General features: G+C 48.0%; 2 protein-coding genes across 4 annotated transcripts; one reads left to right on the top strand and one right to left on the bottom strand.

Moving 5' to 3' along the window:
* The first annotated feature begins 7,713 nt into the window (after positions 1-7,713).
* LOC120925483 (14 kDa phosphohistidine phosphatase-like) lies at positions 7,714-14,605 on the top strand. Its single transcript, XM_040336025.1, has 3 exons — positions 7,714-7,902; positions 11,554-11,678; positions 14,443-14,605. Exons 1-3 carry the CDS (start codon positions 7,758-7,760, stop codon positions 14,530-14,532), a joined length of 360 nt encoding a protein of 119 aa, XP_040191959.1. The 5' UTR covers positions 7,714-7,757; the 3' UTR covers positions 14,533-14,605.
* A 23,566-nt stretch (positions 14,606-38,171) lies between these two features.
* LOC120925499 (mitochondrial amidoxime-reducing component 1-like) lies at positions 38,172-60,161 on the bottom strand. 3 transcript variants are annotated; one of them, XM_040336028.1, is made up of 2 exons: positions 60,141-60,161; positions 38,172-39,317 (listed from the first exon to the last, which is right to left on the bottom strand). In XM_040336028.1, the coding sequence occupies exon 2, from the start codon at positions 39,280-39,282 to the stop codon at positions 38,257-38,259; it is 1,026 nt and encodes a 341-aa protein (XP_040191962.1). In that variant the 5' UTR covers positions 39,283-39,317; positions 60,141-60,161; the 3' UTR covers positions 38,172-38,256. The 3 variants fall into 3 exon arrangements, with proteins under 3 accessions (XP_040191962.1, XP_040191961.1, XP_040191960.1); XM_040336027.1 differs by lacking the exon at positions 60,141-60,161 and adding an exon at positions 51,383-51,456; XM_040336026.1 differs by lacking the exon at positions 60,141-60,161 and adding an exon at positions 45,277-45,427.
* Positions 60,162-64,289: the final 4,128 nt, after the last annotated feature.

Consider the following 64,289-nt stretch of genomic DNA (forward strand, 5'->3'; position numbering starts at 1 on the left):
TTCGCACCGCACTAGTGTGATTCTGGCCTTAAACTAAGATTAGACAGTTAAAGGGAGATGTCAGAATTAAATTTTAGTGATTTATAGGAATTGTAATTTTATCTGCTTTTCTTTAACCAACTTGACGACCGGCGCACGCCGATGTACGTCGGCAGAATGGCACGGGCAGGCACATTGGCGTACAGGTACGTCCCTTTAAATGTTTCGCCCAGCGGGCGCAGGCGCGGGTCCCGGGAACTCGATGTTCCCCGGGTGGCCAGCGATTGCGGCCGGCAAGAGCAGAACAGGGGAATGCCTTTGTGAACAAGGCATTCCCCTATTCTGCCTAGTGGCACTGTCACTGATGACCGTTCTCCGTGATCGGGAATGGTCATCAGTGACGTGTCACGTGTAGCCACGCCCCCAAACAGTAAGAATCACTCCCTAGGAAACCCCTGCAGCGCTGCCTAGTGGTTAACACCTTGACTGCCAGTGTCATTTTTACAGTAATCAGTGCATTTGTATAGCACTGATCGCTGTAAAAATGACAATGGTCCCAAAATGGTGTCAAAAGTGTCCGATGTGTCCACCATAATGTCGCAGCCACGATAAAAATCACATAACTAGTAAAAAAAAATATATATATATTAATAAAAATGCCATAAAACTGTCCCCTATTTTGTAGAAGCTATAACTTTTGCGCAAACCAATCAATAAACTCTTATTGCGATTTTTTACCAAAAATATGTGGAAGAATACGTATAGGACTAAACTGTGGAAAAAAAAAGTTGTTTATTTATATTTTTGGGGGATATTTATTTTTAAGTAAAAAATATAGATTTTTTTTTCAAAATTGTCGCAGAGGTGATCAAATACCACCAAAAAAAAGCTCTATTTGTGGGGAAAAAAAGGACGCCAATTTTGTTTGGGAGCCACGTCGCACGAACGCGCAATTGTCAGTTAAAGCGACGCAGTGCCGAATCGCAAAAAGTGGCCTGGTCTTTCACCACCAAAATGGTCCGGGGGCTTAAGTGGTTAAAATGCCATTCATGTTACGTTTTGTATGTGTTATGAGACTTAGGCCGCGTACACACGATAGGTTAGTCTGATGAAAACGGTCTGATGGACCGTTTTCATCAGACCAAACCGATCGTGTGTGGGCCCCATCGGTCATTTATCCATAGGTTAAAAAAATAGGAACTTGTTTTAAAATTATCTGATGGATAAAAAAAACGATAGAAAAAAAACGATCGTCTGTGGGTACGTCCATCGGTTAAAAATCCACGCATGCTCAGAATGAAGTCGACGCATGCTCGGAAGCATTGAACTTCATTTTTCTCAGCACGTCGTCGTGTTTTACGTCACCGCGTTCTGACACGATCGTTTTTTTTTTTAACTGATGGTGTGTAGGCACGACTGATCATCAGTCAGCTTCATCGGATAACTGATGAAAAAAATCCATCAGACCGTTTTCATCGGATGAACCGATCGTGTGTACAGGGCATTAGTTTTTCCCCATCTTCCCCATTATCATGACAATTAATATTCACGTCTAGTTAGTCCCTACACAGCTTTAAAGCGGAAGTAAACCCATCAATTTAACAGTTCGAAAAAGCAGTTACATTCCTGGCATGCCGGGAATGCTAACTGTCCCATTGGTTGTGCTCTCAACCAAACTGTCAAACCATCCAATGGCTGGTGTCATAACTGATCACATGTGCAGCATCATGGCAGTTGAAGATTAAACAGAGGCCAAAATGGCAGCTTCCTTGCCTGAAAATTATAGGAGGGTTTACTTCCACTTTAACTGTCACCAAAATAATCTCTACACTGAATAGTGAAGAACCCAACTGTCTACAACCAGTGTATGAATTGATTGTTATAGCGCTTTTATGTTTTCAAATTCCATTTTTATTTTTATTTTCTGGGAGCAATAGTTATGTGGTCAATTTTTTTATTTGACCAAGAGATGGGATGGATCGGGTAAATGGAGTAGCCATTTTATTTTTTAAATCTTTATTTATGATTATCAAAACATGTATTTCTGATTTGGTATATATATATATATATATATATATATATATATATATATATATATATATATATATATATATATATATATTGGTTGTATATTCTGTTAGAAGTCATATTGTGTAACTCGGCTTTTGAAGGCCTGGTCAGTCAACGACCCTTGGAATTGACAACTATGTAAACAAGTATTTTGCATCTCATTCAAGATTTGACTTCAAAGACACTTTAGCTAGCTAGTTCCCGCCCTTTTTGTAAAACATAAATTGTATTGCTTTCCTTAGCTAACCAGTATTGAATGTATACCATGTACAATGTTGTTCTCCATGCTTGTGGTAACCTGCATGCTTGAATATTAAATACATCTTCTTGGATTCGGCTTCAGCAGTCAACGTTACTGAAAGCCCAAGTAAACCCTTCAATTTGATAGTTACAAAAACAGTTAACATTCCCGGCATGCCGGAAATGCTAGCTGTCACATTTGTTTGTGCTCTCAACCAAACTGCCAAACCATCCAATGGCTGGTTTCATAACAGGTCACATGTGCAGCATCATGGCAGTTGCAGATTAAACAGAGGTCAAGATGGCCGCTTCCTTGGCTGAAAACGATAGGAGGGTTTACTTCCACTTTAAGTTCTGGGCTTTCCCTATCAGTATTATAGACACATTTTTTAAAGAAACCACTACTGCTATTGATTTATTAAATGAAGAAATAAATAAAACCCTTTCATGACTAAGCCTATTTCTGACATACTGGGGCAGATCCACATAGAAATAGATGGGCGCAGCGTATCAGACATACGCTACGCCGCTGTACCTTACCTGGCGTAATTTTGAATCCCCAAAGAATTTGCGCCGTAAGTTACGGCGGCGTAGTGTATCTCTGGCGGCGGAATTCAAATCGGCGATTAGGGGGGCGTGTTTCATTTAAATGAAGCGCGTCCCCGCGCCGAATGAACTGCGCATGCTCCGTTTCTAAATTTCCCGCCGTGCATTGCGCTAAATGACGTCGCTAGGACGTCCTTTTTTTAACTTAGATGTGAGTTACGTCCATCCCGATTCACGGACTTACGCAAAAAAAAAAAAAATTATAAATTTCGACGCGGGAACGACGGCCATACTTAACATGGCAAGTCTAACTATACGCCGCAAAATACCAGCTTTAACTATACGCCGGAAAAAGCCGACTAGAGACGACGTAAGAGAATGCGACACCCGCGCGTACGTTCGTGGATCGTCGGAAATAGCTAATTTGCATACTCTACGCGAAATACGACGGGAACGGCACCCAGCGGACGCCGAAGAATTGCATCTGAGATCCGAAGGCGTACGAAGACGTACGCCTGTCGGATCTAACCCAGATGCCGTCGTATCTTGTTTTGAGGATTCAAAACAAAGATACGACGCGGGAAATTTGAAAGTACGCCGGCGTATCAGTAGATATGCTGGCGTACTCGCTTTGTGGATCTGCCCCTTGGTGTTTACAAGTGTAGCGGCCTGCTACTTTCTGGCCGGCGCTGCTTTAAATTTAGGGGGTAGTCTAAGAGTTAGTTGACTCAGACTGTGGCCCGGATTCAGAAAGGAGATACGACGTCGTATCTCTGAGTGCGGGCCGTCGTATCTATGCGCCTGATTCATAGAATCAGTTACGCATAGATTTCCCTGTAAGTGTCTTAGGCTGCATATTTACTCTGGCCTCTAGGTGGCGCTTCCGTATATTTACGCGAGGAATATGCTAATTAGGTATTTACGGCGATTCAGAAACGTACGTCCGGCGCATTTTTTTACGTCGTTTACGTTAGGCTTTTTCCGGCGTAAAGTTACCCCTGCTATATGAGGGGTATCCTATGTTAAGTATGGACTTCGTTCCCGCGTCGAGTTTTGAAAATTTTACGTCGTTTGCGTAAGTCGTTCGCGAATAGGGCTGTACGTAAGTTACGCTCACGTCTAAAGCAATGACAACTTGCGGGGTAATTTCGAGCATGCGCACTGGGATTTTTTCACATGCGCCGTTCGTAAAATACGTCAAATACGTGGGGTCACAGTGAATTTGGCGGGCTTACACCGGACAACATACGTTACGCCGCCGTAAATAAGGGTGCAAGTCCTTTCTGCATACGGAACTTGCGCCCTAAGTTACGGCGGCGTAACGTATACGTTACGCCCGCAGATAGATAGACAAATCTATCTGAATTCGGCCCTGTGTGTTTTTTGCTCAATTTGGGCCTCTGTTCCAGCCATGGCTGTACTGTGAGTGACCACTATTGTTGTCTGGGGTGTTGGCCAAGGGTGGCAGTAGTCAGGTGGCAGTAGTCAGGTCAAGGTGTTTTGGGTGTTCCTCTTCAGCAGCCAATCAGAGGGAGTTGATCGTCCCGCTGTGCATGCTGGGGAGCAGTACTTAAGGGACAGACGTCATTAGCCCGGGGTCGTCGTCGCCGATCCTGGCCTGTCATCCCACCACCCCCCGTGTGTGGCCCTCTTGGCCGGGGGTGCGTGTTCCTGGCTCCGGGACCACGTTGGTCCGGGGTTGTGATCTACTAAGTAGGCCCGGTAGTCAGACTGGGTCTACGCTTGTGGAGTGATCCTGTGCTGTCCGTCCTGAGGGAGGAAGCCACTCGATGAAGAACCTGTCTTGGAGAGCACCGAGCACGAGGCTGGTATCTCAGGAGAGGCCTTGAACTTCATTGAAGGACGCACCATTACTGAGAGGCTGGATGAAAAAAAAACACCAATAAAAAAAAATTAACACAATCGATACCAATCAGTGGGCATTGACTGGCAACATGGGCACTGGCTGAAATGATGCCTAGCAGTGCCACCCTTCAGTGTCCATCAGTGCCACCTCTTAGTGCCCATCTATGCCCAGTGCCCACCTATCAGTGCCCATCTGTGCCACCCATAAGTACCCATCAGTGCCACCCATGAGTGCCCATCAGTGTCGCCAAAGAGTGCCCAGTGCCGCCTATCGGTGCCCATTAGTGCCACCTAATCGGTGCCCATCAGTGCCGACTCATCGGTGCCCATCAGTGCCGCCATATCAGTGCCCATAATTGAAGAAGAAAACATAGGGCCAGATTCACAAAGAGTTACGCCGGCGTATCAGCAGATACGCCGACGTAACTCAGAATCTAAGCCCGTCGTATGTCTAAATGTATTCTCAAACTAAGATACACTTAAACATGCCTAAGATACCACGGCCTGCGCCGTCGTATCTTAGGGTGTAATATTTACGCTGGCCGCTAGGTGGCGCTTCCATTGCGGTCGGCGTAGAATATGCAAATGAGTTGTTACGCCGATTCACGAGCGTACGCTTGCCCGTCGCAGTAAATTCACACCGTTTCCGTAAGAGATACGCGGCATAAAGATAAACATGCCCCCTAGGTGGCGTATCCAATGTTAAGTATGGCCGGCGTTCCCGCGTCGCAATTTGAAAATTTTACGTTGTTTGCGTAAGTCGTCCGTGAATGGGGCTGGACGCCATTTACGTTCACGTCAAAACCAATGACGTCCTTGCGACATCATTTACCGCAATGCACGTTGGGGAATTTTAGGGATGGCACATGCGCAGTATGTTCGGCGCGGGAACGCGCCTAATTTAAATCATCCACGCCCCCTACCCGGCTCATTTGAATTAGGCGGGCTTGCTCCGGGGGATTTACGCTATGCCGCCGCAACTTTACGGGCAAGTGCTTTATGAATCAAGCACTTGCCCGTAAAACTTGCGGCGGCGTAACGTAAATGTCATACGTTACGCCGCCGCAAGTTTTACGGGCAAGTGCATCTACGTGAATCTGGCCCTTACGTATTTTAAAAAAAAAATTACAGAAAAAATAAATTAGTTTTTTCAAAAATGTCGGTATTTTTTTAGTTGTTGCGCAAAAAAATTAAATTGCAGAGGTGATCAAATACCACCAAAAGAAAGCTCTATTTGTGGGAACAAAATGATCAAAATGTCATTTGGGTACAGTGTAGCATGACCGCGCAATGGTCATTCAAATTGCGACAGCGCTGAAAGCTGAAAATTGGCTTGGTCAGGAAGGTGCGTAAGTGCCCGGTATGGAAGCGGTTAAGGTATCTAAAAAAAAATCTTGGGATTTTTTTTTTTTACTTTCCTTTGTCTCTCAATCTTTTATCTTTTATTATTAATTTTATTCTAGTTAATCGATCAGAATAGTTATAATAAAATCTGTTTTGCTTGAAATCAATCGATGACACAATAATGGGTCCTTTCAGCGATTCTTAGAGGCAGGGCCGCCATCAGGGGGGTGCAGGCAGTACACCTGTAAGGGGGCCCGGATGGCAACCCCCTTTAAAAAAAAAAAAAGGGCCAATTTTTTTTTTTTTTTTTTTTTTTTAGAGGTCCGGAGGTCCCCAGGGGCCCGGAGGCCCACAGGGCCCCGGATGGCAACCCCCCTTTTTTCTTTTTTTTAATAAAAAAAATATATATTTTTATTTAAATTTTTATTAAAGGGCCAATTTTTTTTTTTATAAATGTTTTTTTTTATATATTTGTTTTATTATTTTTTTTTATTAAAGGGCCCAGAGGTTTCTTTTTTTTTAATTATTATTAAAGGGCCCAGAGGTCCCGGATGGCAACCCCTTTGTTAAAAAAATTATTTGTATATATATATATTTTTTTTTGTAATATCTTTTAAAAAATGATTTGTGTGTATATATATATATATATTATTATTATTAAAGGGCCCAGAAGTCCCCCCCCTTTTTTTTTATATATATATAAATGTAATAACTTAATATAATTTTTATTAAAGGGACAATTTTTATTTTATTTTTATAAATGTTTTTTTTTTTATATATATATTTTATTTATTTTTTATTAAAGGGCCCAGAGGTTTTTTTTTATTATTATTATTAAAAGGCCCAGAGGTCCCGAATGGCAACCCCCCTTTTTTTGTAATTTTGTTAAAAAAAATTATTTGTATATATATATGTGTGTAATATATATATATAAAGGGCCCAGAGGTCCCCAGACCCAGGGCCCCAGATGGCAACCCCCTTATAAAAAAATATATATATATATTTATTTTTATTTATTTTTATTATATTATATTATATATATATTTTTATTTCTTTTTTTTGTAAAGCCCCCCCCCCACACTTCTCAATTTCAAGCGGCACCCCCCCCCCCCCCCGGGTTCTCTGCTCCAGGGGGCCCATGCCTAAAGCTGTGTAAGGGGCCCCATAATTCCTGATGGTGGCCCTGCATAGAGGCGATTCATATTGATTGATTGCTGTGAAGGATCCTTTGATCAGATCTTTAGGTTGATGGTCGTCATTAGTCACATGGAATGACCAGATCACTACAAACGTGTCGCCATCTTTACACATCTGTCTGCAGATAACTGGGTGGAGGGTAAGGGGTTAACTCAGTGCCGGGTTATCTAGGTTAGACGGAGGATCGATGGTTTACGATCGGCTGAGGGGTTAAAAGTTTTTGCACAAGGATACTTTTTTTTTTTTTTTTTAATCCAATTTAAAGGGAATTTGTGAAAACAAAAACCTCAAAAACACCGACTCCGACTTCATCCGGGGCTGCGAGGGGGAATAAAAAGACAGGAGGACGTCTATAGAGCTAGGATGTGCTTCCACCAGAGCCTAAGCACACAGGTGTTTTATTTTCTGTCCCTGTCCCTTTAAGGCCACTTCCTTATGAAATTTGGCAGTGTGCTATATATAGCCGTCCCCCTCTCAGCCCCTCCCCCCCTCCTCTGTAGGGATCCGCAGCGGCCATGACTCATCTAGACTCGGTGGCCGAGGTGCAGATAGACCCGGAGGGGGCGTTCAAATATATCCTCGTCAGGGTGAGCGCCGGGGCCGGCCAATCAGAACCTCACCGAGATATCGTCCGGGGGACCAAGAGCGCAGAGTACCACAGTGAGTGGAAGGGGGGAGAGCGCTCGGTGCCGGGAACAGACAATGGGGGGGTCTGATCCATGGGGGGGTCTGATCCATGGGGGGGTCTGATCCATGGGGGGGGTCTGATCCATGGGGGGGGTCTGATCCATGGGGGGGGTCTGGGATAATCAACCCGTCCTGGAAGATTATTTAATCCCATCCCTTTTTATAGACCTGACCTCTATATTTCTGTATGATCGGCATCGCCCCTCCCTCTATACTGTCTTCTTATACAATTTGTGTTTCAACATTTCTTATCTGGAGATCCTGCCAGTAACGGCACTTCCTGTTGCAGGCTGACCTGGAGATCCTGCCAGTAACGGCACTTCCTGTTGCAGGCTGACCTGGAGATCCTGCCAGTAAGGGCACTTCCTGTTGCAGGTTGACCTGAAGATCCTGCCAGTAAGGGCACTTCCTGTTGCAGGTTGACCTGAAGATCCTGCCAGTAACGGCACTTCCTGTTGCAGGCTGACCTGGAGATCCTGCCAGTAACGGCACTTCCTGTTGCAGGCTGACCTGAAGATCCTGCCCATAATGTAGGGTTGCCACCTGTCCGGGATTCACCTGGACAGTTTGGGTTTGGAATCATGCGTCCGGGTTTCAGACTGGACGATGACTTCCCAGCAGGGTTGCTGGCTGCAGTTGTCTAAGCTGAGAGTGTCTGTTACTCTCTTTCCCACTGCCCAAAGCCAACACTATCACCCCCCCCCCCCAAACACCCCTATCCCTCTGTGTCTGCCCACACTCCAATGTGCCTCAGAAAAGGAAAGTTGGGGCCGGAAATGTTTAAGTCCAGCAGCCCCAGATACATCTGGAGGAGAGGTGCTGACTGCCAAGGGGTGAGTGAGCTCACCATCCACCCCTGTCTGTGACTGAAGTCTCCGCCCTTCTCTCTCCTGCCTCTGAGTGAGAACACTAAGGTAAATAAGGGCTCTCAGAGCACCCCTTACATCAGAGCACCCCTTACATCAGTTACCATTTACACCAGAGGCCACAGTGTTCCCCCTTATATCAGAGTCCTCTCCGTACATCAGAGTTCTCAGTGTTCCCAGTCCCAGAGCATCCCTTATGTTAGAGGCCCCAGAGTTCTCCCTTACATCAGAGTCTGCAGAGTCCCCCCTTACAGTGAAGGGGAACTCTGTGGTCTCTGATGTAAAGGGGGACTCTGTGGTCTCTGATGTAAAGGGGTAACTCTGTGGTCTCTGATATAAAGGGGTAACTCTGTGGTCTCTGATGTAAAGGGGGACTCTTTGGTCTCTGATGTAAAGGGGGACTCTGTGGACTATGATGTAAAGGGAAACTCTGTGGACTCTGATGTAAAGGGGAACTTTTGTTATTAATTCCATATGATTAGAAATGTTATTTAATAGCAAAACTGAATCGCCTCTGGGCGCTGTATCCATTCCATGGGTAAGGAACCCCTTGACCTCAGAAGAGATAGGTTTTAATCTTTCTCCTGAAGGCCAAGTGGTCCAACTCCAGTCGGATGGTGGTTGGTAGTGCATTCCACAGGCGGGGTCCCTGGACTGCACTTTTCCGTCCCGTCTGCTGCCTTCTGGCACACACAGGTCCCAAGAGACAGCAGGGACCAGTGGGAACGTGCAGCACCTGAGAGGCGAGGGATAGATCCGCTTCGGGTGCCGACATTGCGGGCAGGGCCGGCCTTTGGGGTGTGCGAGCCGTCCTGCTGCACAGGGCGCCATGGGGCGCCGTGCGGCACACACAGCTCACAGAATGTGAGTCGCATCAGGGCCGATCCTAGATGGGGTGCAGTTCACCCGGGCACCACAGAGGTGGGGGCGCTCAAGCACCAGAGTGCTCCCCTCCCTCCTCCTCCCCCTTGTTGGTGTCTCCCTCACAGCCGCCACGCTGTTTCCCAGGTCCGTCCTGGTCCCCCCCACTCCCCCATCTAATGTTGTCCCTCAGGGATCTCCAATGTCTCCGTAGACCGCCTGAGTTGGTGGGCGTAGCTGGGGTGTGGCTGCCTCCTCCACTCCTCCCACAGACTCCTTCACACTCTGGCTGATCCCACAGCTGAAGGAGAAAAACGAGGACACAGCAGCATCTCCAGGCATGCTGTAAGTTAGTTACTGCACTGCTTCAAATGTCCCTACATAGAGTCCTGACCTGGCACCATACCACCGCAGCCTGCCCTATGTCACCGCAGCCTGCCCTATACCAACCAAGCCTGCCCTATGCCACCGCAGCCTGCCCTATACCAACCAAGCCTGCCCTATGCCACCGCAGCCTGCCCTATGCCACCGCAGCCTGCCCTATGCCACCTCAGCCTGCCCTATACCAACCAAGCCTGCCCTATGCCACCCCAGCCTGCCTTATATTACCCCAACCTGCCTTAGATCTCCCCAGCTGCCCCAATACCACCCTATACTTTCATTTACAGGGGCAATTCGGGGGGCGCCACAGGATTATCTCGCACAGGGCGCCTGAACACCTAAGGCCGGCCCTGATTGGGGACGCCCTGGACAGGTAAGTGTCCTTATTTTAAAAGTCAGCAGCTGCAGTATTTGTAGCGGCTGACTTTAAAAGGGAAAAAAAAAAAACGGCGGAGCTGCGCTTTAATCACTGAAAAGCAATCTGTTTAGAAATTCTGTGTATAACCCTACAGAACAGACAGTGCACAGTCCACATGGGCTTTGCTTCTTAACTGCAGGCAGGAAACAGGAATGTTTTATTATGCCGAGAAAACAGACATGGAGCATACCATAGATGCAGCTAAAAACTTATAAACACTGCCATCTACTGGCTGAACAGTATATCTGTAGTTATACAAGAATACAATGTATTCCAACACAATGCAAGGTGGATCACTTTTCAGAGAGTGGTTGACAGGCATTTAGAAGGGAATGCTGCCACCTAATTATTTTATTTTTTATTTTTTTTAGAACAGCCGAACAGGGTTTTATTTTTTATAGGAATCCTGTGACACAACCACAGGCCTAGCATTTAGCTTGCAGTTGCAGCACAGTCCTGCTCGGTTGAATGGGGCATGGTCTGCTGCGGTTCGGTCTGCAGAATGTGACAGTTAATCTGTATATAACCCCAGCTGGCAGTCATTGGGTGGTAAAAACAAAGCCCAACTGCCTATTTTTTTTTTCCACCCCCACCCTGAACACAAGTGTCAGCGAGCCCTAAAAGTGTCAAATTGTAGCAGAATTATCTTTGGAACCTGTTCTGACCTCCTACAGACTTAAAGGAGTTCTCTGACCTAAAAGTTTTAACCCCCGCTGTGCCCGGGCTGTAAAAAAATAGAAAATAAACTGTCACTTACCTGCCTACGATCCCCCGTTGTTCCGATATCGCCGTCCCGTTCTCCGGTCCCGGTCTCTTCCGCTTCCTGTGTGTCGGTGACTCATAGTGCGCTCAGCCTATCAGTGGCCGCGACGGGACATTGCTGCGGCCGCTGATAGGCTGAGCGCACTATGAGTCACCGACACACAGGAAGCGGAAGGGGCCCGGGACCGGAGAACGGGACGGCGATATCGGAACAACGGGGGATCGTAGGCAGGTAAGTGACAGTTTATTTTCTATTTTTTTACAGCCCGGGCACAGCGGGGGTTAAAACTTTTAGGTCAGAGAACTCCTTTAAGACTCTTTCTGCCTTCTCCGTAGATCACATCTTTGACAAAGTGAACCCTGAGATGGAAGCGCTGGGCCTGCAATGTAAATGCCTCGGAGGAGGGAAGATCGAGCACAACAGTGCGGAGAAGAAGATCCGGGTGTACGGCGAATCTACTGTACGTATGTTTGTATAGTCACACTGCCGCGCATGCTACAATATAATGTGGGGTTTCGTGCCCATGTGTTTTATTAATACCACCCAGTGCCGGCCCAAGACATTGTGCTGCCTGGGACCAAGAATTAAATGCTGCCCCCCCCCCCCCCCCCCCCCCAGAAAAAAAATCACGCCAACCAAAAGGCCCCCACATTCATTATTTTATATCATAACTAAAGGGTACCCGTCATGGCTCTATACATGTATAAAGGAGTATAAAGAGGACCTGTCATTGCTCTATAGATGTATAGGAGTATAAAGAGGACCTGTCATTGCTCTATACATGTATATAGAGGACCTGTCATTTATTCTTTACATGTAAAGGAATATCAAGAGGACCCGTCATGGCTCTATAAATGTATATATGTATACATGTATAGAGCCATGTCAAGTACTCTTTATACATCTATAGAGCCATGACAGGCCCTCGTTATACTCTTTTAAACATGACAGGTCCTCTTTATACTCCTATATAAAGAGGACCTCTATACATGTTTAAAAGAGTATAACGAGGGCCTGTCATGGCTCTATAGATGTATAAAGAGGGCCTGTCATGGCTCTATACATGTATTAAGGAGTATAACGGGGGCCTGTCATGGCTCTATAGATGTATAAAGAGGGCCTGTCATGGCTCTATACATGCATATAGGTGTATAAAAGGACCTGCCATGGCTCTATACATGTATCCAGGAGTATAAAGGGACCTGTGAATTGCCGGCGGCCACAATGTCTTTTGCGCAAACGAATCAATGTACGCTGATTGTGTGGTTTTTTTTGGTACCAAAAATATGTAGAAGAATACATATTGGCCTAAACTGAAGAAAATAGTTTATTTTTCTAAATTTTGGGGATATTTATTATAGCAAAAAGTTAAAGAATATATATATATTTAAAGCACAAAAAATAAAAACCGCAGAGGTGATCAAATATCACCAAAAGAAAGCTCTATTTGTGGGGGGGGAAAAAAGGACGCCAATTTTGTTTGGGTAGCGGAGCTGGCGGAACGGGCTGGCGGGCTTCAGTATGCTGCCCCCCTAAAAGTGCTGCCTGGTACCCATGGTACCACCCGGTCCCATCATAGGGCCGGCCCTGATACCACCCCAACTTGCATACACACTAGACGTGTGCGATTCGTTTTGTTCCGAATTCGTTAACGAATTTCAACAAATTTGTTACTTCGGAAACCTCCGAATGAAAGAAAAAAACAGTTGCTGTAATAGGATTATTGTGTTTAATTGCAAAACCTATAAATGAACACATTTAACCACTTCAGCTCCGGACCATATTGCTGCTCAATGACCGGGCCCCTTTTTGCGATTCGGCACTGCGTCGCTTTAACTGACAATTGCGCGGTCGTGCGACGTGGCTCCTCAAACAAAATTGGCGTCCTTTTTTTCCCCACAAATAGAGCTTTCTTTTGGTGGTATTTGATCACCTCTGCGGTTTTTATTTTTTGCGCTATAAACAGAAATAGAGCGACAATTTTGAAAAAAATTCAATATTTTTTACTTTTTGCTATAATAAATATCCCCCGTTCTTCAGCTCCGGGGACCGATCGCGGGACTCCGGCGACGATCGGGTCCTGCGGTCACGGAGCTTCGGACCGGGTCGCGGGCGCACACCCGCGACCCACGGCTGGGCACTTAAAGAGGACGTTTTCAGGTACGTGCTTGTGCCCAGCCGTGCCATTCTGCCGACGTATATCTGCAGGAGGCGGTCCTTAAGTGGTTAATATAAAAAATATTAAAAGCCAGCAGCTACAAATACTGCAGCTGCTGACTTTTAATATTAGGACACTTACCTGTCCTGGAGTCCAGCGCTGTCCTCAGCAGAGGACGAGCGTTCGCTTGTCACTCTGCTAAACCCCCCCCCCCCCCCGCCATCCTCGGTGAGGGAACCAGGAAGTGAAGCTCTCCGGCTTCACTGCGCGGTTCCCTACGGCGAATGCGCGAGTCGCGCTACGCCTGTCGATTGGCTCCCGTTGTGTACTGGGAGCCGAGTGTGCCCAGAATACAACGGGGAGACGGGACGGGGGGGTGGAGGTGATGTCATGCCCGCAGTCTGCCCGAGACTGTGTGGCCGGAAGTGGGTGCAAATACCTGTCTTTAGACAGATATCTGCACCCCCTCCCCCCTGAAAGGTGTCAAATGTGACACCGGAGGGGGGGAGGGTTGCGATCAGCGGGAGTTCCACTTTAGGGTGGAGCTCAGCTTTAAATGTCCTTGTTTCTTCTGAGAAATCCTCGCTTCCTGTTCTTCTGTCTGTAACTCCACACAGTAATGCGAGGCTTTCTCCCTGGTGTGGAGAAAGCCTCTTGAGGGGGCGAGCAGGAGAGTCAGGACGCGCTCTACGTTGCAGATAGAGAAAGGAGCTGTGTGTTTTTGGGGGCGTCCTGACTCTGGACCTCCACCCTCAAGAGGCTTTCTCCACACCAGGGAGAACGCCTCGCATTACTGTGTGGAGTTACAGACAGAAGAACAGGAAGTGAGGATTTCTCAGAAGAAATAAGGACATTTAAAAGCAAAATGGAAGGAAGAGGTAAGTGAAGGAGGACTGCACTAAGGTAAAGGAAGCTTTTCAGGGAATTTTTTTTTTTTTTTACCTTTACAACCCCTTTAGGTCATTATTTGGTGAAATAAGTCATTAGACTGCTTTGTTGTATCTTTTATTTATTTTTTCCATCCTCATGCACTGATATGAAAAATCTGATTTCCGATCGTTTGCAGGGATACGGCCGAGCAGATCACTCCGTCGCAGCGGAAAAACTCAGACACGCCTACAAGGATTATGAGGTGGTGTGGGAGGACAAGAAGTGACCCCTTCAGCACCACAGGCCTGCAAATATTTCTGAACCTTGTATAAAGATTCACATGATAAGTTAAATATTGATAATAAAATGAACACTGTGAATGATTTATTATGGGATCCTACTTGTTTCACTTTCAGTCTTCTGCCCACGTATAGAACAAGAATGGCAATGTTACCTTCATGAAAGAAGGCCCTGAAATGCATAGGTATCGGAAATGTCATCTGCCAATAGAATTGTAACTTCCGTGGTTAGTCTTCGGATCCAAACACGACAGCCAAGTTGGCGACCACTCGTTTCTCAAAGTATCACTAAACCCACAACATAAAAAAATCAACAAATGGTGTATTAAATGCAGTTCATACTCGGTCACTATGAGATTTGTTTTCTGCATTCTGCAAAAAACCTGGTTGATCCTGCTGCTCTCTGTCTCCCCCTTGTGTCCAAGTCCCCAATGCAGCTAGGGATTTTGCAGAGCAGTGTTGGCAGCTCTGCACATGCTCAGTTTTCAGCGAGTTTGTAGGCTGAGCATTTCCTCCCTATTACATCTGGGCAGCCCATGTGACTATTGAGTCAGGGGCGCATTGACCATTCGGGCACTGCCCAAGGGCCCCATGCCACTAGGGGGCCCCATCGGGGTTGCCAGCCTCCGTAAAACCAGGGACAGTATGTAAAAATCAGTTTTTCTTTTTACATCTGTCCTTGAAATGTCCCTTCCCGACATCCTTTTGGCCTAAAAATCCCAGGATTATAGCTGCCCCGCCTCTCCAGTACCTTTTCAGTGTGTGTATGCGCAGGCCCGTCGGAACCCGACAGGCAAAGCAAGCATTTGCCTCAGGCCCCGAGCTGGCCAGGTGCCCCAACAGGGAGGGCCCTTGCCGCACCGCTGCGTCCTCCTGCAGTCCGGTCGGCCGTGTACCATAACCGCGCGGTACAGGAGAATCCGGTTCCTGTTCCCGGCCGGACTGACATGAAGTGCACACACTGAGTGTTCACTTCCTTTCAGTCCAGCCCCGGGAACAGCAAACTGAATCTCCTGTTCCGCGCGGTAATGTTACACGGCCGACCGGACTGCAGGAGGACGCAGCGATGGCCCCTGTGCGGACGCCAACATCTGCCGGCATGTGCGTGGTGGAGGATAGAGGTAAGGCGCCAACCCCCCCCCCCCCCCCGCTTCTCAACTTAAAAGTCACTTTTTTTTTTTTGCCTGGGGACCCCAAATGTCTTCAAACGGCCCTGTGTGTGTGTGTGTGTATATCTATTGTGTGGCCCCATAATGTCCTATTGCCCGAGGGCCCCATAATGTCCTATTGCCCGGGGGCCCCATAATCTCCTATTGCCCGAGGGCCTCATAATCTCCCATTTCCTGGGGGCCCCATAATCTCCTATTGCCCGGTTGCCCCATGAGTTGTCAGTTCGCCCCTGTATAGAGTCACACATGTGGGCGTATATACAGTGGTAAATGACAGCCCACTCCCTCCTCCTCCATGCCCACTAACCAGCTAAACACAATGGAGGGGTGGGATATTACATGTAGATTAAAGGTGGCTTTGCCTCCCTCTTATACTAAGACAAATGGTGGAGGGGCGTGAGACACAGGCTGCGACTGGCAGAAATTCACCCACACCATTATTGCCAAAAAATAACGTGTTTTAATGTCAAATATATATTTGTATGATGATTTAAAACAGATTGATACATTATCTCACAAAAGTGAGTACACCCCTATATTTCTTAACCACTTCCATACCGGGCCTATTCTGGCACTCCTCTCCTACATGCAAAAATCATCATTTTTTGGCTAGAAAGTTACTCAGAACCCCGAAACACTATATTTGTTTTTTTTAGCAGACACCCTAGGGAATAAAATGGCGGTCATTGCAACATTTATCTCGCACGGTATTTGCACAATCATTTTTCAAATGCCTTTTTTTGGGGGAAAAAATGGTTTTCATGAATTAAAAAATAACAAAACAGTAAAGTTACCCCAATTTTTTTTTTGTATAATGTGAAAGATGATGTTACGCCGAGTAAATAGATACCCAACATGTCACGCTTTAAAATTGCTCACACTCATGGAATGGCGCCAAACTTCTGTACTTAAAAATCGAAATGGGCGACGCTTAATTTTTTTTTTACAGGTTCTCAGTTTAGAGTTACAGAGGAGGTCTAGAATTGTTGCTGGCGTTCTAACGCACGCTGCGATACCTCACATGTGTGGTTTGAACGGCGTTTACTTGCGTGTGTGTTCGCTTCTGCGTGCGAGCTACTGGGGACAGGGGCGTTTTAAATTAAAAACAAAAACGTTTATTTTACTTAATTTTTTTTTTATTTTTGCACTTTTTTTTTTATTACTTTACTTTAAGGCTGCATTCACACCTAGGCGTATTGACCTTTTTTTCAGGCGGTTTTCAGCGTTTGGCCATAGCCGACAATGTTGATCACCCCTCCTGTGTATGTCACCGTGGCGCATTTTACCACGTTTTGTCGCAGCAAATCGCGGGACAAAACGCCGCAATTTGTCGCGGCAAATCGCGGTAAAATACGCCGCGTTCAGGTGTGAATGCAGCCTTATTCCTATTACAAGGAACGTAAACATTCCTTGTAATAGGAATATATCGTGACAGGTACTCTTTATGGAGAGATGCGGGGTCAATAAGACCCCATTTCTCTCCTCCAGGCTGGAAAGCATGAGATTGTGAAAAAAAAATCACGATCTAATGCCGACAGCTGCGATTGCGGCTTTGTTTACTTCCGGGTACCCGGCCATGAAGTCATAACATCGCGCCTGGGCCTCCGACGGCCATAGAAATGACTGGGGACCATCTGGTCCCCAGTCATCTCTATGCTTCCCATCCGACGATGGTGGATCGTTTTTCCGGGTCCCCGATGGCACGGGAGAGCCCGGAGAAACACCGGATGGTGGCGGGGGGGGACGTCCCCTCCCGTCACCTATAAGAATGATCAAGCGGCGGAACTGCCGCTATGATTATTATGGTGTGCAGAATCGCTGGCAGAAGACGGTGATATCTGAATGAGGCCTGTTGCTGCACTCATCATTCAGATATCCCCACTGAAAGTCCAGGACGTCATATGACGTCCTTGGGCGGGAAGTGGTTAAAGTGATACTAAACACACTGGGCCGGATTCATAAAGAAGATACAACGGCGTATCTCCTGATACGCCGACGTATCTCTGAGTCCGGCCGTCGTATCTATGCGCCTGATTCATAGAATCAGGTTACGCATAGATATGCCCAAGATCCGACAGGTGTAAGTGACTTACACCGTCATATCTTAAGCTGCAATTTCAGGCCGGCCGTCAGGTGGCGCTTCCATATCTTTTACGCGTCGGATATGCAAATGAGCATTTACGCCGATTCAGAAACGAACGACCGCCCGGCACTTTTTTTTTTTTACGTCGTTTGCGTTCGGCTTTTTTTCGTCGGAAAGTTACCCCTGCTATAGCAGGGGTAAGTGCAGCGTATCCTATGTTATGTATGGCCGTCGTTCCCGCGCCGAGTTTTGAAATTTTTACGTCGTTTGCGTAAATCGTTCGCGAATACGGCCGCAATTTACGTTAACGTCGAAACCAATGACGTCCTTGCGACGTCATTTGGAGCAATGCACGCTGGGAAAATTTGCGGACGGCGCATGCGCTGTTCGATCGGCGCGGGAACGCGCCTGATTTAAATACTACACGCCCCCTAGCCGCAGAATTTGAATTCTGCCGGGGGAATTACGATACGCTGCAGCAACGTTGGAGGCAAGTGCTTTCTGAATAAAGCACTTGCTTCAAAAAATAGCGGCGGCGTAACGTAAATCAGATATGTTACGCGGATCTAAAGATCCGCTAACCTATCTGAATCTAGCCCACTGTTTAATATACGTTGTTCCTTCTATTTCTGTATGTGGATGATGGCACTGTAATTATTTTAATTGGGAAAAAGGTTCAGCGGAACCTCAGATTACAAGCATAATCCGTTCCAGGAGAATGCTCGTAATCCAAAGCACTCGCATATCAAAAGTGAGTTTCCCCATTGAAATCAATGGAAACGAAAATAATTTGTTCCGCATTGACTTCAATGGCATGCAATACCGCATGCGGCCAGAGGTGGGGGGGCGCCGGAGAGTCTTGGGAACGGCCAGCAAGGCAAACCTTGGAAAGACTCCGTTCCCGAGATTTGCTGTCCGCGGGCCTTTACGTGCATTTCCGATCGGCGCCGTTCAGCTCTGCTCGACTCCGGCGCCTGCCCACCTCAGTCCAAACGCGGTACTACACACTGCTTTGGCCTGAATCATGCTTGTTTTGCAAGACAACACTAGCAAACCGAGTTACGATTTTGGAAAAAAAAACAGCGCTCATATTGCGAAACGCTTGTTAACCGCGTTACTCGCAATCCGAGGTTCCACTGTACTTGTGTTTTTTTTTTTTAAAGCGGAGTTCCACCCAAAAATGGAACTTCCGCTTAATCCACTTCTCACCCCCTTACATGCCACATGTAATTTTTTTGGGGGGGGAGTGGGGGCTTCAGGAGGAGTGGGACTTCCTGTCTCACTTCCTCCTTCCGCCAAGGGACCGCTTAGGCTATACGTCATATCGCCTTTTGGCGGCCCCTCCCTGTGGGGCGATCGCCTGGGACACGTGACAGGTCCCAGGCAATCGCCTGTCCAATCAGGTAGCGCCGCTCGCGCATGCGCAATGAGTGCCCGGCCGTGAAGCTGAAAGCTGTCACGGCCGGGTGCCCACAGTTAGGATGGGGGCGCCGGCGTAGAGGGGGGGAGGAGTGTTGTTAGGTCCAGTACAAGGTGGGTCATTGCCTGGAACAGTAGAAGAACCCAACATTTTCTACAGCTTCTTCAAGGGTAGTACTACATACCTCTACTGGACTGGTTGAATGACTGTCCAAATGTACAGTACCTACTTTCTAGCATTTTTATTTAGTATATTTCCACTTTAAGAGATTTGATGTTGGATTTGGTGATATCACTACTGTGTTGTTCACTGTTCTCCTTGCTGGAGAGGAAGCTGTACCATAAGACCTGCAGTGCAAGACTCTCCCTGCTTCTGCTTCATCCATTATGTGGGTCTGTGCTTCTTCCACCTCTCCCACTGCTCCTTTTATCATTACTCCAGCACTCATCAAATCCCCATTATAAGGGGGGCAACTCTGACATGGGGAAGCAAAGCCCTGCTCCTCTAACAAAATGGCCACCTATACACACAGTGCAGAACAAAGCACACTGTGGCTGATTTATTATAACTGGAGAGTGCAAAATTTTGCGCGCCTCTTCATAGAAAGCAATCATCTTCAAGGTTTTTTTTTGTCAAAGCTTAGGCCGGCCATACACGGTTCAAATCCCGGCCTGGTTCGGCAGCCGAGATTCAAACCATTAACCACTTCAGACCCGCGCTATTGACAAAAGACGTCAACAGTGCCGGGTGGACGTCTTTTTAAAAGCATTACCGGCGCGCGCCACTGGGTAAACACTGTCCCGTGAAGAGCCAATGCGTGTACCTGGCGGCCGCGATGTCCGCCGGGTACCCGCGATCGGCGGTGAGAGCAGGGACGTGGAGCTCTGTGTGTAAACACAGAGCTCCACGTGCTGTCAGGGAGAGAGGAGACCGATCTGTGTCTCTTGTACATAGGGACACAGCATCAGTCACCTCCCCCAGTCACCCCCCTCCCCCCACACAGTTAGAACACACCCAGGATACACATTTAACCCCTTCCTCACCCTCTAGTGTTAACCCCTTCCCTGCCAGTCACATTTATACAGTAATTAGTGCATTTTTATAGCACTGATCGCTGTATAAATGTGAATGGTCCCAAATGTGTGTCAAAAGTGTCCGATATGTCCGCCGCAATATCGCAGTCCCAATAAAAAATCGCATATCGCCTCCATTACTAGTAAAAATAAAAATAATAAAAAAAAAAATCATAATTCTGTCCCCTATTTTGTAGGCGCTATAACTTTTGCGCAAACCAGTCGCTTATTGCAATTTTTTTTTTTTTTTTTTTTACAAAAATACGTAGAAAAATACGTATCGGCCTTAACTGAGAAGAAAAATAGTTTAAAAAAAAAATTGGGATATTTATTACAGCAACAAGTAAAAAATATATATATATTTTTTAAATTGTCGCTCTTTTTTTGTTTATAGCGCAAAAAATAAAAACCGCAGAGGTGATCAAATACCACCAAAAGAAAGCTCTATTTGTGGGAAAAAAAGGACGTAAATTTTGTTTGGGAGCCACGTCGCACGACCGCGCAAATGTCAGTTAAAGCGACGCAGTGCCGGAAGCTGAAATTTCGCCTGGGCACGAAGGGGGTTTATGTGCCCAGTAAGCAAGTGGTTGATCGATCAACTTGGGTACAACCAGCCTGCCAGATTCCCTTCTGATTATCGCAAGCGGCTGCTATAGCTGCTAACGATAATCACCGTTTTCTCCTGGCGGGGATGGCATCCCCTACTCCCACTGGGAGAAAGCAGTAGGAGGGATTCCCCTGTCAGCACGGTCTATGTGGATGGGGGAATTGTGCAAATTTTTCCTGAAACCCAAGGCTGCAGGAAAGAAATTTGCACCGTGTATAGTCGGCCTTAATTGAAAAAAGCTGAAGTTAGAAGCTGATTGGTTAACATGCAGAGCTGCACCAGATTTAGCATTCTCCAGTTTTGGTAAACCCAACCCATTAAGTCACCAATGAGAAAAAAAAAAATCTGCTTCTGGCAGATAACGGAAAAAACTGGGGACTTATCCTTTGTCCTCTACTTGATTTTTTGGACATACAGGAGCTTCCGCATTATTGGTCCTCTTTATTATCCATCCAATCATGTGCTTGCCTTCGGAGTGACAGAGGCGGTATGTAAAAGGAGGCCCCAGAGTATGTTGGGACATGTAGTCCCCGAGCAGAGGCTGCATCACCAGGCAGTGATCTAAAGTCCAAAAATGTCATTCACTAACAAAACACGGCTTGTCAGGTATTAGTTTTGTTTTCATTTGTAAAATACATAATTTCTTTCTGTTATATTCGTTAATGTTACGTTAATTCGTTTTCGGATAATTAGTTATTTCTGTAGAGTGTCGATATTCGTTATACCAACTTTATTCGTTTTGTATGTATATCGATTCGATATTTATGTACAGTGGAACCTCGGTTTACGAGTAACGCGGTTAACGAGCATTTTGAAAGACGAGCAACTTTAAAAAAAAAAAAATTTGATTGGGTTTGCGAGTGTTGTCTCGCAAAACGAGCAGAATGGGGCCTGCAGTACCTCATTTTGCCTGAGGTGGGCGCCAGAGCCGAGCTGTTTGGAAATACTCTGTTCCCGGGTGTTTCTGAGCCTTTTTGAGGTCAGCTGGGCCTTTCCGATCGTTTCTGAGGCTCTCCGGCGCCCCTGACCTCTGGCCACATGCGGTATTGCATGCCATTGAAGTCAATGCGGAACAAATTATTTTCGTTTCCATTGATAACTAGGGTTGTCCCGATACCACTTTTTTAAGACCGAGTACAAGTACCGATACTTTTTTTTTCAAGTACTCGCCGATACCGATACTTTTTTTTAATCTCATGTGACAGTGGCACATGTGTCAGTAGTTTTTTTTTTTTTTAACAATTTGTTTTTAATTTTTTACAATTTATTTTTTTTTTTACTATTTTTTTTAATTCTAATGCTTTCTTTTTTTTAAGTGTGGTGGGGGGTGGACCATGTCAGTGTGTTTTTTCTTTAATTTTTTTTTATATTTTCTACTATTTTCTTTTTTTTTAGCCCTGTTGGGGGGCTTTGGTGAGATATCAGGGGTCTTAAGAGACCTCTGACATCTCCCCTTTGAGACAGAGAAAAGGGACTAGGGACACATGTTCCCCATTCCCTCTCTCAGCAGCCTCAGCTGCGCTGAAAATGAATGGAGAGAAGACAGCATCTTCTCTTCATTCATAAACTCAAACATTGTAATCGCAGCTTACGATGTTTCAGTTATGTGAATGGACAGAGTCAGTAATCACTGACTCTGTCCATTCAGAGCAGTAAGGAGCCAGATTTACCGGCTCCTACCGCCGCTCTCCATCCTGACAATTCCAGGGGAACAAGGAGGGGGATACGGAGGGACAGAGAAACAAGGAGGGGGATACAGAGGGAGACGGAAACACGGAGGGAGACGGAAACACAGTGGGGGACATGAAGGGAGAGAGAAACACGGAGGGGGATACCGAGGGAGAGAGAAACACAGAGGGGGATACGGAGAGAGAAACAAGGAGGGGGATACGGAGGAAGAGAGAAACAAGGAGGGGGATACGGAGGGACAGAGAAACAAGGAGGGGGATACGGAGGGAGAGAGAAACAAGGAGGGGGATACGGAGGGAGAGAGAAACAAGGAGGGGGATACGGAGGGAGATGGAAACACGGAGGGAGACGGAAACACAGCGGGGGACATGAAGGGAGAGAGAAACACGGAGGGGGATACGGAGGGACAGAGAAACAAGGAGGGGATACGGAGGGACAGAGAAACAAGGAGGGGGATACGGAGGGAGACGGAAACACGGAGGGAGAGAGAAACAAGGAGGGGGATACGGAGGGAGACGGAAACACGGAGGGAGAGAGAAACAAGGAGGGGGATACGGAGGGAGAGAGAAACAAGGAGGGGGATACGGAGGGAGAGAGAAACAAGGAGGGGGATACGGAGGGAGACGGAAACACAGAGGGAGAGAGAAACAAGGAGGGGGATACGGAGGGAGAGAGAAACAAGATGGGGGATACGGAGGGAGAGAGAAACACGGAGGGGGATACGGAGGGACAGAGAAACAAGGAGGGGGATACCGAGGGAGACGGAAACACGGAGGGAGAGAGAAACAAGGAGGGGGATACGGAGGGAGAGAGAAACAAGGAGGGGGATACGGAGGGAGAGAGAAACAAGGAGGGGGATACGGAGGGAGACGCAAACACGGAGGGAGACGGAAACACAGCGGGGGACATGAAGGGAGAGAGAAACACGGAGGGGGATATGGGGGGAGAGAAACACGGAGGGAGAGAGAAACAAGGAGGGGGATACGGGGGGGGGGAGAGAAACACAGAGGGGGATACGGGGGGGGAGAGAAACACAGAGGGGGATACGGGGGGGAGAGAAACACGGAGGGGGATACGGGGGGGGGGGAGAGAAACAAGGAGGGGGATACGGAGGGAGAGAGAAACAAGGAGGGGGATACGGAGGGAGAGAGAAACAAGGATATCGGTGCTTGATATCGGTACCGATACTAGTATCGTTATCGGGACAACCCTAGTGATAACGATTTGTAGCTTGGAAAGTCGTTTATTGAATCCATTAACACGCACAATGACAATATCTCTTCTCCTCGGCTCAAATACATCACAACACCCTTCTCACTCACTTCTCAGGAATGCACTTTGCCAGTAATCCAACCTCCAGCACAAAATGTATCAGCTGATTGGCCTGCACAGGGGTGGCTTCAAAGTCCTCAGACTCTGTATAGAAGTCAAAGCAAGCCGCACCAAAGTCGCCCCCCCCCCCAAGTAGTACAGGAATCTTTTTTTAAGTTGGAGAGACTTGAGTGGCTCCTATTAGAACGGTTCCATTGTACAGAATGGAGCGTGGCTTGTCAGGCGGCTAGGTCGCCCCTGTGTGAAACTGCACTAAGATTTACTTGATCTTTTGTTTCATTAGACCTTTAACCATATTGCTGCCCAAAGACCAGAGTACTTTTTGCGATTCGGGACTGCGTCGCTTTAACAGACAATTGCGCGGTCGTGCGACGTGGCTCCCAAACAAAATTGGCGTCCTTTTTTTCCCACAAATAGAGCTTTCTTTTGGTGGTATTTGATCACCTCTGCGTTTTTTATTTTTTGCGCTATAAACAAAAATAGAACGACAATTTTGAAAAAAATGAATATTTTTTACTTTTTGCTGTAATAAATATCCCCCAAAAATATATAAAAAAACTTTTTTTTTCCTCAGTTTAGGCCGATACGTATTCTTCTACATATTTTTCGTAAAAAAAATCACAATAAGCGTTTATTGATTGGTTTGCGCAAAAGTTATAGCGTTTACAAAATAGGGGGTATTTTTATGGCATTTTTATTAATATTTTTTTTTACTAGTAATGGCATTTTTGGGACCATTGGCATTTTTATAGCGATCAGTGCTATAAAAATGCATTAGATTACTATAAAAATGCCACTGGCAGTGAAGGGGTTAACACTAGGGGGCGGGGAAGGGGTTAAGTATGCCTGGGTGTGTTCTTACTGTGGGGGGGGGGTGGCCTCACTAGGGGAAACACTGATCCTCGGTTCATACATTGTATGAACAGAAAATCAGCATTTCCCCTGCTGACAGGAACGAGAGCTGTGTGTTTACACACACAGCTCCCGTTCCCCGCTCTGTACCGAGCGATCGCGTGTGCCCGGCGGCGATCGCGCCCGCCGGGCACACACACGGGAGTCGGGGGCGAGCGGGGTGCGCCCCTAGTGGCGGCTAATAGGCAGGACGTCATATTACGTGCTCTCGCCTAGGAGAGCCACCTTGTGGACGTATTATGACGGTGCGGCGACGGCAAGTGGTTAACAAATGAACAAATCATGTCAAATGTATTCGTTATTTTTCGCTATAATTTCTTTCGTATAAATTTTTTTGCAAAATTCGGCCGAACTTTGATTTGTTACTAAATTAATTGCACATGTCTACAAGTATTTCACCTTGCAAATAATGTAATCGGCCGCTCTTAATATTATATCTTCTGTTCTGGGTTGAAGGCATTCCATCAACGTTTCATACATGGGTGTTCGCAGAACTTTTTTCGGGGGGGGGGGCATCATTTTAAGGTCACCCATGCAATATAAAAAGATGTACATTCTCTAGGCCAGGGGTGCCCAACCAGTGGCCCGCGGAGCCCTCTGATGTGGCCCGTGACCTCCTCCTCTGGGATGGAATAGAATACGGTTTATAACCACTTACAAATCATCGGTAAATAGATTCAGGGCTTTTCGAGGGCCCATTCGGGGCACCAGCCCCCCAAGCCCGGGGCTAACGATGCCCCTGCCAAAGGTACATTGACTGAAAAAAGGGCTGAAAACTCAGCTTATACCAGGGGAGGGCTGGCAGCCTTAGGCCTGGGGGGCAAGTCCAGTCAAGTGGCCCATAGAGTGTGGAAAAGTGATGGATCGAGGAAAACAGTCTAAGATTTTTTATGATCACAAGAGTCCGTACAGAGGCCCCCCTTACATCAGAGTCCACACAGAGGCCCCCCTTACATTGGAGTCCGCACAGAGGCCCCCCTTACATCAGAGTCTGCACAGAGGCCCCTCTTACATCAGAGTCTGCACAGAGGCCCCCCTTACATCAGAGTCTGCACAGAGGCCCCCCTTACATCAGAGTCCACACAGAGGCCCCCCTTACATCGGAGTCCGCACAGAGGCCCCCCTTACATCAGAGTCCGCACAGAGGCCCCCTTACATCAGAGTCTGCACAGAGGCCCCCCTTACATCAGAGTCCACACAGAGGCCCCCCTTACATTGGAGTCCGCACAGAGGCCCCCCTTACATCAGAGTCTGCACAGAGGCCCCCCTTACATCAGAGTCTGCACAGAGGCCCCCCTTACATCAGAGTCCGCACAGAGGCCCCCCTTACATCAGAGTCCACACAGAGGCCCCCCTTACATCGGAGTCCGCACAGAGGCCCCCCTTACATCAGAGTCCGCACAGAGGCCCCCTTACATCAGAGTCTGCACAGAGGCCCCCCTTACATCAGAGTCTGCACAGAGGCCCCCCTTACATCAGAGTCTGCACAGAGGCCCCCCTTACATCGGAGTCCGCACAGAGGCCCCCCTTACATCGGAGTCCGCACAGAGGCCCCCCTTACATCAGAGTCTGCACAGAGGCCCCCCTTACATCAGAGTCTGCACAGAGGCCCCCCTTACATCAGAGTCCACACAGAGGCCCCCTTACATCAGAGTCCTCGTGTCTGTGCAGAGAGAGAAGGGGATGTCAGCGCTGGTGTGCGCTGAGGCTGAGCTATGTGTGAGAGGAGACATAGCTCAGCTCTGCAGTCATCTACCTCGGAGCTGACACAGGCACGGCTGCACAGTGGAAGGTGAGCAGCGGCCGTGACCTGTGTTAACAAAGCTCCAGCAGGCATATTCCTGCTCTACAAAAACAGCATTTGGTGGCTGTGCACAGTGTCACCAGCCCGGGGGGAGATTTCCACCCTGCCCCCCCTGCCAGCCCTCCCCTGGCTTATACTCAAATATATACGGTATATGGCCTTTCTCAGGGACAAGGTATAGTACTTATTTGGCCAAGGTCTTCCAATTGAGGTCTTCATATAACCGGGGGAATGATGGAAGTTACCTCTTTTACTTTGGTGATCCGAGCAAAGCTACGTATGTATATTTTACTAACATGGTTTATATCGGTTTAATTTTACTTTATGTGATGTGGTGCTCATGTTGAGCATTATGTTGCCTACGATAATGTAATAAACATTTGTCAATAAAAAGTAAAAAAAAATGCAAGGAATGTATTATGGTAAAAATAAATGTTTAGGCTTTAGAACCACTTTAGAGGGTTGTTTACCTCCTTTTGATCATTTCCCAGTATTATCTTCTTTCTAATAACAGAAGAGATGATGTTAAAGAAGCAAAACAGAAAATGATTTTCAGTTGTAGTTTTATTAGCAGCTAAAGACATTATAAGACGCTAAGGGCAATTTAATCACAACAGTAATAAAATGATTACTTGATTAAAGCTTGTTTATATTAGTAAGTATTAATAGACTAGATTTTTTATAACATCTGAATCACAGATTATTTTATTTGATAGCTATTTTACAGAAAAAAATATGTATAAAATAAATAAGCAAATATTTCAGAAGGCCGAGTTGGAAATGCTGTATCTATTTATCAATATATTTATTAGAGCTGCATGAATCTGGATATTCGTTTTTTTTTTCCATTCATTAACCACTTAAGGACCGGACCAATATGCTGCCTAAAGACCCAAGGTGTTTTTACAGTTTGGGACTGCGTCGCTTTAACAGACAATTGCGTGGTCGTGCGACGTGGCTGCCAAACAAAATTGGTGTCCTTTTTCCCCCACAAATAGAGTTTTCTTTTGGTGGTATTTGATCACCTCTGCGGTTTTTATTTTTTGCGCTATAAACAAAAATAGAGCGACAATTTTGAAAAAAATTCAATATTTTTTACTTTTTGCTATAATAAATATCCCCCAAAAACATATATAAAAAAAAAAATTTCCTGAGTTTAGGCCGATACGTATTCTTCTACCTATTTTTGGTAAAAAAAAAATCGCAATAAGCGTTTATCGATTGGTTTGCGCAAAATTTATAGCGTTTACAAAATAGGGGATAGTTTTATTGCATTTTTATTAATTTTTTTTTTTTTACTACTAATGGCGTCGATCAGCGATTTTTTTCGTGACTGCGACATTATGGCGGACACTTCGGACAATTTTGACACATTTTTGGGACCATTGGCATTTTCACAGCAAAAAATGCATTTAAATTGCATTCTTTATTGTGAAAATGACAGTTGCAGTTTGGGAGTTAACCACAGGGGGCGCTGTAGGATTTAGTGTACACTTTGTGTGTGTTTACAACTGTAGGGGGGTTCGGCTGTAGGAATGACGTCATCGATCGAGTCTCCCCTATAAAAGGGATCACTCGATCGATGCAGCGCCATAGTGAAGCACGGGGAAGCCGTGTTTACATACGGCTCTCCCCGTTCTTCAGCTCCGGGGAGCGATCGCGACGGAGCGGCTATAAACAAATAGCCGCGCCGTCGTCCCGGATCGCTCCCCGAGGGAACCCGACCGCCGCGTGTAGCGGGGGGGTCCCGATCGAACCCCCGACCCACGTCTAGGCAGGCACGTACAGGTACATTGATGTGCCTGTCCGTGCCATTCTGCCGACGTATATGTACATGCGGCGGTCGGGAAGTGGTTAAAGTGTATTTTTTTCCCCCAAGAAATTGAATTTGAACGACCCCTGCGCAAATACAGTGTAACATAAAATATTGCCATTTTATTCTCTAGGTTCTAAGAAATTTTCTAGCAAAAAATACTGATTTTACCTTGTAAGTGTCAGAAAAGGGTTTAGTCCTTAAGTGGTTAAACTGACCTCATTTACAGACCGAAGGTCACCCGTTTGATCTCTTAACCACTTCCTGACAGCCGTACGACTTTATACGGCCGCAGGGTGGATGCCAATTTCCGGGAGGCCGTCTATATATGGCCTCCAGCCACTGGGCGGCGCGCGCGTGCCTGTCGCACCACTGAGATGCCGATGCGTGTGCCTGGCGGCCGCGATGTCCCCCAGGCACCCGCGATCGGCGGTTACACAGACAAGGACGTGGATCTGTGTGTGCAAACACACAGATCCACGTCCTGTCAGGGAGAGAGGAGACCCTTGTACATAGGGACACAGTTCGGTCACCTCCTCCAGTCAGTCCCCTTCCCCCACAGTTAGAAACACTATGCAGGGTACACATTTAACCCCTTCCTCACCCCCAGTGGCGTTGCTAGGGGGGTGCGGGCCGCACCGGGTGACACCCACTAGAGGGGTGACACCATCCCGATTTAAAAAAAATTTTTTTTTTTTTTTTTTTTTTAGCTGACATGACCAGAGGTGCAGGTGGCTGTGTCATGTAAAAGGGGTGCAGTGATGCAGGGTTTTGTGTAATGTAAAAGGGTCCAGAGGTGCAGGGGGCTATGAGATGTAAAGGGGGCCAGTGATGCAGGGTGCTGTGTAATGTAAAGGGGTCCAGAGGTGCAGGGTGCTGTGTAATGTAAAGGGGTCCAGAGGTGCAGGGTGCTGTGTAATGTAAAGGGGTGCAGAGGGCTGTGTAGTGTAAAAGGGTCCAGAGGTGCAGGGGGCTATGTGATGTAAAGGGGTGCAGAGGTGCAGGCGGCTGTGTAATGTAAAAGGGGTGCAGTGATGCAGGGTGCTGTGTAATGTAAAGGGGTCCAGTGATGCAGGGGGCTGTGTAATGTAAAGGGGTCCAGAGGTGCAGTTGTGGAGAGGGGGTACACAGTAGTAACAAAAAGATATTGAAGGATGCAGAGGTATGCAGGGGGCACAGTGGGGTGTTTTTACATTTTAACGTGGGGGGGGGGTGCCAGATATTGGATCCGCCCCGGGTGCCAAATGCTCTAGGTACGCCCCTGCTCACCCCCTAGTGTTAACCCCTTCCCTGCCAGTCACATTTATACAGTAATCAGTGCATATTTATAGCGCTGATCACAGTATAAATGTGAATGGTGCCAAAAATGTGTCAAAAGTGTCCGATATGTGCGCCATAATGTCGCAGTCCCAATAAAAATCGCAGATCCCCGCCATTACTAGTAAAAAAAAAATAATAAAAAATAATAATAATTCTGTCCCCTATTTTGTAGGCACTATAACTTTTGCACAAACCAGTCGCTTATTGCGATTTTTTTTTTACCAAAAATATGTAGAAGAATACGTATCGGCCTAGACTGAGAAAAAAATGGGCTATTTATTATAGCAACAAGAAAAAAATATTGAATTTTTTTTCAAAACTTTCGCTCATTTTTTGTTTATAGCGCAAAAAATAAAAACCGCAGAGGTGACCAAATACCACTAAAAGAAAGCTCTATTTGTGGGAAAAAGGATGCCAATTTTGTTTGGGAGCCACGTGGCACGACCGCGCAATTTTCTGTTAAAGTGACGCAGTGCCGGAAGCTGAAATTTCACCTGGGCAGGAGGGGGGTGTATGTGCCCAGTAAACAAGTGGTTAAAGAACAGAAGGATACAATGTTGCTTTTTATCTCTTTCAGTGGCTTCTTTTTTTTTTTTTTTTTTAAACTGTGAGCAGGAGAACATTTTTGCACTAGTTGCATGAATCGTGAAAATGCTGGATTAAGATCGTGAGGGGGTTGAATCGAGATCATAATTTTTTTAATGATTAATGATTTTAAACTATTTATAAACTTTTTATATAAGTTACTTTTTTCTCAATTCTTTAATGTGAGTTCCTTAATCTATGACAATTAAATCTGTATTATTGTTTTACCATGAATGCCGAAAGGTATCTCACTATGCTGCAAGATGAAATCTGGCCAGTTGTCAATAGCTGGGAGAATATGATTTTTATGCAAGATGGTGCTCCTTCACATTTTGCTATTATTGTTCGTGAATGGCTGGCTGAACATTTTCCTGGGAGATGGTTGGGTCGACGTGGTCCGCATGAGTGGCCGGCCAGAAGCCCTGATTTAACATCCTTTGACTTTTTTCTTTGGGGTGGTTGACGGAACAAACAAAACCAAAGACTTTAGAAGAACTTGAAGGGCGACCAAGAGAAGTTATTTCTGCCATCCCACAAGATCAGTTAAAGCGGGGGTTCACCCTAAAAACTAATTTTTAACATTAGAGCCAGCATACTAAGGACACTTACTTTCGGCAGGTAATTTTTTTTTCTCCGTACATACCTTGATATTCTGATTTGTCCAGGGCTTCCGCGTTCTGATGACTCCGGGACTAGGCGTTCCTATCCCTGCCTCAGGGTTCCGATGACTGCGGGACTGGGCGTTCCTTCGGTTCGATGATTGACGGCTTGTGAAACAGGTGACCTGTCGCACAACGCGCATCACCAGATTTCCGGAAATAGCCGAGCTGCGAGTCGGCACTATACGGCCGGCCGTGTAGAGCTGACTGCGCAGGCGCCGTATAGTGCCGACCCGCAGCTCGGCTATTTCCGGAAATCTGGTGACGCGGAACCCGGAAGCCCTGGACAAAATCTGAATATAAAGGTATGTACGGAGAAAAAAAAATGACCTGCCAAAAGTAAATGTCCTTAGTATGCTGGCTCTGCTAGATGTAATGTTAAAAAAAATGTTTTTGGGTGAACCCCCGCTTTAATGCGATTCCCGAGCGGCTTTAGAAGCTGCTGGTGTCTATATCGAATTTTAAATAAAACTCCATGTTATGTGTGTTCTTCTCATATTTATTTTTTGTAAAAATAATGATTAAAAAATTAATTATAAGATTTTTAAAATAAGGAGTTACTTTTCAATCACCCGGTAATATCTGTCTATCTATCCTATATCTCTTCCAGTTCTGCACTGGTGAGATTCTTGGGTCAAACTTAGATCAATACTTAAGCGAAAAAGTAAAAAAAAAAAACTGTTCTCTTTTATACTCTGTACAAATACTATGGCCCAGATTCTCAAAGGGCTTACGACAGCGCAACGCCATTTGCGCCGTCGTAAGTCCTAATCTGGGCCGTCGTATCTATGTGACTGATTCTTAGAATCAGTTACGCATAGATATCCATTAGATCTGACAGGCGTAAGGCTCTTACGCCTGTCAGATCTTAGATGCAATTTTTTTTCCCGCTGCTAGGTGTCGCCGACGTCGTTTTCCCCGTCGTCTATGCAAATTAGCTATTTACGCAAATTCCTGAACGTACGCGCGGTCGATGCAGTGAATTTACGATGTTTCCGTAAGAGTAAACTTGCCCCTGCTATATGAGGGGCAAGTTTATGAAGATCCGTCGTATGCCATGTTAAGTATGGCGTCGGGTCAGCGTCGGCTTTTTCCGTCGTTTACGTCGTTTTCCTAACTCGTTCACGAATAGGACTTTACATCAATGACGCTCACGTCAGCGTCATTGACGTTTTCCGTCGTGAGCTGAAGCATGCGCACTGGGCTATTTTTACGCCCGGCGCAAGCGCAGTTCGATCGGCGCGGGGGCGCGCTTAATTTAAATACAAGCCGCCCCCTTTGAATTACACAGCCTTACGCCGGGCCATTTACACTACGCCGCCGCAAATTACGGAGCAAGTGCTTGGAGAATACGGCTCTTGCTCCAGTAATTTGCGGCGGCGTAGTGTAAATGGCTTACGCTACGCCGCCGCGGATTCTACGAGAATCTGGCCCAATGGATGTACCCGATCAAATTATTATTTTTTTCACAATAAATTTTTATTGATGAATAATATTTTTCATCAATAAAAATTTATCGTGAAAGAAAAAAAAATATTTTTTAAATTGGGGAAAAAGAAAAAGGGGGAAAGCAGGGCAGACTTGATTTGCCTCTTGGTCTTCTGTCCACCGTCACTCATCTGTGTTTCTTTGAGATCCCCCTTAAATTTCCAGTAATGTTACCAGATAAACCATTACACAGTCCACAGTCAAGCATGGCAGCTGCATAACTGTAAAATAAATTGTAATAATCGAACAGGGACCAAGACACTGTTAAAATGTTCACAGCAAGTTGGCAGGGCTGTGAAATCTTATCCATGGGGTGCCCTGAGCAATACAGTAAGTCAATAGGTGATTACGAACAGTATCTGTCCAAAACTAATATGTGAAATGTAAATGTATCCATAAAGAAGGACAGTAGATGCAAAATATATGTTGGCACAGAAAAGAACAATTATAAGAAGTATGTATATGCAAAAAAAAGCTTCAGAAATGTTTTTCTGAAGCTTTAACCCAATAGCAATGGCAGCATTCTAGATAGATTTGCAGATAAGTCATTAGAAGATTATTCACTGAGAATTTGTTATTGTTCATAATTGCAGAGGCTTAAAAGTTCTGATAAAAGATTAAAACAGATAGGCGATCATTTGTTCACTTCACTTCCTGAGGAAAAAAATAAATCAGAAGGTCAGCAATGGGGTCCTACATAGGTCCCTTAACTTTAAAGTATACCTAAAGGCAACCCTTTTTTTTTACAGCAGAGTTTCATCCAAAAGTGGAACTTCCGCTTATCTGATGCCTCCCCCCTCTGGTGCCACATTTGGCAGTTTTCGGGGGGAGGAGGGAGCGGGTACCTGATTTTTGCATGCTTTTGGCCATATAGTTTAATTCTAGGCCAGGCCTTTTCTGGCACTTTGTAAACAAAAGTATTTTTTGTTAGAGAATTACTTAGAATCCCCCCCATTTTTTTAAAGCAGAGGCCCTAGAGCAGTGATGGGGGACCTTGGCACCCCAGATGTTTTGGAACTACATTTCCCATGATGCTCATGCACCCTGCAGTGTAGGTGAGCATCATGGGAAATGTAGTTCCAAAACATCTGGGGTGCCAAGGTTCGCCATCACTGCACTAGAGAATAAAATGTTGGTCGTTTTTGCACAGCGGTTTTAAACACAATTTTTAGGGGGGAAAATACACTATTTCAATTTTAAAGCAAAAAACACATAATCCAAATTTTATTTGCAAAATATGAAATGATCTTACGCCAAGCAAATAGATATCAAACATGTCACGCTTTAAAATTGAGTTTGCCCATGCAACGGTGGTAAACTACGTACATTTTTTCTTTAAAAGCCTTTACAGGGTACCACTTTAGACTTCAGATTTACATAGGAGGTCTGGTGCTAGAATTACTGCCCATGATCCGATGTTTTTTTTTTTTTTTTTTTTTTTTAAAGTGTATTTTTGTGCGTGTACTCGAGAGAGGAGCCGGACTGCAGGAGTTGGGAGTAGGCAGGCCCAGGGCCGGACTTACCATTGGGCTTGACTGGGCTCAAGCCCATGGGCCCCGCACAATAGGGGGCCCCCTTTTTTTTTAGGGGTCCGGAGGTCCCCAGGGGCCCGGAGGCCCCCCGGACACCGGACGGCAACCCCCCGTTTTTTATTTAAAAAAAAATGTGTATATATATATATATATATATATATATATATATATATTTTATTATTATTAAAGGGCCCAGAGGTCTCCAGGGCCCCTGGATGGCAACCCCCCATTTTTTTTAGGGGTCCGAAGGTGCCCCGGACGGCAACCCCCCTTTTTTTTATTATTTTATAAAAAAAAAAATTTTATATATTTTTTATATACATATTATTATTATTATTAAAGGGCCCAGAGGTCTCCACTTTTTTTTAATATATATATATATATATATATATATATATATATATATATATATATATATATATATATATATATATATATATATTTTTTACAGAGGTCCCCAGGGCCCCATGTGGCAACCCCCCCTTTTTTATATTTTTTTAATAAATGTTTATTTTTTTATTAAAAGGCCGAGAGAGGCCCCAGGGCCCCAGATGACAACCTCTTTTTTTATGTATTTTTTTATAAATGTTTATTTTTTTTATTAAAGGGCCCAGAGGTTTCTTTTTTCTTTTTATTAAAAGGCCCAGAGGTACCCAGGGCCCCAGATGGCTACCCCCTTTTTTTATATATACAGTACAGACCAAAAGTTTGGACACACCTTCTCATTCAAAGAGTTTTCTTTATTTTCATGACTATGAAAATTGTAGATTCACATCGAAGGCATCAAAACTATGAATGATCACATGTGGAATTCTACAGAACAAAAAAGTGTGAAACAACTGAAAATATATTTCATATTCTAGGTTCTTCAAAGTAGCCACCTTTTGCTTTGATTACTGCTTGGCACACTCTTGGCATTCTCTTGATGAGCTTCAAGGGGTAGTCACCTGGTGCAGCACCCCATCACTCTCCTTCTTGGTCAAATAGCCCTTACACAGCCTGGAGGTGTGTTTGGGGTCATTGTCCTGTTGAAAAATAAATGACGGTCCAACTAAACGCAAACCGGATGGAATAGCATGCCGCTGCAAGATGCTGTGGTAGCCATGCTGGTTCAGTATGCCTTCAATTTTGAATAAATCCCCAACAGTGTCACCAGCAAAGCACCCACACACCATCACACCTCCTCCGCCATGCTTCACGGTGGGAACCAGGCATGTAGAGTCCATCCGTTCACCTTTTCTGCGTCGCACAAAGACACGGGGGTTGGAACCAAAGATCTCAAGTTTGGACTCCTCAGAGCAAAGCACAGATTTCCACTGGTCTAATGTCCATTCCTTGTGTTCTTTATCCCAAACAAGTCTCTTCTGCTTGTTGCCTTTCTTTAGCAGTGGTTTCCTAGCAGATATTCTACCATGAAGGCCGGATTCACACAGTCTCCTCTTAACAGTTCTAGAGATGTGTCTGCTGCAAGAGGTGGCTACTTTGAAGAACCTAGAATATGAAATATATTTTCAGTTGTTTCACACTTTTCTGTTCTGTATAATTCCACATGTGTTCATTCATAGTTTTGATGCCTTCAGTGTGAATCTACAATTTTCATAGTCATGAAAATAAAGAAAACTCTTTGAATGAGAAGGTGTGACCAAACTTTTGGTCTGTACTGTATATATATTTTTCTTTATTTCTTCTTTTTTTTGTAAATGCCCCCCCGCTTCTCAATTTGCGGCAGCCCCCCCGCTTCTCAATTTCAGGCGGCAGCACCCCCCCCGGTTCTCTGCTCCAGGGGGCCCATGCATGCCTTAAGCTGTGTAAGGGCCGGGGCCCCAAAATTCCTGATGGCGGCCCTGCGCATACCTCCCAACACGTACGGATTCTGCGGGACTTTCCCGCACAGACAGCTTCTTCCCACAGTCCCGCAAAAGGGTTAATTTTCCGGCACTGCAAGAGGAGGAGGCAGCACGGAAGCAGGAGGAACCGGAGTGGTGTGTGGAGGACTGTGGCTGCTGAAAGGAAGAAAGCCGACAGCCGGGCTAATGACAGTCTGTGTCCCCGGCTGTCGGCACAGGTGAGAGGCACCCCCCCGCTTAACAACTGCAAAAACCCCCAGGAACCGGAGCGGTGTGGATGTCTGCTTAAGGGAAGAGAGCCGACACATTCCGTGCACAGGTGAGAGGCACCCCCCCCCCCCCCCGCTCAACAAATTTAATGTGCCCCCCCCCCCCGCTCAACAACTTAAATTCGCCCCCCCCGCTCAACAACTTTAATGCTTTAATGCGCCCCCCCACTCAACAACTATGACCCCCCCCCTCGCTCAACATCTTTGACCCCCCCCCCCCCAATTCTCGGCTCCAGGGGGCCCCTTCAACACTCAAGCCCAGGGGCCCCCACCACCCTAAGTCCTGCCCTGGGCAGGCCTCCCCCAGAGGCAATCTGCCACCTTTCTCCATGCCCCGGGTGGCAATGGCGGGTGTGTGAGGGGGTCCTCCCACACAGCCCGCCCTACCTGCTCCGCTTTGAAGCCCAACGGGGCAGAGGGACTCCCTATAAGGGAGTGAGAGGATCTAGCCCGCTCAACCAGCCCCATTAGTCCTTCGCCTCTCTTTTAGAGACCGCGTGGTCAATGTGAGTGTGTTAACCCAATTTCGAGTGCGTGTAAGTGTGGTGGTTTTTGTGGGGGGGGGGGGGGGCGTACTAAGCACAGGCTTACCTTGCATAGCACACCCACCGGGAGCCGGGCTGAGACCACCAAACTCAATTCACATGTAGCCGAGACCGGGATCCGAACCCCTAGCTGCAGAGGTGAATGGCTTGTCAGCGCAGTGCCAATCGCGTTGAGCCACCACAACTCCCTATATGATCCATGATCCGATGTTGACATGTGTTGGACGTTTTCTGTTTGCGTGCATGGGGGACGGTTTGCCTTTGTGTGCGAGCACGGGGGGGGACGGGGCACTGTAAGTTTTTTTTTTTTTAATTATTCATTTATTTTATTTATTTATTTATTGTTACACTGTTGCTTTATTTATTTCTTTGATTACTTTAATTGCTGTCACAAGGAATGTAAACATCCTTGTGACAGAAATAGGCATGTGACAGGTACTATTTATAGAGAGATGTGTGGACTTTAAAGCGGAGGTTCACCCTAAAAAACATCTATGTACCATCCCATCGAGCATACTAGCGTCAGCTACAGTATGCTTTTTTTTTTTTTGCGCTGTATTTACCGTTTTAACCTTCAGTTTCTTTTCAGACTCCCACGGGGAGTAGGCGTTCCTATGAAGAGGGGAACATGATTGACGTCCGGCTATGGCGCGTCACGCGTTCCGAAAACAGCCGGACTAGGTTTTGGCTCTTCACGGCGCTATACGGCGCCTGCGCACGGACTAGGAGCTGACTGCGCAGGCGCCGTATACAGCCGAGTCCTATTTCGGCTATTTTCGGAACGCGTGACGCGCCATAGCCGGACGTCAACCATGTTCCCCTCTTCATAGGAACGCCTACTCTGAAAAGAAACTGAAGGATTAAACGGTAAATACAGCGCAAAAAAAAAAAAGGCAAACTGTAGCTGACGCTAGTATACTGGACGGGATGGTATATCATTTTTTTAGGGTGAACCTCCGCTTTAAACCCCTCCTCTGCCGGTAAAAGCATTTTATCACACCAAGATCTGTGTTCTCAAATGCTTTCAAAATCGTTTTAAATGCCGCCGTTGACATCAGGGTAAACCTGAAGTGATTTCAGGTCATCACTTCTGGGTTGCCATAGCGGAGCGCCAAATCAAAGGTGATCAAGTCTTTGTTCAGCTGTCCAACCAGACGACAGACGTGTCGCCTGGTTGCTCGGGTCTCCCGGTGGGAGATGGGGCCACAGATGGGGGGGTTGGAGGCCGTCCCCTACCACTACTTGTAAAAGCAGTCCAGCGGCTAGTTAGCTGCTGTGATTGTTTTTACAAAGAGGGCCAACTGCCGGCTCTAAAAAAAAAAACAGTACCAGGGTGATGCCTTATCATCCCGGTATAACCACCCAAAGTCCAGCGGCATATGGGTATGTTGCTGGTCTTGAAGTGGTTACATTTTAAAAGCACTTTTGGCCATGGTGGGGTATTGACACTATTATTAAATTTCCTAAACAAAACAGACGTTAGTTCAGCAAGTTTTTATTGATACCTTTATTGGACTACAATTGATTTAGTTGGTTAAAGATTTTTCAGTGTAAGGCGCCAACTTCAATCTTTGCGGACCTTGACATACGAGTAGACTGGATCTCCCACACTTAGTTTCCCGGTTTGCTCCACTCCGTAGTATTGGCCAAAAAGCGGAGAGTTCTTGTAGAGGTGGCTCAAAGAGGAATCGCTGTTTCGGAAGGTCCTCAGAGTTTCCAGTGGCTCCTTCCGGCTCATGACTCCAGTATCCGGATCCACTGTGGTCAGAAGACAACGGCCACAGGCCATGACCCTCTTCAGCCTTATGGTGCCCACTGTCACGTCATGCCAGCCATCTTCAGCAAAGGCCTCACATCCAGACACTACAATGCAGGGCCTGAAATTTCCCAGAGTGACCGGGTTCTCTAAGCGCTTGTTTAGCTCCTCCAGGGATGTTTCAGAAAGGAGCATGACGGGGCCGGCATCTGAATAGGGAATGACGTCTTTATCTCGGAACGGTCTTTCCTGATCATTTGCCTTTCGCGGTTTCATGACCCCAGGCTCATAGTGCACCAAGCGGTATGGCTGGCTACTTTGAAAATACGTGGTCAGCCACTGAGACACATCATCTCCGCAGTCACGGCCTTGGATGTCAGTTGAAAAGACCCGGCAATCCAACACCTTGTTGGTCTTTGGCTGAGAAAAGGGCACCATTATCTTCTCCATTCCAGGAGCATCGAGACAAAGAGAGTCTCCAAGCCTATTCACATTGATAAGGACAAGTCGTGGCTCCTGCCTGCCCGTCACCATGTGACCGTCCTCGGTCACCACCAGCCAGTGCCGATCTTCCAGCTCCCCATTCCTCAAACCAAGTTCTAGGCATTCGGCCTCTTGAACAGAGATAGGGCGGCATGACTTAATGGGGTATATGAGGAGCTGTGACACCGTGCCCACCTGACACAGCTGCCATTGCTTTCTCCTCCACCACACCCAGGAGGCGATGGCGGTGATGCCCAGGCCAGCTGCGCAGAGTAGCGGTAAACGATGACGAGGAAAGTCCTGCACGGCTCCAGAGATGCTTGAGACAAAGGAGTAAAGAAGACGCGACATGGTCAAAGGCTGAGGTCGCCGTTTCACGTCAAACCCTAGAATGACAGAAAACGGGTCAACATATTATCATTGTAACAAAAGATATTTACCTAAAGCTGAACAAAATGCTAATTAAATAAAGTGATCTCTCTTAGCTAGTCTTGTGTTTCAGCAGCCAAGACAGTATAGCCACAGTTGTAAGTTACAACTGTCTCTACTGCATTACAGCTCCATCACTGACCCACCTGCCAGGCTGCTGATTGGGCAGGCAAGACGCATCACCACACCAGTCATCAGTCTGCTTTATCCACCTGTCAGGAAGCTCCCAGTGTTAGACTGACAGCACTGTGCAGTTCTGTGGATGCCTCATTGACCATCAATACTGCACTTCCTTCAACAGTGTAAAATACAGGAAACCAATAATAAAATGGATGCAAGGAGAGGGGATGGGACTCTGATGGGGACCCTGATGTAAATCAGAGGGTCCACAGATTTAAAGGGGAGGATAGGTGACTCTGATGGGCACGATGTAAGGGGGAGATGGGACTCTGATGGGGGACCACGATATAAGAGGAGGGGACTCTGATGGGGGGCCACGATGCAAGAGGAGGGGAGAGGACTATGATGGGGACCCTGATGTAGAAGGAGGGGAGGGCACTCTGATAGGGGACCACGATGCAAGAGAAGGGCACTCTGATGGGGGGACCACAATGCAAGAGGAGGGGACTCTGATGGGGGGCCACGATGCAAGAGGAGGGAAGGGGACGCTGATGGGGGGGCCACGATGCAAGAGGAGGGCACTCTGATGGGGGGCCACGATGCAAGAGAAGGGCACTCTGATGGGGGGCCACGATGCAAGAGAAGGGCACTCTGATGGGGGGCCACGATGCAAGAGAAGGGCACTCTGATGGGGGGCCACGATGCAAGAGAAGGGCACTCTGATGGGGGGCCACGATGCAAGAGGAAGGCACTGATGGGGGGGCCACGATGCAAGAGGAGGGCACTCTGATGGGGGGGCCACGACGCAAGAGGAGGGCACTCTGATGGGGGGCCACGACGCAAGAGGAGGGCACTCTGATGGGGGGCCACGACGCAAGAGGAGGGCACTCTGATGGGGGGCCACGACGCAAGAGGAGGGCACTCTGATGGGGGACCACAATGCAAGAAGAGGGCACTCTGATGGGGGGACCACAATGCAAGAGGAGGGGACTCTGATGGGGGGCCACGATGCAAGAGGAGGCCACTCTGATGGGGGGCCACGATGCAAGAGGAGGGCACTCTGATGGGGGGCCACGATGCAAGAGGACGGCACTCTGATGGGGGGCCACGATGCAAGAGGACGGCACTCTGATGGGGGGCCACGATGCAAGAGGACGGCACTCTGATGGGGGACCACGATGCAAGAGTAAGGGACTTTGATGGGGGGCCACGATGCAAGAGGAAGGCACTCTGATGGGGGCCACGATGTAAGAGGGAGGAGGGGACTCTGATGGAGACCCTGATGTAAAGGGGGATTCTCATGGGGACCCCGATGTAAAGAGGGGGAGCTCTGATGGGAACCTTGATTAAAAGGGAGGGAGCACCACTGGGGAACTCAATGAAAAGGGGGAGGGGTACTCTGATGTGGACCCCAATGTAAGGGGGGACTTTTAACGTGGACCGTGATGTATGGGGGGGGGGACTGATGTTAGGGGGGATTTTCCTGAAGTCCTGAAACATGTTATACTGATTCCAAAAAAAACATATTCATTCAGTTATTATTAATTGATCTAAAAAATATATTTTTTTCTGGCCCGTGATTATTTGTAAATGATACTGAAAAGTTTGGAGACCCCGCCTTATACCCACAGGTAAAGGAAGGTAAAAAACCCTTATAAAGTATTTTTCAATCTACTCCAACAGGGAAAAAATATCCTTCCTGACCCCCCAGGAGGCAAATATTCCTGGAGTTGGCAATCTCTATAAACTTTAATAGTCAGCATTTGTTTTTTCAACAACCAACTGAACAGGCCAGAACTAGTTTCACATTCTTCCTCCCGGCATTCTGCTAAACCTGGATCGGATTCCCGAAATCTTATCCTGAAGAATGAACAAAGTGCAAGTAAGGAGAATTACAGAGCACAGCAGGTGTACAGAGCCAGGAACTCAGCACAGGGATGGTGGGAACTCCTCATAATGGGCACAGCAGGTGTACAGGCCCAGGAACTCAGCACAGGGATGGTGGGAACCCCTCATAATGGGCACAGCAGGTGTACAGACCCAGGAACTCGGCACAGGGATGGTGGGAACCCCTCATAATGGGCACAGCAGGTGTACAGACCTGGGAACTCAGCACAGGGATGGTGGGAACCCCTCATAATGGGCACAGCAGGTGTACAGGCCCAGGAACTCAGCACAGGGATGGAGGGAACCCCTCATAATGGGCACAGCAGGTGTACAGACCCGGGAACTCAGCACAGGGATGGTGGGAACCCCTCATAATGGGCACAGAAGGTGTACAGACCTGGGAACTCAGCACAGGGATGGTGGGAACCCCTCATAATGGGCACAGCAGGTGTGCAGACCCGGGAACTCAGCACAGGGATGGTGGGAACCCCTCATAATGGGCACATCAGGTGTACAGACCCGGGAACTCAGCACAGGGATGGTGGGAACCCCTCATAATGGGCACAGCAGGTGTGCAGACCTGGGAACTCAGCACAGGGATGGTGGGAACCCCTCATAATGGGCACAGCAGGTGTGCAGACCCGGGAACTCAGCACAGGGATGGTGGGAACCCCTCATAATGGGCACAGCAGGTGTGCAGACCTGAGAACTCAGCACAGGGATGGTGGGAACCCCTCATAATGGGCACAGCAGGTGTACAGACCTGGGAACTCAGCACAGGGATGGTGGGAACCCCTCATAATGGGCACAGCAGGTGTACAGACCTGGGAACTCAGCACAGGGATGGAGGGAACCCCTCATAATGGGCACAGCAGGTGTGCAGACCTGAGAACTCAGCACAGGGATGGTGGGAACCCCTCATAATGGGCACAGCAGGTGTACAGACCTGGGAACTCAGCACAGGAATGGTGGGATCCAAGGGCATCCCGTCCATTAAAGGGCACACGGGGGCCGCCCCCCTGAATCCATGCGTCCAGTCCTTTGCAGGACGCCGGGCGCATGAATTCCAATGCGGGGTGGGTGTTATTTTTGAAGCACTGATTAAAGTCAAAGGCTCTAATAGGCTTCAAAGTAGGGTGGGCTCGGGGCCCAGTGAATGCGCTCACAGCCAACCTGGGTGTGTTAGAATAGTAAAAGAATAGTTGCTATTCTAACACCGGTCCTCCTCCCGGCCAAACAGGAAGTGGGCCTGAGACCTGTCACCTGATTGGCTGAAAGGATAGGCGATCCTATTGGACGAATAGGAGGAGGGGAGTAGAGGCACAGCCACCGTGATGGAGGAAAGGGACACAGGAGCCGCTGCCCGATGCCTAGATGAGGTACGTGCCGGACCTACCAACAGACACGGGTGTTTTTTTGTCGCTTCTCCCACAAAAAACAAAAAAACACCAGCTGCCACTAGTGGGAACCCCTCGTAATGGGCACAGCAGGTGTACAGACCCGGGAATCAGTGTTGCCAACCATCAGTATTTTTACTGGCAGACCGGAAAAAACGGGCACCTTTCTCCTGCCAGTAAGAGGAAAGGGTTACCAGTAAAAAAATCTGACTGTGATGCTCGGAACTGCGCCTGCGCACCTCAGTTCCGGAGCCGGCCGAGACCATCCAAGTGCCTGCTACGGTGTGTTTCGGGTGGTCCCGGTGGGGATCAGGTCTGGCGGAGGTGGTGCCTAAGCGCGTCGTGTGATGTCATGGTGCAAGGGGTCGAGCAGAGCGGGTCTGTTAGTGCTGTTTGGACTGAAGGGGACAGAAGAGACCCCCTGGCATGGAGAGAGACTGTCACTGTGACTACAGGACGTGTTGGTGATCTGTGCTTCTGCACATGGCTCAATTTCACGTGTGTGTGCCCGTCCATTCTAATTTCCTGCCCTCCTGAGTCCTGAGCCACTTACTTTATTGAAAATAAAATAAGAAATATGCTTTTTGCTTTACTATCTACCTCAAAACACAATTTTAATTGCATATTGTACTTATTTGTAGCTTAAATACTGAAATTTGCACTTAAAACGTTTTTTTTTTTGGTACATTTTGGAAATTCCAGTAAAAACTTGGCGGTGCCAGTAAATTTTGTGTTTCGTGTCAGTAAATTTCAATCTGGTAGGTTAGCAGCACTGCCGGGAACTCAGCACAGGGATGGTGGGAACCTCTCATAATGGGCACAGCGGGTGTACAGACCTGAGAACTCAGCACAGGTATGGTGGGAACCCCTCATAATGGGCACAGCAGGTGTACAGACCCGGGAACTCAGCACAGGGATGGTGGGAACCCCTCATAATGGGCACAGCAGGTGTACAGACCTGGGAACTCAGCACAGGGATGGTGGGAACCCCTCATAATGGGCACAGCAGGTGTACAGACCCGGGAACTCAGCACAGGGATGGTGGGAACCCCTCATAATGGGCACATCAGGTGTACAGACCCGGGAACTCAGCACAGGGATGGTGGGAACCCCTCATAATGGGCACAGCAGGTGTACAGACCCGGGAACTCAGCACAGGGATGGTGGGAACCCCTCATAATGGGCACAGCAGGTGTACAGACCCAGGAACTCAGCACAGGGATGGTGGGAACCCCTCATAATGGGCACAGCAGGTGTACAGACCCGGGAACTCAGCACAGGGATGGTGGGAACCCCTTATAATGGGCACAGCAGGTGTACAGACCTGGGAACTCAGCACAGGGATGGTGGGAACCCCTCATAATGGGCACAGCAGGTGTACAGACCCGGAACTCAGCACAGGGATGGCGGAAACCAGGGACAATCTATCCATTAAAGGGCACACAGGTGCCACCCCACTGAATCCATGCGTCCAGTCCCTTGCAGGACGCCGGGCGCATGAATTCCAACGCGCGGGGGGGGGGGGTTTCACAAGAAACGGGGTGTTTTTTTTTTTGAAGCACTGATTAGAGCCAAAGGCTCTAATAGACTTCAAAGTAGGGTGGGCTCGGGGTGCAGTGAATGCGATCACAGTCAACCCGGGTGTGTTAGAATAGTAAAAGAATAGTTGCTATTCTAACACCGGTCCTCCTGTCGGCCAAACAGGAAGTGGGCTTGAGACCTGTCACCCGATTGGCTAAAAGGATAGGCGATCCTATTGGACGAATAGGAGGAGGGGAGGAGAGGCACAGCCACCATGATGAAGGAAAGGGACACAGGAGCCGCTGCCTGATGAGGTACGTGCCGGACCTACCAGCAGATGGGGTGGTTGTTTGCTACTTCTCCCCCAAAAAACACCAGCTACCACTGGTGGGAACCCCCCCTAATGGGCACAGCAGAGGTACAGACCCGGAACTCAGCACAGGGATGGTGGGAACCCCTCATAATGGGCACAGCAGGTGTACAGACCTGGGAACTCAGCACAGGGATGGTGGGAACCCCTCATAATGGGCACAGCAGGTGTACAGACCTGGGAACTCAGCACAGGGATGGTGGGAACCCCTCATAATGGGCACAGCGGGTGTACAGACCTGGGAACTCAGCACAGGGATGGTGGGAACCCCTCATAATGGGCACAGCAGGTGTACAGACCCAGGAACTCAGCACAGGGATGGTGGGAACCCCTCATAATGGGCACAGCAGGTGTACAGACCCAGGAACTCAGCACAGGGATGGTGGGAACCCCTCATAATGGGCACAGCGGGTGTACAGACCTGGGAACTCGGCACAGGGATGGTGGGAACCCCTCATACTGGGCACAGCAGCTGTATGTGTATGTTGAGGTAAACATTGGGATTAATCAGGAGAATGTGGGATTAGGTGGACAATGCTGAGTCTCCATGTGAGAACTCCAGAGCAGAGTTTTCTAAGTTTGGTTCTGGATGGAACAGCAGAGAATAAAAAGAGATCTCACCGTCCTTCTGCAATGCTCTGTGTGTGTGGAGGCCGGAGCAGCAGAGTCTCCTGTGTGGAATCCACAATGTCCGCCTTCTTCCCAGGACGGGGCGGGTGGAGGCCTCAGCTATTCACAGCTCCAGCAACAGGCGGGGACATACTCCGAGCAAAGTCCACCATTCACACCGAGCCCTCACATTCACATGTGACAAGTCAAAGTCTGCCAAAAATATCTCACAATCATTTTATTTTTCTTTGCAATGTAAAAGGCAAAAAACATATAAAAAAAAAAATATATATATATATATAAGTAAAAAAATAAAAAATAAATTATATATATATATATATATATATATATATATATATATATATATTTATACATACACAGTGTGAAAAACTGCTTCTAGTTTTACCAGTGATAGTTGTAGCGCAAATCCTTTTACTGTACAAATGCAAATTCCCCCCGAGCCTTCACAGAACATAGGCTCAAGTTTGAATTTACATTTTTTTTCCCTTTAATTAGAAAACTTTGACTGATCAGGTGGTTCTATCAGACAGACTCCGCCTCTTAACCACTTTACCACCACTTCTCTCCTTCATGTAAAAATCACATTTTTTTTTTGCTAGAAAATTAATCAGAACCCCCAAACATTATATATTTTTTAGCAGACAGCGTAGGAAAAAAAATGGCGGGCATTGCAACTTTTTTTCTCGCACGGTATTTGCGCAATCATTTTTCAAACGCCTTTTTTTTTGGGGGAAAAAAAACGGTTTCATGAATTAAAAAATAACAAAACAGTAAAGTTAGCCCAATTTTTTTGTACAATCTGAAAGATGATGTTACACCGAGTAAATAGATATCCAACATGTCACGCTTTAAAATTGCGCACACTCATGGAATGGCGCCAAACTTCGGTACTTAAAAATCTCCATAGGTGACGCTTTAAAGTTTTTTTACAGGTTACTATTTTCGAGTTACAGAGGAGGTCTAGTGCTAGAATTGTTGCACACGCTCTAACGCTTGCAACGATACCTCACATGTGGGGTTTGAACGGCGTTTACATATGTGGGCGGGACCTGCATGCGTGTTCGCTTCTGTGCGCAAGATAACGGGGACAGGGGCATTTTGAAAAAAAATATTTTTTAATTTTATTTTTATTTTACTTAATTTTTTTCTATTTTTACACTTTTTTTTTTAATCACTTTTAATCCTATTAATCCCATCTGGTCACCAGTCATCTCTATGCTTTCCAGCAGCGCCGACCGATTCGCTCTCCGGGCCCCCGATGGCACGGGAGAGCCCGGAGAAGCACCGGATGGCGGCGGGAGGGGGGGGGAAGTCCCCTCCCGCTGCCTATAAGAACGATCAAGCGGCGGGATCGCCGCTTTGATCGTTCTTATGGTGCACAGAATCGGCGGCTGAAGACGGCGATATCTGAATGATGCCTGTAGCTGCACTCATCATTCAGATATTACCGCCCGCACAAAGCCGAGGACGTCCCAGGGACGTCCTCGGTCGTCAAGAGGTTAAGGCCCCTTTCACACGGGGTGGATCAGTAATGGTCCGACTCCGTATGCTCAACGGGGATCGCTCCGTATATCCCCGATGAGCTAGCGGATGACAGGGCGGTCCCCACACACTGTGCAGGGACCGCCCTGTCTTTTCTCCGCTCTCCCCTATGGGGGATCGGATGAACACGGACCGTATGTCCATGTTCATCCGATCCGATGACAGAAGGAAAAATAGGATTTTCTTCCGTCTGCAGAATCGGATGTTTGCGGAGGCGGACGAGATCGGGTGTCAGTGGATGTTCATCCACAATCACATAGGGACCAATGTATGTCCCTTTTTCATTCGCACACGGATGGATGAAAAAGCGGACATGCGGTCCCCAGGTGTGAAAGGGGCCTGAACACTCACAAGATTTCAGTAGGTGAACTGGAATGTCTGACCTCAATCTCTACAAAGAGTAAGGAAAAGTTTTTCTAATCCATTTTACAATGCGAATCGTTTTGGCTGGTTTCACTTTAACCACTTCAGCCCCGGAAGAGTTTGACCAGAGCACTTTTTTGCGATTCAGCACTGCGCCGCTTTAACTGACAATTGCGCGGTCGTGTGACGTGGCTCCCAAACAAAATTGGCGTCCTTTTTTTCCAACAAATAGAGCTTTCTTTTGGTGGTATTTGATCACCTCTGCGGTTTTTATTTTTTTGCTTTATAAACAAATATAGAGCGACAATTTTGAAAAAAAAATCAATATTTTTTCCTTTTTGCTATAATAAATATCCCCCAAAAACATATAAAAAAAACATTTATTTTCCTCAGTTTAGGCCGATACGTATTCTTCTACATATTTTTGTTAAAAAAAATCGCAATAAGCGTTTATCGATTGGTTTGCGCAAAATTTATAGCGTTTACAAAATAGGGGATAGTTTTATTGCATTTTTATTATTTTTTTTTTTTTTACTACTAATGGCGGCGATCAGCGATTTTTTTCGTGACTGCGGCATTATGGCGGACACTTCGGACAATTTTGACACATTTTTGGGACCATTGTCATTTTCACAGCAAAAAATGCATTTAAATTGCATTGTTTATTGTGAAAATGACAGTTGCAGTTTGGGAGTTAACCACAGGGGGCGCTGTAGGAGTTTCGTTTCACCTAGTGTGTGTTTACAACTGTAGGGGGGTGTGGCTGTAGGTCTGACGTCATCGATCGAGTCTCCCTATAAAAGGGATCACTCGATCGATGCAGCCGCCACAGTGAAGCACGGGGAAGCCGTGTTTACATACGGCTCTCCCTGTTCTTCAGCTCCGGGGAGCGATCGCGAGGGGGCGGCTATAAACGAATAGCCGCGCCGTCGTCCCAGATCGCTCCCTGAGGGAACCCGACCGCCGCATGTACCGGGGGGGGTCCCGATGCGGGCACGTCGTTCTGCCTGTCCATGCCATTTTGCCGACGTACATGTACATGCGGCGGTCGTTAAAGTGGAGTTCCACCCATAAATATAACATTACATCAGTAGTTTTAAAAAAATGTCATTAGTCCTTTACGAAAATTTTTTTTTTTTTTTAGATGCCTTCAAAGGGTTGTTGCTAGGCAGAATAATTAATCTTCCCTCTTCCTGCACCTAGGTGCCTAATGCTTCCTAACCTACACCGCACAGACTCCTGGGAATGTAGTGGGTGTAACTTTCCAGGAGTCTGTGCACTCCCCAGTCTCAAAGAATCATGTGACTTGGACAGCACAGGTGCTGAAACCTGATCTGACACTGCTTGTGCAGCACTGAGCATGTGCGAGATCTGAAAGGCTGAAATCCAGGAAGTCATACAGTCTGGCTTCATGATGCCCACACTTAAGATGGCCCTAGTCAATTTCTATTTTATAAAGTGTCTAAATGCTGTAACAACCTAACAAAACGGACCTTAGTTTACAGACTAACTTTACTAGAATACATCAAGCTTGTGTATTACAGGGGTATTTATATTTAAAAAGTGAAATTGTGGCCGGAACTCCGCTTTAAGCGGTTAAAATTGTTCGTTTAAGGGCTCATTTACACTTGCAATTGGGGTTGGTAACAAAGTCGGATCAAGGGGGGTGCTGGGGTTGACCGTGCCCCCCCCTGAGAGTGCATCCACTGATCTATGAGCCAGTCTCATGCACAGTTGATGCAAGGGGGGACTTTAATGGGGACACCCGATGTATGGGGACTTTGATGGGGATATCTGATGTAAAGGGAAACTCTGATGGGGATAACTCATCATATGTGTAGCGCCTGTGTACTTTATAGTACCGGTGCTTTTTAAATTTAGAAGGAGATCAGAGTGTTATGTGCAAAACAGGGTCTCTGTCTCAGCTTGGCTGTACTGAAGGCTATTTTGTTGCACTGGGGTGTTCTTCCAGCCCCGGTGCTGCAGGTGGCAGCAGTGGAGTCAAGGTTTGGGTGCTCTTTCCCAGCAGCCAATCAGGAGGGTTTGCTGGGGAGGGGTATTTGAGTCAGACGCCATTGGTTCTGGGTCTCTTCTGGCTGGAGTGCGGCACCCACCTTTAGGGTGACCACATCACGGCGCCCCGGCGTTATGGACTACCTGGCCGGGGCGTGCGTGCCACAGGGTGTTCCTGGTTCCGGGGCCATGCTGGCCCGGAGCATCTGAACAGGGACAGGGACCCAGGGAGTGACTGGGTTCCCACCTTTGCGGATTCCAAGCTGTATTGCTGTTCGGTGGGAAGTCAGTCTGAGGAGCGCCATTGAGAGGCTGGCGGTCCAAAATGGCCTGGACAAACCACCGGGGATCGAGGTAGCCGGACACTGAGGGATTGATCACCTGTCAATCGGCACCTGGGCGACAAGTTGAAGGAGATCCAGGCGTAACTCATCTAAGGAGGATTATCTCTGTAACTACAAAGTTACTCTGTAACTCAGGGGTGTCCAAACTTTTTTCAACGAGGGCCAGATTTGATGAAGTGAACATTCATGAGGGCCGAACCATTTTGCCTGACATTCGGTCTAAGGCCTCGTACACACGGACGGACTGTCCTCTGAAAATGGTCCGCCGGACCGTTTTCAGAGGACATGTCCGTTCGGAGATTTCTGTCTGATGGTTGTACACACCATCAAACAGAAATCCGTGCGTCCACGATACGCGGTGACGTGCGCGGCCCTGGAAGTTCAATGCTTCGACGCATGCGAGGGCTTTCGGCCGATCGGACATGTCCGGTGAAACATTTGTCTGCTGGAAACCTGTCCGATCCGCCGGAAAACTGTCCGGTCGGACCTACAGACGACCGAACAAGTCCGCTGAAACTGGTCAAATGTCACCACCAATACTAGTAAAAAATATATATATATAATAATAATAAAAATGTCACAACTATATCCCCTATTTTGTAGACGTGACAACTTTTGTGCAAACCAATCAATAAACGCTTATTGTTTCTTTTTCAAAATTGTCACTTTTTTGGTTTAAAGAACGTAGTGGAGAAGGGGGGAGTGGGGAGAAGAAGAGGTGGATAAGTGGTGGTGGTGGTGGGGGGGGGGAATTGAGAGACGAATGGGGAAGGGGGGGGCGGAGAGGAGAGATGGATAGGTGAGGGGGAGAGAGAAGTGAGAGACAAGTAGAGAAGGGAAGGAGTGGAGAGGAGAGATGGATAGGTGAGGGGGAGAGAGAAGAAGTGAGAGACGAGCAGAGAAGGGAAAGAGTGGAGAGGAGAGGTGGATAGGTGAGGGGGAGAGAGGAGAAGTAAGAGATAAGTGGAGAGGGGGATAGGTGTTTGGGGAGAGAAAAGTAGGGTATAAGTGGAGAAGGGGAAGAGTGGAATGGAGAGGATAGGTGATGGGGGAGAGAGGAGAAGTAAGAGATGAGTGGAGAAGGAAAGAGTAAAGAGGAGTGGAGGATTTGGGGGGGGGGGTGTTGAAGGGATGGGGGGAGAGAGGTAAGAGGAGTGGGAAGTGAGGATAGCTAGGATGGGGGGGGGGGGGTGACAGGAGAGAGAAAGAAGTGGGGGTGTGAAAGAAGGAGGCAAACAATGGAGAAGGGGAAGAGGTAAAGGAGGGGAAAGGAGAGGAGAAGAGAAGGAGGGGAGATGAGAGGTGACAGATGAGTGGAGATAGGAGTGGGACAAGCGGTGAGGGGTGACAGAGGTGGGTTAGGGGGAGTGGACGAGAAGATGTGGAGGGGCGAGAAGAGAGGTGAAGGGGGGAGAGAAGAGGTAGAGGAGGGGAGAGGAGAGGTGACAGATGAGTGGAGATAGGAGTGGGACAAGAGGTGAGGGGTAACAGAGGAGAGTTGGGGGGAGGGGGAGAAGATAGGAGGGAGTGAAAAGTGGAAAAGGGCAAATGGGAAAGAAGAGGGGAGGATGAAATGTGAGTGAGGAGAGAGGAGTAGGGAGGGGAAGGGGTAGAAGGAAGGGGGGCACTGCCAGGTTCGGCTTATCGGGGGCAATGGTTACAGATTTCCTGATTCCCACTCACAGTCCCATGTGGAGATGAAGCAGTGCAGAGACAGGAAGGAAGGAAACAGAAGAAGACATTTATTATTGATACATTGGAGTGCACGTGACGTCACTCCCCCTTCTCCCCAATCACCGGACAGACAGGGGTCACCTGTACATTGATATACTTACAGCGATAATCTCCTCTGGCTTGTTGGCGGATTGTGAGGTTATATAACAATAAGGGAATATCATATTACAGGGAGACATACAGAGCGCCATCTAGTGATCGCTGGGGAAAACTGACTACAAATACAATGTAACTCTTTCCTCACCAAGACAGCAGAGAGAAAAAGGTTTCTGAATCCCATTTTTCCAGCTATGGTACATCATAGATGCTGGGATTGTGTAGTTAGTATTCCTCCCACTGACACCAGTGATGGGACACTATTCCTCCCACCGACACCAGTGATGGGACACTATTCCTCCCACTGACACCAGTGATGGGACACTATTCCTCCCACTGACACCAATGATGGGACACTATTCCTCACACTGACACCAATGATGGGACACTATTCCTCACACTGACACCAATGATGGGACACTATTCCTCACACTGACACCAATGATGGGACACTATTCCTCACACTGACACCAGTGATGGGACACTATTCCTCACACTGACACCAGTGATGGGACACTATTCCTCCCACTGACACCAGTGATGGGACACTATCCCTCCCACCGACACCAGTGATGGGACACTATTCCTCCCACTGACACCAGTGATGGGACACTATTCCTCACACTGACACCAATGATGGGACACTATTCCTCACACTGACACCAATGATGGGACACTATTCCTCACACTGACACCAGTGATGGGACACTATTCCTCCCACTGACACCAGTGATGGGACACTATCCCTCCCACCGACACCAGTGATGGGACACTATTCCTCCCACTGACACCAGTGATGGGACACTATTCCTCACACTGACACCAATGATGGGACACTATTCCTCACACTGACACCAATGATGGGACACTATTCCTCACACTGACACCAGTGATGGGACACTATTCCTCCCACTGACACCAGTGATGGGACACTATTCCTCCCACTGACACCAGTGATGGGACACTATTCCTCCCACTGACACCAGTGATGGGACACTATTCCTCACACTGACACCAATGATGGGACACTATTCCTCACACTGACACCAATGATGGGACACTATTCCTCACACTGACACCAGTGATGGGACACTATTCCTCCCACTGACACCAGTGATGGGACACTATCCCTCCCACCGACACCAGTGATGGGACACTATTCCTCCCACTGACACCAGTGATGGGACACTATTCCTCCCACTGACACCAGTGATGGGACACTATTCCTCCCACTGACACCAGTGATGGGACACTATTCCTCCCACTGACACCAGTGATGGGACACTATTCCTCCCATTGACACCAGTGATGGGACACTATTGATCTTTTATTGAAAAGAATCAAGCAACCAATTTTATACAAAAGTAAAAAACATAACTATAGTACAAAACTTCAAACATAAATCCAAGGAATACACATCCGGGTTCAGAATATATACAATATATACACTATACACCACCACCAAAACATTACTACAAAACTATTTACACAAAGCAGCAGAGAGGGCCTAAGAGGCACAACCCGTCACCTATGTACGCAGCCATTTATCAAAAATGTATCAAAAATAATAATCTAGGGTGATAAGAGACAGACAGCCACACCCGGGAAAGAGACTCCTGGCAGTCAGGGAGGCTTGAAACCCCTCCACGCCTTCAGCCAAGCCCCCTGACCCCGCTTGTCTCTCTCAAGCCCCCGAATCTTACCCACCTCATGCACAATGTCATACACCACCACCTCAACAGGAAGGATTTTTTGCCGAATGCTGACCTGACACCGTGCGTTCCAGGTGAAATAACGGACCACTAGGCTAACTAAAAAAAGTGTATCCAAACAAAAACCTCCACCGGTACTGAATGCTCCGTACACCCACTCGGCATAACCCAGCCTGGAGAGGAAAGGAACACCGAGCGCCCGCCCCACCTGTTTGTACACTTCTATGTTAAAAGGGCAACGAAGCAGAAAATGGTCCATAGTCTCCTCCTCACCTGCACACTCCTCCCGAGGACAGCTACGATCCACCCCACTGCGGAATTTCAAATTGCCCCGAACATAGAGCCTCCCATGGAAGCACAACCAGGCCAGATCCCTAAATTTAGGAGGTATTCTATCCAAATTAATTAGTCTCAACCCCGCCCTCAAAACTGGGCCTGGGCAATCCCTTAAGGCCAGTGGGTCATGAAAGACTTCGCTCAAGACTCGACTCATAAGGTCTTTCCTCGGAACCGATCTGAGATCTTCAGCCGACAATCGCCACTGCCGCAGTAACTTCAGGCACGGAGCTACATAGGCTGGTAGCTGACCACGATGACCCCTGCGATTCTTCACTTGGCCACCTTCTTCCCAAAGTCGCAGAAAAGGACTAAACCAAGATCTAAATATGCCTGCCCATCCAGGAGGTTCCACTGCAAGCATACTACCAATGTTAAACTTGAGAAAAAGCAGTGAAAAGAAAAGAACTGGGTTGACCATACCTAAGCCACCCTCCCTCCTGGATAGGTAGGTGACATTCCTCTTGATGGGGTTCAGTCTGTTCCCCCACAGCATCTGGAAGAACACACTACTGACCCTAGCATAGAGAGACACTGGCAAGATGCAGACAAAGCTGACATACAAGAAGATCGGAATCAGGTAGGTCTTAATCAGATCAACCCTTTCCCTCATAGATAACTTCCATCTCTTCCAGTTGACCACCTTAGCATTGGCAATTTCCAGTCTGCCTTCCCAGTTTTTGAGGCCATAATCGCCGGGTCCAAATTCAATGCCTAGTATCTTAATTCTTTCCCGGGGCACTGGAAAGGTGTCCGGGAGATCAAACCCCTCACCTTCCTTTCCCATCCAGAAAACTTCGCTCTTTTCCTGATTGATCTTGGAGCCTGATGCTTCAGAATACCGTGATGTCAGAGAGACCACCTCCTCCGCCTCATCCGTCCCAGTGACAATCACCGATACATCGTCCGCATAAGCAACAACCCTCAATGGCGGCTCACCCGGGAGACCCACTGGTACCCCACACAACATGCCGCTCTCTAGCCTCCTGATGAAGGGGTCGATTGCAAACACATAGAGCACGGGACTCAGGGGACAACCCTGGCGCACCCCGGAGCCAACCTCAAAGGACTGCCCAACCCAACCATTAACAAGAGGGAAGCTTTCTGCCCCCTTATACAAGACTTTCAGCCAATCAACAAAACCACCCGGCAGACCGTACTTACTAAGGAGCAACCACAGGTACTCATGGTTAACACGATCAAAAGCCTTTGCCTGATCCAATGTCAGCAAGTACTTTCCCCAGCCTGCAGCCCTGCACCGCTCCAAGGCCTCCCGGACAGCTAACACCGCTGTGAAGGTGCTCCTACCCTGGACCGAACAGTGCTGATGGCGAGAAAGCAAAGACTCTGCTACTGACGACAGGCGCCAGAAAAATATCTTCGCCAGTATCTTTCTATCGACATTAAGAAGGCTGATGGGGCGCCAATTCTCAATCATCGAAGGATCTTTACCCTTTGACAGAAGAATCACAGCCGAGTGCCTCATGGAAGGGGATAGCACCCCCTCAGCAAGACAACTGTTAAAAACCTCTACCAAATGTGGGGCCAGAATAGACTTAAAGGCTTTGTAGAACTCAGCCGTCAAGCCATCCGGTCCGGGTGACTTTTTGATGGCAAGCTGTTCAATTGCCCTCATCACCTCTTCAACTGTGATCTCCTCTGTCAAATTCATCAATGGAACATCTCCACCATTTAGACCTGGAGTAGAGTCCAAAAAGCTTTCCATCTTGTCACGGTCAAGCTCTTTCCTTCCAAGAAGGTCGGCATAAAAGGACCTCACGACCTCCAGAATCCCTGACCTGGACTTTGTCACGGAACCTGTACTGTCCTTAAGGCCAACGACCGCTTTAACAGCTACACCTTGTTTGCAGTTCTGGTAAGGGTCAGGCGAGTGGTACTTCCCATAGTCCCTCTCCAGAACCAAAGAGGCATGCCGGTCATATTGACACTTCCTGAGAAGGAGTTTCACTTCAGAGATTGCCCCAGGATCTCCTCCTCTCGAGACAAGAATATCCAGCTTCCTCCGCAAACGTTGGTAGGTCATGTATTTATTAAACTGTGTTCTATTGGCTAGGCCCCTGAAGAATCCAGCGATCCTCTTTTTGGTCAGCTCCCACCACTCAGCCTTGCTGCTACAAAAGTCCAGGAGGGTCACCTGTGCCTGAAAGAATTCCTCAAAGGATTGTCTAACATGTTCTTCCTTGAGTAGAGTCGAATTCAATCTCCAGATGCCCTTTCCTCTCTGAGGGGCGTCTGAAGCATTCAGGGCCACAGATAGCATACAGTGATCAGAGAACTCTACTGCCTGCACCACTGGGGGTGAGAAAGCAGAGGCCTCCTTCAAAAAAAACCTGTCTATCCTACTCTGACTATTACCACGATGAAAGGTGAACCCGGTGTCATCCGGGAGGTGCGCAATGTGCACATCCACAAGACCAGCATCCCTAACCATACTATTTAAAAAAACGCTATCATATCCCAGCCTGTCCTTGAAGTCCTTCCTGTCCTTGGGCCTAGTTACTGTATTAAAGTCACCTCCAAAGACCAGTTGCCGGGATGTAAAAAGAAATGGCTTGATCCTTGTAAAAAGGCATTTCCTGTCCCACTTTGTGTGCGGCCCATAGATATTAATTAGGCGCAGGTCCTGCCCTCCCACAAGGACGTCTAAGACCATACATCTCCCAATCTCCACCTCAATAACCCGCCGGACAGTTACCATGCCGGTTTTAAACAACACCGCCACACCGCCGTAAGGCTCGGCCGCAAGAGACCAGTAAGATGGACCATACCTCCACTCTCTCTTGGCCATATGAATATCTGCCAAGGAGGTGAGCCTAGTCTCTTGCAAAAATAAAATTTCAGCATCTAATTGGCTGAACAAAAAGAAGGCCATAGAACGAGCTCTCACTGACTTAATGCTGGCGACATTTATTGTCGCCACTTTTAACGGAGGGGGAACCGCCATTTGGGTTATTGGGTGGATTGCTTCTTAGCTCCCCTCTGCTGCTCATCACCAGAAGCCTCCCTCTTTCTTGAGGCCGCCTCCAACTCCATCTCTGAATCAGAGCTCAGCTCTGAAGAAGCGCCAGATGAGGAAATGTCCCACCTAGCGGACCTACGACGGGTGGAGACAGGCACCAGAGCTTCCCGCCCCCGTTCCGTCCTCACCGCCTGCTTCTTCCGCCGCCCAACCTTCCTTCTCTCTTCCAGGTACTTGAGGTCAGCCTCAGAGATGCCCTCATCCCTTGTTTTTTTCTTTGAAGCGACCTTTTTAGTACCCGCAACCACTCCTGATGGGGGGGGTAAATCCGATTTAGGAGGGATAGACTTCTGGGGGGTAACTGACTCAGGGGGCACAGACTTGGAAGGTTCTGACACAAGAGGAGCGGGTACAGTAGGCTGGGGGGACACAGATACAGAAGGAGTACTTACAGACACAGAAGGGGTGGTCACAGGAACTGGGGAGGAAACTGGGGAGGGATCCTGAGCAGGACCAGGGGGGTCGGTCACCGCAGCGGAGGATGGTACACCAGGGGCCTCCCCCTCCATCCTGTCCAGCCTTGACATCTCATCCACTACCTCCTTCTCCATATTGTGCCAGGCCTCAGGGCATCTGCTATAAGGGTGGCCAAGTCGCAGGCACAGGTTGCACCTGATCTTCTGGGTGCAGTCCTTGGCCATATGACCCTGACCCCGACACACTGAGCATATCAAGGCCGAACAGGAGGAGCTAAGGTGCCCCCTCTCTCCACAGCGGTGGCACAGCTTCGGCTGACCAGGGTAGAAGACGGTCATCCTATCCCTCCCTATGAAAGCCGAGGAGGGCAGGTGACGGACAACATTTCCATCCCTGGCCAGCCTGACTGTCACCGACCATCCCCCAGTCCAGATGTTACGCTCATCTAATATTTTAACGGGTTTGGTCAAAACTTCCCCGTAGTTCCTCAACCAGACCTCCAGATCCCTGGCAGGGACGCTCTCATTGGTGAGGATGATAGTGATCTTTTTTACTGTTGACTGCTGCGAAATCGCAACTGGGGCCAGACTTTCCCATTCGGGTCTTGACCTGCACCGGGCCTCATATCGTTCCCAGAACAGGTCAAGACCCTCTGGCTTGGTGAAACTGACTGTATAATCCCGCGTCCCTGACACATGAATAAAAGCGTAGAGATCGTTAACCCCAAAACCCATTTCTAGAATTAAATCCACCACTGCACGCCTTGCCGGGGGGATTGCACCACCTTCCCATTTCAAGATGACAACATTACGTCTTGGGCCCCCAGCAGAAGCCAGAGACCCAAGACCATATCCCGGGGGGCTCGAGGTGGTAGCTCGTAGAGGAAAACCCTGCTTGGGGGCGGAGCTGCCAGGGACAGAGCGTACCACCTGAGCGAAAGTGGGTTTATTGGGGCCAAGACCCCACACTGAAGTCACTTTATCTGCATGAACAGAGTTAGTATTGTCCATGCCACCTGAAATGGGACCATTGTCCATCCCACCTGAAATGGGACCATTGTCCATCCCACCTGAACTGGGATGATTATTATCAGTCACACACACATTCCCATCAGGTATAATTATAGTTTCTGTTGCAGTACCGGCCGTCGCCTGATGCTGCGCTGTGGAGTCCTGAGCAGCAGTGGGGCAATCAGCTCTGGTCTCAGCATCAGGAGGGTTAATGGGTTCTGCTGGGTCTTGCAGTTCCTTCACAGGAATGTCATTTTCTGAACGTGTCTCTTGCTGCATTGCAGCCTCAGCAGGCACATTATTACTGCATACAGGACTGGCAGTCTTATTATTAGGCACATTATCAGTCATTGATGGTACATACACAGTCTTATTCACAACATGGGGCTTAGCTGGCTTCACTTTATCAGGTACACCATCTGCAATATCTTCATCATTAAAGACCATCTGATCCCCCCGCACAGGAGACTCCATTACCTGGATCACCCTCAGCATGCCTCCTGAGTCCTGGGAAGGCATTGGGGTGCTTACCTCTCCCTGGGGGGGCAGGGGGTCAGAACTGGGGGTCTCCTCCTCCTCCACCTCCATCTTTGTCACCTTTGCAAACCTCTTGTCATTGGAGAACTTTTCCTTGAAAGGACCATCCCTTCCTTCCATTATGGCCACGATGGTCTCCTGGTGGTCCACACGGACCTTGGCCAATTGGATCTCTGGATCCATGGATCCGCGTTTCAGACTATGCAAGCCTTCACGTTGCCTTCGCAGGCGCTTCAGCTCCGCACGTAGCTTATACAGCTTATCCCTCTCCCGGTTTAGGACTTTTATGCCGGCCACCACTCGCTCCCGAATGGCCTCCGAGCCTTCATCCACACCAGGGGCAGAGAGATCACCAGCTGAGGCTTGTAGAGGGGCAGACATGTCAGCAGATGGCCCAGGAGATGGCTGAGAGCCTCCAGCAGGAGAGGCCCCACTGCCCTCCATGGCTTCCCCAGAAAGGGGCCAGGAGAGCTGGGAGAGATTTCCAGGCAACTCCCTTCTCACACAGCAGCTCCAGACACACCTTCCTCCTCACACACCTGTGCTCCAATGGTGGGTGGGGCACTATTCCTCCCACTGACACCAATGATGGGGCACTATCCCTCCCACCGACACCAGTGATGGGGCACTATCCCTCCCACCGACACCAGTGATGGGACACTATTCCTCCCACTGACACCAGTGATGGGACACTATTCCTCCCACTGACACCAGTGATGGGACACTATTCCTCCCACGGACACCAGTGATGGGACACTATTCCTCCCACTGACACCAGTGATGGGACACTATTCCTCACACTGACACCAATGATGGGACACTATTCCTCACACTGACACCAGTGATGGGACACTATTCCTCCCACTGACACCAGTGATGGGACACTATCCCTCCCACCGACACCAGTGATGGGACACTATTCCTCCCACTGACACCAGTGATGGGACACTATTCCTCACACTGACACCAATGATGGGACACTATTCCTCACACTGACACCAATGATGGGACACTATTCCTCCCACTGACACCAGTGATGGGACACTATTCCTCCCACTGACACCAGTGATGGGACACTATCCCTCCCACCGACACCAGTGATGGGACACTATTCCTCCCACTGACACCAGTGATGGGACACTATTCCTCCCACTGACACCAGTGATGGGACACTATTCCTCCCACTGACACCAGTGATGGGACACTATTCCTCCCACTGACACCAGTGATGGGACACTATTCCTCCCATTGACACCAGTGATGGGACACTATTCCTCCCACCGACACCAGTGATGGGGCACTATCCCTCCCACCGACACCAGTGATGGGACACTATTCCTCCCACTGACACCAGTGATGGGACACTATTCCTCCCACTGACACCAGTGATGGGACACTATTCCTCCCACGGACACCAGTGATGGGACACTATTCCTCCCACGGACACCAATGATGGGACACTATTCCTCCCACTGACACCAGTGATGGGGCACTATTCCTCCCACTGACACCAATGATGGGGCACTATTCCTCCTCCTACTGACCACAAGCTATATGTACCGGACTACCAACCCCAAGGCAATGATAATTCTCTTTGATGGTGGGCCCCGGACATTTTCTACCCCCCCCCCCCCCCCCTCCTAAATTTGGCCTTTGGAAAGTTTGGAGACCATTGCTTTAAAGTGACACTAAATTCAGATGTAAAACGTACCACTCCTGCCGTCCGTACCGCCGATCCCCACTCTTTCTGTGAGTGTCGATCTCCTGGCCCCTGAGGGTGCTCAATGGTTCCTCCCACACAGGTTTTCTTAAAGTGCTAGGGTTCCACTATACTTAATTTTTTTGGGGTTTGTAAATGTATTGTGCGATCACAACTTTTTTTGTTTTTGTTTTTACAGTATTAGTTCTCCTAATATGTACAATGTATAAAGTGCCGCGCTGAGCGTTAGATAGAAGTCTTAACAGCAGCTTCTCGCACCTAATAATAATGTGCAAAATGATCATATAAATGCATCGTAACAACATACAACTTCCACTATAGTCATAAAAGTGACACATAAAAAATGATCAAAGTGGAGAAAGAAAGAAAAAACATAAAACTGTGCAACAAAGAAGTCCAATAGCCAGATTTACAAAGAGTTACGCCGGCGTATCAGCAGATACGCCATCGTAACTCGGAATCTAAGCCCGTCGTAAGTTTAAGTGTATGCTCAAACTGAGATACAATTAAACCTAGCTAAGATACGACGGCCTGCGCCGTCGTATCTTAGCTGTCTAGTTCCGCCGGCCGCTAGGGGCGTGAACGCCGATTTACGCCTAGAATGCGTAAATCAGCGAGATACACCGATTCACGAACGTGCGCTTGCCCGTCGCAGTAAAGATACGCCGTTTACGTAAGGTGTTTTCAGGCGTAAAGTTATTCCATCAAATAGCTGGACTAGTCAATGTTAAGTATGGCCGTCGTTCCCGCGTCGAAATTTGAAAATTTTACGTTGTTTGCGTAAGTCGTCCGTGAATAGGGCTGGACGTCATTTACGTTCACGTCAAAACCAATAGGTCCTTGCAGCGTACTTTGGTGCAATGAAAACTGGGATATGTACACGGACGGCGCATGCACCGTTCGTAAAAAATGTCAATCACGTCAGGTCACCCCCCCATTAACATAAAACACGCCCCCCCTCAGCCTAATTTGAATTAGGCGCGCTTACGCCGGCCACATTTACGATACGCCGCCGTAAGTTAGGAGGCATGTACTTTGTGAATACAGTACTTGCCTCTCTGACTTAAGGCGGCGTAGCGTAAATACGATACACTACGCCGCCTTAAAGTTGCGGCAATCTACCTGAATCCAGCTATTGGACTTCTTTGTTGCACAGTTTTATGTTTTTTCTTTCTTTCTCCACTTTGATAATTTTTTATGTCACACTTTTATAAATATAGTGGAAGTTGTATGTTGTTATGATGCATTTATATAATCATTTTGCACATTATTATTATTAGGTGCGAGAAGCTGCTGTTAAGACTTCTATCTAACGCTCAGCGCGGCACTTTATGCATTGTACATATTAGGAGAACTAATACTGTAAAAGAAAAGAAAATGTCCGGGGCCCACCATCAAAGAGAATAATCATTGCCTTAGGGTTGGTAGTCCGGTACATATAGCTTGTGGTCAGTAGGAGGAGGAATAGTGCCCCATCACTGGTGTCAGTGGGAGGAATAGTGTCCCATCATTGGTGTCAGTGGGAGGAATAGTGTCCCATCACTGGTGTCAGTGGGAGGAATGGTGCCCCATCATTGGTGTCAGTGGGAGGAATAGTGTCCCATCACTGGTGTCAGTGGGAGGAATAGCGTCCCATTACTGGTGTCAGTGGGAGGAATAGAGTCCCGTCACTGGTGTCAGTGGGAGGAATAGTGTCCCATCACTGGTGTCAGTGGGAGGAATAGTGTCCCATCACTGGTGTCAGTGGGATGAATAGTGTCCCATCACTGGTGTCAGTGGGAGGAATAGTGTCCCATCACTGGTGTCAGTGGGAGGAATAGTGCCCCATCACTGGTGTCAGTGGGAGGAATAGTGTCCCATCACTGGTGTCAGTGGGAGGAATAGTGTCCCATCATTGGTATCAGTGGGAGGAATAGTGTCCCATCATTGGTATCAGTGGGAGGAATAGTGTCCCATCATTGGTGTCAGTGGGAGGAATAGTGTCCCATCACTGGTGTCAGTGGGAGGAATGGTGCCCCATCATTGGTGTCAGTGGGAGGAATAGTGTCCCATCACTAGTGTCAGTGGGAGGAATAGTGTCCCATCACTGGTGTCAGTGGGAGGAATAGCGTCCCATTACTGGTGTCAGTGGGAGGAATAGAGTCCCGTCACTGGTGTCAGTGGGAGGAATAGTGTCCCATCACTGGTGTCAGTGGGAGGAATAGCGTCTCATCACTGGTGTCAGTGGGAGGAATAGTGTCCCATCACTGGTGTCAGTGGGAGGAATAGTGCCCCATCACTGGTGTCAGTGGGAGGAATAGTGCCCCATCACTGGTGTCAGTGGGAGGAATAGTGTCCCATCACTGGTGTCAGTGGGAGGAATAGTGTCCCATCACTGGTGTCAGTGGGAGGAATAGTGCCCCATCACTGGAGTCAGTGGGAGGAATAGTGCCCCATCACTGGTGTCAGTGGGAGGAATAGTGTCCCATCACTGGTGTCAGTGGGAGGAATAGTGTCCCATCACTGGTGTCAGTGGGAGGAATAGTGTCCCTTCACTGGTGTCAGTGGGAGGAATAGTGCCCCATCACTGGTGTCAGTGGGAGGAATAGTGTCCCATCATTGGTGTCAGTGGGAGGAATAGTGTCCCATCACTGGTGTCAGTGGGAGGAATGGTGCCCCATCATTGGTGTCAGTGGGAGGAATAGTGTCCCATCACTGGTGTCAGTGGGAGGAATAGTGTCCCATCACTGGTGTCAGTGGGAGGAATAGCGTCCCATTACTGGTGTCAGTGGGAGGAATAGAGTCCCGTCACTGGTGTCAGTGGGAGGAATAGTGTCCCATCACTGGTGTCAGTGGGAGGAATAGTGTCCCATCACTGGTGTCAGTGGGATGAATAGCGTCTCATCACTGGTGTCAGTGGGAGGAATAGCGTCCCATCACTGGTGTCAGTGGGAGGAATAGTGTCCCATCACTGGTGTCAGTGGGAGGAATAGTGCCCCATCACTGGTGTCAGTGGGAGGAATAGTGTCCCATCACTGGTGTCAGTGGGAGGAATAGTGTCCCATCATTGGTATCAGTGGGAGGAATAGTGTCCCATCATTGGTGTCAGTGGGAGGAATAGTGTCCCATCACTGGTGTCAGTGGGAGGAATGGTGCCCCATCATTGGTGTCAGTGGGAGGAATAGTGTCCCATCACTAGTGTCAGTGGGAGGAATAGTGTCCCATCACTGGTGTCAGTGGGAGGAATAGCGTCCCATTACTGGTGTCAGTGGGAGGAATAGAGTCCCGTCACTAGTGTCAGTGGGAGGAATAGTGTCCCATCACTGGTGTCAGTGGGAGGAATAGCGTCTCATCACTGGTGTCAGTGGGAGGAATAGCGTCCCATCACTGGTGTCAGTGGGAGGAATAGTGTCCCATCACTGGTGTCAGTGGGAGGAATAGTGCCCCATCACTGGTGTCAGTGGGAGGAATAGTGCCCCATCACTGGTGTCAGTGGGAGAAATAGTGTCCCATCACTGGTGTCAGTGGGAGAAATAGTGTCCCATCACTGGTGTCAGTGGGAGAAATAGTGTCCCATCACTGGTGTCAGTGGGAGGAATAGTGTCCCATCACTGGTGTCAGTGGGAGGAATAGTGTCCCATCACTGGTGTCAGTGGGAGGAATAGTGTCCCATCACTGGTGTCAGTGGGAGGAATAGTGTCCCTTCACTGGTGTCAGTGGGAGGAATAGTGTCCCTTCACTGGTGTCAGTGGGAGGAATAGTGCCCCATCACTGGTGTCAGTGGGAGGAATAGTGTCCCTTCACTGGTGTCAGTGGGAGGAATAGTGTCCCTTCACTGGTGTCAGTGGGAGGAATAGTGCCCCATCACTGGTGTCAGTGGGAGGAATAGTGCCCCATCACTGGTGTCAGTGGGAGGAATAGTGTCCCATCACTGGTGTCAGTGGGAGGAATAGTGTCCCATCACTGGTGTCAGTGGGAGGAATAGTGTCCCATCACTGGTGTCAGTGGGAGGAATAGCGTCCCATCACTGGTGTCAGTGGGAGGAATAGTGTCCCATCACTGGTGTCAGTGGGAGGAATAGTGCCCCATCACTGGTGTCAGTGGGTGGAATAGTGTCCCATCACTGGTGTCAGTGGGAGGAATAGTGCTCCAAGGGCCAGA

This window comes from Rana temporaria, chromosome 1 (genome assembly GCF_905171775.1).
Source record: "Rana temporaria chromosome 1, aRanTem1.1, whole genome shotgun sequence".
Lineage (NCBI taxonomy): Eukaryota > Metazoa > Chordata > Amphibia > Anura > Ranidae > Rana > Rana temporaria.

Coding starts and splice junctions, on each gene's coding strand:
- LOC120925483 (XM_040336025.1), top strand. CDS start 7,758: ATGACTCATCTAGACTCGGTGGCCGAGGTGCAGATAGACCCGGAGGGG. Junction 7,903..11,553: donor CAAGAGCGCAGAGTACCACA/GTGAGTGGAAGG, acceptor CCTTCTCCGTAG/ATCACATCTTTGACAAAGTG. Junction 11,679..14,442: donor GGGTGTACGGCGAATCTACT/GTACGTATGTTT, acceptor GATCGTTTGCAG/GGATACGGCCGAGCAGATCA.
- LOC120925499 (XM_040336028.1), bottom strand. CDS start 39,282: ATGTCGCGTCTTCTTTACTCCTTTGTCTCAAGCATCTCTGGAGCCGTG.